Source organism: Hyperolius riggenbachi, chromosome 6, assembly GCF_040937935.1.
Source record: "Hyperolius riggenbachi isolate aHypRig1 chromosome 6, aHypRig1.pri, whole genome shotgun sequence".
Taxonomy (NCBI): Eukaryota; Metazoa; Chordata; class Amphibia; order Anura; family Hyperoliidae; genus Hyperolius; species Hyperolius riggenbachi.
Window position 1 is genome coordinate 270071420 of NC_090651.1, and position 60948 is coordinate 270132367.

Below are 60948 nucleotides of genomic sequence, written 5' to 3' on the forward strand. Positions count from 1 at the left end.
CTGTTCACACTTGGGTTTAACTGATCATTGCACTCCAGGTTCGAAAGGGGTTAAAAAGCCCAAACCTACCTCCAAGTTGGCTAACTATGGCTGTAAGGGTACAATGAGCAACAAACTGGCACATTTAGGCTGGTTTCACAGTGGGACGTTAAAGGCGCACGTTAGAGCAGCCTGTAACGCACGGCAATAAAAAAAATCAATGGGCTGTTCACAGTGCCCACGTTGCGTTACATTGTAACGCAGCACGTCTACATAACGTACTGCATGCAGTACTTTACACGCGGCTAAGCCGCGTTAGACTGTTTGCACATGCTCAGTAGGGTTTTTTTTTTTACATTTTATGGGCGGAGAGGAGGCAGGGAGAGGCCGCTACGTAGCCAGGCACATGGCTACTTATTATTCACTGCACTTGCAGTGTTTACACGGATTGGCTGGCGGGACCACGTGATGCGGAGAGCTCCGCTCACGTGGTCTCCGCAGTGCCTCCGACAGAGCAGGCGCACCAAGAGCTGCTTGTAACGCGGCTCTTGGTAGCGTCCTGCTCCAACACCACCAGGCGTTGCATTAGGGGCACGTTATGTGCCCTATAACGTCCCCTAAACGCAACGTCCTGGTGTGTAAGTAGCCTAAATTCAAGGATTAGATTTAATGCTCCAGGTTTTTGCTCATTGTTTATTGATTCCCATGGGAGATTTCCAAACAGCATTGTGGGGTAGCTGTGCACACATTAGATAAGGCTTCCACAACTCAATTTTGGGATTGCAGGGAACTCTACAGTAACAGGGTGATTATTTATTAGATATTTATTTTGCTGGACATATATAACAGCCTTCTTGTTTAGCCTCCATTTAATGCTCCTCCTTCAGGGCTGGGAACTACAGGAGTGGGCGCAAGGCTGATGAAAGTGTATGACGGTGAACCCACAGGAGCAATTGCTATACCCCAAATCGCAACTGTGGGTCCAGCAGAAGTTTTGGAACGTTTGTGTTACAACAAAGTATTCGATCGCTGCAAAGTTGCTTTGCAATCAATGTTCAAAAGTGATCTTGTGCTGTACAAAGCACCGTTGATTTAAATCACCCGAAATCTCGCTGCCACAAAAAATGCAAGCACAATAGTGCCTTTCAGTGGGTCCCAGCCCTTACTTACATTTCTTGCTCTCCTAATAGTTCTCAATATTTTAATTTGGACCATGTTATAGTGCTTCTTATTGCAGAATTCCAGTGCCCCCATATCAGGGATGAGCTTCCGAATTCCTGGGAAGCTGAATTTCCGAAATTCCAGCGGAATTGGGGTTTCCGCATCGGAACGCGGAACATGGAAATTGTTAAGCGGTGATCAGAATATGTGGAATACCGTCAATTCTGAATCAGAATTTTTGGACCAATCAGAAGATGCGGAATTAATTGAACAATCATGATCAGTGGAAGGTTACCTCGCTAAAAATAACGGTTTTTATAAGCAGATTTTAAGGTTCAACATATAAATATGCGGAAATCCACAAAAATTTCCCGAAAATGTAATTTAAACAGAAATATACTGTCCAATAGTATAGTATTATAGTAGTATACATAAATACACATATATACTGTATATATATATATATATATATATATATATATATATATATATATATATATATATATATATGCTCCTCCACCGCTGGCTGTGACTCATACACACAGCAGACACACAGAGCCTGCAGGGGGCGTGGGGGAGGTGTGCATAACTTCTCTCTATCACAGCACATTCCTCTCTGGGCTGACAAGGAAAGAAGATTAGACATATTACAGAGACAGTCAGAGGCATATCTAGAAAGGTGCAGGCATGGCTTGTGCCATGGGCGCCACAGCCCCATGGGCGCCATGGCTGCCTTCTCCTCCCTCATGCTTCAGCACCATACTGAAGGATGCCTCTCAGGCATTTGTGCCTGCTCTTATACTGGAGGACATCTCTCACTCCCTATACTGGGAGGGTCTACTTATACTGGGGGGCACCTGCCAAATTTATACTGAGGGGGGTTACTTATACTGAGGGGAACCTCTTACCACTTTTGCTAAAGAAGGCTACTTATACTGGGGAGACATCTCTAACTACATATACTGGGAGGGCAATGTAAACATGGGTCTACCTATACTAGGGTGCTACCTCTGGTTACTTTTACTTGGGGGTTAACTCTAGCAACCTATACTGGGGAGACTTGTATCATTGCAAGAAAATAAGCTGTTATTATGGGACAAGGTGGTCTGATGGGGGGGAGGGGGCGCAATTTCAGTGTTTGCCATAGGCGCTATGTCACCCAGATACGCCCCTGGAGACAGTGCAACTAGAAAAGGTTGCAGTAAGCCAGACCACATTAGAACAGGTATAGGAACTTATAGGATAGAAGAAATAAGGCTGAAAATTTTGTTACAGAGGCCCATATGCAATTAACTTTTTCTCCTGAGTTTTCTCCTAGGTGATATTTTTAAACTTGTCAATAAAATGCCTTTTAAGCCACCAGAAACTCAGAAAATACTCAAAATAATTTTGTTTGCACTTTTTCATCTACTTTTTGGTACTTTTTTTAGTTGAAAAGTGCTGGAAAGTTATTTAAAATCGAAGATTAAAAATGATCTACTAGGAGAAAACTCAGGTGAAAAAGAGAATTGCATATGGCCCAGAGTCTCTTTAAAAGCACCAGCCGATGGGACCTATGCTTACTGTCTGAGCTGCTGCCTGTTAAATTATGCAATTGCCTTTCATCTGTGACTCGCTTGTGCATGGGGAGTACATGGATTATAGCGCAGGAGATTTGGGTGCAGCCGGCGCCACCATAGACTGTAATAGTCATTACGGCTATAGCGGCGCACAGTGAGTTACTTCGGCTGCGTCAGAAGACAGAGCTGAAGTTACTTTTAAAACACTAATTTGGCCGCCAGCAATAGCTGGAAGCCGAATTGCATCATTCCTAGTGTTGGGCGAACATCTGAAAGTTCGGGTTCGGTGTGGTTCGGCCCAACATGCCCCTGATGTTCGGCATGTTCGAGCCGAACCCCGAACCCAACCCAAACATGCCCCTATAGAGTCCCAGCATAAAAGGAGAGCATGCCCCGAGCGTGGGGAGGGGGGGGTCGGAAATGCCCCCACCCCTCCCCGCTAAGCTCTCCCTTCTGCCGGTACCCTATAATTAAATTTAAGTGCCCAAAAGTACCTGAGGAGGAAGAGGGCAGGAAGAGGGAAGCCGGAGTTCTTGGGCACTAGTACCATCTGGTGCTTCCGCCCTCTCTTGACGCACTTCCTGTTTACATTTGAAGTCGCGTCAAGAGGGCGCAGAAGTACCCTCGTACGCATCATCGCGGTACTTCTGCGCACTCTTCTCACTGATAAGTAATTCAAACTATAAAACACTTTCCTAGCAGAAAATGGCTTCTGAGAGCAAGAAAGATAAAAAGGGGAATTTCTTATCAGTGAGGGTCACACTGTAGTCACTTCCTGTCTGAGTCAGGACTGAGCCACTTACATACCTGATATTAAACTTTTTCAGGCAGAGAAAGAAAAAAAAGGAACACAGCATAGTTATTTGTGTGCTAGGCACTGTACATACACATGACTATCTCATGTCACTTCGGGTATCCTTTAATGTGTATTTGTCTTCCTCCAAACATCAACACCAAACTGCTGTCATCCATGGCACCCTTTGTGGCATATTGCTGCTCTCTTTTAACCTACAATAAATGCAGGGCTGTGGAGTCGGTACAAAAATCTTCAGATGCCTCAGTTTATGAAACCATTGACACGGACTCCAGGTACCCAAAATTGCTATGACTCCACAGACCTAATTGAATGTCACGCAAGGCAGCTTTCTCAGTGAAAAATAAAGAACTATGGGGGACTTGCGAATAGCACAGTAATGACACTTGTGTCTACATACCGAAACAGTATGTTAAAACACTATAAAGAGTTTTGTGTAACAAATGGACATGCTTCAGGCTGGGAACACATTGAGCAGAAATGCTAGCCTTGCAGAAAACGCAAGGTTTTTGCCTGCAATGGTAGTCAATGGGCCGCATAAAAAAAAAAATGCATATGCGTTTTGTATGCATTTTATAATATGCGTTTTTAAAAATGCTGGTTTTGTGGCATATTTTTCAAAAACACATCAAAAACGCACATAATGAAAGTCAATGGTGACGCAATGTAATGCGATTTCCATGCTTTTTTCTTTTTAAATGTTTTCTGATGTATTTCCGCTTCCTGTTGTCTTCCTAGTGATTTGTATAAACCGCAATAGAATACGCATATGCGTTTTGTATATGTGAACCACAAACGCGTTAAAACGCATGTGCAGAAAAAAATGCAAAACGCAAACACACAAAAAATGCACGACAGAAAACACAACCTTTCACACACTGACAAGTGTGCACCCAGCCTGAAGGCTCAGATAACTTTACTTAGATAACTGTAACATACACATATTCCCAGGCGGACACCACTGGGTTGCTAGTTAACCACTTCTTTTGAAATGAACTGCTGTTAACTAGAAGTTATTATATATTTGTGAAGTGCTAATATTTTCCATGCTGATTTGCAGAGTACTAATTCACATTACTGTCCATCAAAGGAGTTCAAAATGTCTCTACCATAGCAATGGCCTGATGGCTTTACCACAATCCAAGGACAACTGTGGGAGATAGACCTTTTAACTTACTAATACAGTTTTGGAAAGTGGAAGTAAAATGTGGGGAGATCATACTAACTCCATGCAGACAGTGTCCCATCTAAGCAATTAGCAAAAGAAAGATTTGATGTGGTCTGGTCAGATATACTGTTAAGTGACCCATACACTGGTCGATTTCAGCCATCGATCGGCGGCTGAATAGACCGATTTGATCAAATTGGCTAGAAATCGATGCAGCAGAAAGCACGATCGCTCATCCAATCGATTTTCGGCCGATTTTAAGCAATTCGCTTAGCCGATCGATGGCCCATAGAGTTGCATTGGTGCAAAAATGCATTTATCTATTTTCAATTCTGAAATCTGTTGGAAATCTGTTTCTAGTGTGTGGCACACATCAGACAAATTGTGTTTCAGATTTGACCTGACAGGCATCTAAAGGGGCCCATACACCTAACGATTTTCCCGCCGAAATACGGCCGTTTCGATCACAGTGATCGAAACGGCCGTGAAATCGCCGCGCACACCGCTGACATTGCGTCGATAGCGCGTTCGAATGCCCGTCGACCAACGCAATACAGCGGGTATACATTACCTTCTCCGCCGGCGCGAGTCCCCTGGTCCACCGCTGTCTTCTCCGCATCAGCTTCTGCATCCCGGCATCCGGCATAACTTCCTGTGTCACAGCGGAAGTACAAATAGAGGGAGCTCAGAGGGGGGGGGGAGAAGCAGCAGCGGCAGCTCCACATATTGTGATCGGTTTCAGGCTGAAATCTATTCACAATCTGTTTGCAGTAAAGGTGGCCATACCTTTCAATCAGATTCAATCAGAGAGGGATCTATCTTTTGGTCAAATCTGATGGAAAATCGACCAGTGTATGGCTACCTTAACAGGAATCTATCTGATGGTCGAATCTGCTGCAAATCTATAAGTGTATGGCCACCTTTAAAGCTAACCACCCAGATTCAATGTTGATAAATAGTAATCCTATTACTGTCCTGGCAGCCACTTATAAAATGTCACCAAATCCACAGATAAACAAGAAGCTAGCACTAGATGGGGAAGGTAGTTGTAGGCACAATTGCAAACCAATAGGGAAGGTCAATGAGACACAATTAATTCTAAAATAAAGCAGGATTATGCAAGTTTTGCACTTAGTTGGAAAATGGACCAAATTCCACCTTACAAGGATATCTGAGGTGAAAATAAACTGATAAGATAAACAATTGTATCTACCCTCCTCTTCCTAAAAATGCCCCCCCCCCCTTTTTTTTTTTAGGTATCCAGGAAGGTGTTTTATGGCTGTAATTCCTTATGAACTCTATAGTCAGACACAAATGCTCACTTGCATTCCTGATGTTTAAAGGGGTTCTGTAGAATGTAAAAAAACAAACAAACTGACACCTGGGGCTTCTATCGGTCCTCTATAGCTGTCATGTTCCACGCCGTCCTCCTACGATCCTCCGTTCCCGGTGAATTATTCGTTTAACAAGACGAATAGTGCACACTCCTGCTCGTGTCTCCTGGCGCTTACTGCGCAGTACGAGGTTTTCTCGTACTGCACCGTAAGCTCCCGGAGATGCAATCGGCTAATTATACCAGGACCGGCGGAGGAGAGCGGATGTTCGTAGGACGGCGCGGGACATGACAGCTGCAGGGGGCCAATAGAGGCCCCAGGTAAGTGGCAGTTTGTTTTTTTTACATTCCACAGAACCCCTTTAACTTTTTCTGGCAGAGAAAGAGAAAGGAACACAGCATAGTAATTTGTGTGCTTAGCACTGTACATACACGTCTATCTCATCATGCCATCTCAGTTGTCCTTTAAGGTGCGTACACACACACACACTACAGCCGCCAACTTCAGACCCTCCGGCTGGACGGATCAGTCGTTGGCGGACGTAGTGTGTGTGTACACACCTTTAGGCCCAGTTCACATTAGCGTTCGCTATCCGGATTTTCTGGATTTGATCCGGACCGCATACTGTACAAACGGAACGTACGTTCCGCATAGCAATGCAAAGGCTATGCGGACGTTCACATACGTACGTTTCGTACAGTACGGAGCCGGACCCGGATTCTTTTCCAACATGCGCTATTTTTTGTGTCCGGATCTCCGGCCCACGCATCCTGACCGGAGCCTGACCTGAGCCTGACAGCACCATCAGGAACACAGAAACCAATGGGAAACGGAAGGCACAGAACACACTGCCTACAAAAACCTGACGTTCTACCCCACTTCCTATGCGTATCCAAGCGGCCATTTCGGATGGGGACACATGGCCAAGCATGTCTGGAGTGGAGCAGCAGTGACAGACGTGCTGGAGCTGTTTGGCAGAATATCGGAGGTGGAGGTGATGCCTACAGCGGAGGAACCTGATTGTACATGTGCACCAGGTGCACCTTCTGCTGACCCGAACATTTTTTTATTTATATTTAACTATTTTTTGCCCACGGATCCGGATGGCAGCCTGATGCATGCCTGATACAAACGGACCGGATCCAGATCGGAACCGTACGGTTCTGATCAGGATCAGGTCAGGATCCGATCAGGATCCGGTCCGTTTACTTGCCAAAACGCAAGTGTGAACGGGGCCTTAAAGCGCATCCGAGGTGAAAAATTAACAAGTTACTTGTCTATATATCTTATCTCAAATTTAGATAGTTTATACAGCAAATCTAGCTGGAAACAACTTCAACTGTATATGATTATTTATTCCTGTGACAACAATGACAGCAGCCATGTTCTGCTTGGCACATTACACAGGCAAGCTGATAGCATCTCCAGCCCTCAGCTCAATCCCCTCTCCTCCTCCCCTCTGCCTCTGAAATCTATGGCTAGTAACACCTCCTCCACCTGCCCAGACTGAGCTCCCATAAGCCCTTGCTACATTGCTCTAAGAGTGCCAAGGCACAAATGGAGCTGTGGGCGAGGCTTGTTTAGTTTATAGGGAATTTGAGTATTAAAAAAAAAAAAAGTATTTGGCATGAGGAATGCCCTATAAAATATATGAAAGGAACACAACTATGCAATGAGTAAAAGTTTATCTCGGATCCACTTTAATAGAACAGGATTAGCCCATTTTCAAACGGCATACAAAATTTGCTCTATATGCATCTCATTTACCATCCCTATACACCAGCAGTGAAGATTGCAGGCAATGAAATCTTGTGGACTCATTACACACCCATAACAAAGTGCTCTATGAGCGTACATTTAAAATGACCGTGGCCAAATTTCAGCGCAGGGTGAAGCTGAACGACGGCTCACCCTGCTGCAGGCAAACCCTTGGGTGACGCTAATGCTATTCCCCTCCGAGATGTTGCAGCCGGGAAGAGGGGGGGGGGGGATACGTGATTTGAGCAGCAGCTACTGGCAGTGGCAAAATTAGTTACTGAGCGCTGCTATAGCCGTAAATTAGCTGATTTGCTCTAGGATGCCTCAGATTTATGTTAGAACCACAAAACAGCTGATCTGCTTCATTCCCTTGCACTGTCAGCAGTTTGCTATGGATATGCAATACAACAGGTAATTTTCTATAATCCAGTACTGCTGGTTTAACCTTACTAAATGTCTTAACCACTTGAGGACCTAGGGCTTTTTACCCCTTAAGGACCGGCCACTTTTTTTCCATTCAGACCACTGCAGCTTTCACGGTTTATTGCTCGCTCATACAACCTACCACCTAAATGAATTTTGGCTCCTTTTCTTGTCACTAATAAAGCTTTCTTTTGGTGCTATTTGATTGCTCCTGCGATTTTTACTTTTTATTATATTCATCAAAAAAGACATGAATTTTGGCAGAAAAATGATTTTTTTAACTTTCTGTGCTGACATTTTTCAAATAAAGTAAAATTTCTGTATACATGCAGCGCGAAAAATGTGGACAAACATGTTTTTGATTAAAAAAAACCCATTCAGTGTATATTTATTGGTTTGGGTAAAAGTTATAGCGTTTACAAACTATGGTGCAAAAAGTGAATTTTCCCATTTTCAAGCATCTCTGACTTTTCTGACCCCGTCATGTTTCATGAGGGGCTAGAATTCCAGGATAGTATAAATACCCCCAAATGAGCCCATTTTGGAAAGAAGACATCCCAAAGTATTCACTGAGAGGCATAGTGAGTTCATAGAAGATATTATTTTTTGTCACAAGTAAGCGGAAAATGACACTTTGTGAGAAAAAAAAAAAAAGTTTCCATTTCTTCTAACTTGCGACAAAAAAAAATGAAATCTGCCACGGACTCACCATGCCCCTCTCTGAATACCTTGAAGGGTCTACTTTCCAAAATGGGGTCATTTGTGGGGTGTGTTTACTGTCCTGACATTTTGGGGGGTGCTAAATTGTAAGCACCCCTGTAAAGCCTAAAGGTGCTCATTGGACTTTGGACCCCTTAGCGCAGTTAGGCTGCAAAAAAGTGCCACACATGTGGTATTGCCGTACTCAGGAGAAGTAGTATAATGTGTTTTGGGGTGTATTTTTACACATACCCATGCTGGGTGGGAGAAATATCTCTGTAAATGACAATTTGTTAATTTTTTTTACACACAATTGTTCATTTACAGAGATCTTTCTCCCACTCAGCATGGGTATGTGTAAAAACACACCACAAAACACATTATACTACTTCTCCTGAGTACGGCAATACCACATGTGTGGCACTTTTTTGCACCCTAACTGCGCTAAAGGGCCCAAAGTCCAATGAGTACCTTTAGGATTTCACAGGTCATTTTGAGAAATTTCGTTTCAAGACTACTCCTCACGGTTTAGGGCCCCTAAAATGCCAGGGCAGTATAGGAACCCCACAAATGACCCCATTTTAGAAAGAAGACACCCCAAGGTATTCCGTTAGGAGTATGGTGAGTTCATAGAAGATTTTATTTTTTGTCAAAAGTTAGCGGAAAATGACACTTTGTGAAAAAACACAATTAAAATCAATTTCCGCTAACTTGTGACAAAAAATAAAATCTTCTATGAACTCGCCATACTACTAACGGAATACCTTGGGGTGTCTTCTTTCTAAAATGGGGTCATTTGTGGGGTTCCTATACTGCCCTGGCATTTAAGGGGCCCTAAACCGTGAGGAGTAGTCTTGAAACGAAATTTCTCAAAATGACCTGTGAAATCCTAAAGGTACTCATTGGACTTTGGGCCCTTTAGCGCAGTTAGGGTGCAAAAAAGTGCCACACATGTGGTATCGCCGTACTCGGGAGAAGTAGTACAATGTGTTTTGGGGTGTATTTTTACACATACCCATGCTGGGTGGGAGAAATAACTCTGTAAATGGACAATTGTGTGTAAAAAAATCAAAAGATTGTCATTTACAGAGGTATTTCTCCCACCCAGCATGGGTATGTGTAAAAATACACCCCAAAACACATTATACTACTTCTCCCGAGTACGGCAATACCACATGTGTGGCACTTTTTTGCACCCTAACTGCGCTAAAGGGCCCAAAGTCCAATGAGTACCTTTAGGATTTCACAGGTCATTTTTGTTTCAAGACTACTCCTCACGGTTTAGGGCCCCTAAAATGCCAGGGCAGTATAGGATCCCCACTAATGACCCCATTTTACAAAGAAGACACCCCAAGGTATTCCGTTAGGAGTATGGTGAGTTCATAGAAGATTTTATTTTTTGCCACAAGTTAGCGGAAATTGATTTGAATTGTTTTTCTTCACAAAGTGTCATATTCCGCTAACTTGTGACAAAAAATAAAATCTTCTATCAACTCACCATACTCCTAACGGAATACCTTTGGGTGTCTCCTTTCTAGAATGGGGTCATTTGTGGGGTTCCTATACTGCCCTGGCATTTTAGGGGCCCTAAACCGCGAGGAGTAGTCTTGAAACTAAATGTCGCAAAATGACCTGTGAAATCCTAAAGGTACTCATTGGACTTTGGGCCCCTTAGCGCACTTAGGGTGTAAAAAAGTGTCACACATGTGGTACCGCCCTACTCAGGAGAAGTAGTATAATGTGTTTTGTGGTGTATTTTTACACATACCCATGCTGGGTGGTAGAAATATCTCTGTACATGACAACTGTTTGATTTTTTTTACACACAATTGTCCATTTACAGAGAGATTTCTCCCACCCAGCATGGGTATGTGTAAAAATACACCCCAAAACACATTATACTACTTCTCCTGAGTACGGCGATACCACATGTGTGACACTTTTTTTGCAGCCTAGGTGCGCTAAGGGGCCCAACGTCCTATTCACAGGTCATTTTGAGGCATTTGTTTTCTAGACTACTCCTCACGGTTTAGGGCCCCTAAAATGCCAGGGCAGTATAGGAACCCCACAAGTGACCCCATTTTAGAAAGAAGACACCCCAAGGTATTCCATTAGGTGTATGGCGAGGTCATCGAAGATTTTATTTTTAGTCACAAGTTAGTGAAAAATGACACTTTGTGAAAAAAACCCCAATAAAAATCAATTTCCGCTAACTTTTGACAAAAAATAAAATCTTCTATGAACTCGTCATACACCTAACAGAATACCTTGGGGTGTCTTTTTTCTAAAATGGGGTCACTTGTGGGGTTCCTATACCGCCCTGGCATTTTACGGGCCCAAAACCGTGAGTAGTCTGGAAACCAAATGTCTCAAAATGACTGTTCAGGGGTATAAGCATCTGCAAATTTTGATGACAGGTGGTCTATGAGGGGCCGAATTTTGTGAAACCGGTCATAAGCAGGGTGGCCTTTTAGATGACAGGTTGTATTGGGCCTGATCTGATGGATAGGAGTGCTAGGGGGGTGACAGTAGGTGATTGATGGGTGTCTCAGGGGGTGATTAGAGGGGAAAATAGATGCACTCAATGCACTGGGGAGGTGATCGGAAGGGGGTCTGAGGGGGATCTGAGGGTTTGGCCGAGTGATCAGGAGCCCACACGGGGCAAATTAGGGCCTGATCTGATGGGTAGGTGTGCTAGGGGGTGACAGGTAGTGACAGGAGGTGATTGATGGGTGTCTCAAGGTGTGATTAGTGGGGGGAATAGATGCAAGTAATGCAATGGCGAGGTGATCAGGGCTGGGGTCTGAGGGTGTGGGCGGGTGATTGGGTGCCCTAGGGGCAGATGGGGGTCTAATCTGATGGGTAGCAGTGACAGGGGGTGATTGATGGGTAATTAGTGGGTGTTTAGAGGAGAGAACAGATGCAATGCACTTGGGAGGTGATCTGACTGCGGGTCTGCAGGCGATCGGATGGTGTGGGTGGGTGATCAGATTGCCCGCAAGGGGCAGGTTAGGGGCTGATTGATGGGTGGCAGTGACAGGGGGTGATTGATGGGTGATAGGTGATTGGCAGGTGATTGACAGGTGATCAGTGGGTTATTACAGGGAAAAACAGATGTAATTAATGCACTGGCGAATTGATAAGGGGGGGTCAGAGGGCAATCTGAGCGTGTTGGCGGGTGATTGGGTGCCCGCAAGGGGCAGATTAGGGTCTGATCTGATAGGTAAAAGTGACAGGTGGTGATAGGGGGTGATTGATGGGTAATTAGTGGGTGTTTAGAGGAGAGAATAGATGTAAACAATGGATTTGGGAGGTGATCTGATGTCGGATCTGCGGGCGATCTATTGATGTGGGTGGGTGATCAAATTGCCCGCAAGGGGCAGGTTAGGGGCTGATTGATGGGTGGCAGTGACAGGGGGTGATTGATGGGTGATAGGTGATTGGCAGGTGATTGACAGGTGATCAGTGGATTATTACAGGGAAGACCAGATGTAATTAATGCACTGGCGAATTGATAAGGGGGGAGGGGGGGTCTGAGGGCAATCTGAGCGTGTGGGCGGGTGATTGGGTGCCCGCAAGGGGCAGATTAGGGTCTGATCTGATAGGTAAAAGTGACAGGTGGTGATAGGGGGTGATTGATGGGTAATTAGTGGGTGTTTAGAGGAGAGAATAGATGTAAACAATGGATTTGGGAGGTGATCTGATGTCGGATCTGCGGGCGATCTATTGGTGTGGGTGGGTGATCAAATTGCCCGCAAGGGGCAGGTTAGGGGCTGATTGATGGGTGGCAGTGACAGGGGGTGATTGATGGGTGATAGGTGATTGGCAGGTGATTGACAGGTGATCAGTGGGTTATTACAGGGAAGAACAGATGTAATTAATGCACTGGCAAATTGATAAGGGGGGGTCAGAGGGCAATCTGAGCGTGTTGGCGGGTGATTGGGTGCCCGCAAGGGGCAGATTAGGGTCTGATCTGATAGGTAAAAGTGACAGGTGGTGATTGATGGGTAATTAGTGGGTGTTTAGAGGAGAGAATAGATGTAAACAATGGATTTGGGAGGTGATCTGATGTCGGATCTGCGGGCGATCTATTGGTGTGGGTGGGTGATCAGATTGCCCGCAAGGGGCAGGTTAGGGGCTGATTGTTGGGTGGCAGTGACAGGGGGTGATTGATGGGTGATTGACAGGTTATCAGGGGGGATAGATGCATACAGTACACAGGGGGGGGGTCTGGAGGGGGTCCTGAGGAGAATCTGAGGGGTGGGGGGGGTGATCAGGAGGGGGCAGGGGGGGAGATAAAAAAAAAAAAATAGCGTTGATAGATAGTGACAGGGAGTGATTGATGGGTTATTAGGGGGGTGATTGGGTGCAAACAGGGGTCTGGGTGGTGGGCAGGGGGGGGTCTGAGGGGTGCTGTGGGCGATCAGTGGGCGGGGGGGGGGGCAGATCAGTGTGTTTGGGTGCAGACTAGGGTGGCTGCAGCCTGCCCTGGTGGTCCCTCCGACACTGGGACCACCAGGGCAGGAGGCAGCCTGTATAATACACTTTGTATACATTACAAAGTTTATTATACACTTTGTAGCGGCGATCGCGGGGTTAACATCACGCCGGCGCTTCCGTATGGCCGGCGGGATGTTACGGCGGGTGGGCGGAGCCAGTTGCCGGGGGAAGCGCGCGTCATCAATGACGCGATCGCTCCCCCGGCATAGGAAAAGGACGCAACGCCCTAAGGCGTATTGCGGTCCTTAAGGCATCCACTTTGCCGCCGCCCATGGGCTGTGGGCGGTCGGCAAGTGGTTAAAGTGAACCTGAGGTGAAAGTGATATGGAGGCGGATTTATATATTCTCTTTTAAGCAATTCCAGTTGCCTGACTGTCCTGCTGATCCTCTTCCTCTAATGCTGGGAATACACCATACTTTTTTTGCCAGATAGATGGCTCGATAAATTCTGACCGGTCCAATCTGATTTTGATCATTTTCCTAATCGATTTTCTCATAGCAGTGAACAGAAATCGATCAGTCGATAAATTTGCCCAAAAAACTCAGTGTATTCCCAGCATAATACTTTCAGCCATGAACAAGCATATGCAGATCATATGTTTCTGACAAGATTAGCTGCATGCTTGTTTCTGGTGTGATTCAGACACTACTGCAGCCAAATAGATCAGCCAGGCAACTGGCATTGTTTAAAAGGAAATAAATAGGGCAGCCTCCATGTACTCCTTGCTGCAGGTTCCATTTAAAATTAAGGAGAGCAGTTGCATGAGATAGACAAGTAAGGAGAGGTAATTCATGAGAAACAATAGGCATGGGCTTCCGAATCGGAAGCCATTCAAAATAGTGATTAAAATGAGGCTTAATTGCCTCAGGTGTGTGCATGGGAGACAGGGGGTTACGTACCCAGAAGTCCATCAGCTTCTATGCGTATCACAAGTCTCGCACGTGGCCTATGGGACGCGTTCCACGACTCACTACCGCGCACTTCATCCTTCCAGCTTGAAGGGGGAAGTGTAGGGTGGATTGTGGAACGCGTCTCATGGGCCACGTGCGAGATGCGTGATACGCATAGAAGCTGATGGACTTCTGGGTAAGTAACCCTGTCTTCCATTCACATACCTGAGGCAATTAAGCCTCATTTTAATCACAAATTCGAGTGGTTTCCGACTGCCTGATAAACAGATAAGGGGCCTGATTCATTCATTAATTTTTCATCTTCTGTTTAAAGTAACTTTTCAGCACTCTGCAATTGAAAAAGTGCAAAAAAAAGAAGGTGAAAAAGTACAGTCAAAATTATTCTGAGTATTTTCTTGTTTGCTGGTGGCTTAACTACTTCCAGATCCCTGCTATGCAGTTCTACGCCCCTGTAAACTTCACTTGTGGTGTTATTCAGACACTACTGCAGCCAAATAGATCAGCAGGGCTGCCAGGAAACTAGTATTGTTTAAAAGTAAATACAGTGGTGTGAAAAACTATTTGCTCCCTTCCTGATTTCTTATTCTTTTGCATGTTTGTCACACTTAAAGGTTTCTGCTCATCAAAAACCGTTAACTATTAGTCAAAGATAACATAATTGAACACAAAATGCAGTTTTAAATGACGGTTTTTATTATTTAGTGAGAAAAATAACTCAAAACCTACATGGCCCTGTGTGAAAAAGAAATCGGCCCCTGAACCTAATAACTGGTTGGGCCACCCTTAGCAGCAATAACTGCAATCAAGCGTTTGCGATAACTTGCAGCGAGTCTTTTACAGCGCTCTGGAGGAATTTTGGCCCACTCATTTTTGCAGAATTGTTGTAATTCAGCTTTATTTGAGGGTTTTCTAGCATGAACCGCCTTTTTAAGGTCATGCCACAACATCTCAATAGGATTCAGGTCAGGACTTTGACTAGGCCACTCCAAAGTCTTCATTTTGTTTTTCTTCAGCCATTCAGAGGTGGATTTGCTGGTGTGTTTTGGGTCATTGTCCTGCTGCAGCACCCAAGATCGCTTCAGCTTGAGTTGACGAACAGATGGCCGGACATTCTTCTTCAGGATTTTTTGGTAGACAGTAGAATTCATGGTTCCATCTATCACAGCAAGCCTTCCAGGTCCTGAAGCAGCAAAACAACCCCAGACCATCACACTACCACCACCATATTTTACTGTTGGTATGATGTTCTTTTGCCGAAATACTGTGTTACTTCTACGCCAGATGTAACGGGACACGCACCTTCCAAAAAGTTCAACTTTTGTCTCGTCGGTCCACAAGGTATTTTCCCAAAAGTCTTGCCAATCATTGAGATGTTTTTTTTAGCAAAATTGAGACGAGCCTTAAAGAGAATCTGTATTGTTAAAATCGCTCAAAAGTAAACATACCAGTGCGTTAGGGGACATCTCCTATTACCCTCTGTCACAATTTTGCCGCTCCTCGCCGCATTAAAAGTGGTTAAAAACCAACAAAATGGCCACCAAAACAGGAAGTAGGTTGATGTACAGTATGTCCACACATAGAAAAATACATCCATACACAAGCAGGCTGTATACAGCATTCCTTTTGAATCTCAAGAGATCATTTGTGTGTTTCTTTCCCTCATGCACTGAAGTTTCAGGCTGCTCTTTTCTTCCTGCAAACAGCTTTGCCCTTGTTTGTAATTCCTCAGTATGTGAAAGCCCAGCCAGCTCAGAGGACGATTTATCCAGCTTGTAAAAGATAAGAGAGAAGAGAGAAGCTGCTCTAATCCTAAATAACACAGGCAGTGTGCAAAGAGGGGCCTGGAAGGGTGAGTTCATAGCAGAACCACAACACTGAAGAACTTGGCAGCCTTCCAGACAAAGGCCGACAAGTCTGACAGGGGAAAGATACATTGATTTATTACAGAGACAGTGATAGTATAAAGTGATGCAGTTAGCCAGAACACATTAGAATAGCTTTTGGAACTTGTAGGATGATAAAAAACAGGATGCAATTTGTTACGGAGTCTCTTTAATGTTCTTTTTGCTTAAAAGTGGTTTGAGCCTTGGATATCTGCCATGCAGACCGTTTTTGCCCAGTCTCTTTCTTATGTTGGAGTCGTGAACAATGACCTTAATTGAGGCAAGTGAGGCCTGCAGTTCTTTAGATGATGTCCTGGGGTCTTTTGTGGCCTCTCGGATGAGTTTTCTCTGCGCTCTTGGGGTAATTTTGGTCGGCCAGCCACTCCTGGGAAGGTTCATCACTGTTCCATGTTTTTGCCATTTGTGGATAATGGCTCTCACTGTGGTTCGCTGGAGTCCCAAAGCTTTAGAAATGGCTTTATAACCTTTACCAGACTGATAGATCTCAATTACAGTACTTTGTTCTCATTTGTTCCTCAATTTCTTTGGATCTTGGCATGATGTACAGCTTTTGAGGTGCCTTTGGTCTACTTCTCTGTGTCAGATAGCTCCTATTTAAGTGATTTCTTGATTGAAACAGGTGTGGCAGTAATCAGGCTGGGGGTGACTACAGAAATTGAACTCAGGTGTGACAAACCACAGTTAAGTTATTTTTTTAACAAGGGGGGCAATCACTTTTTCACACAGGGCCATGTAGATTTGGAGTTTTTTTTCTCACTAAATAATAGAAAACCATCATTTAAAACTGCATTTTGTGTTCAATTATGTTATCTTTGACTAATAGTTAACGGTTTTTGATGAGCAGAAACATTTAAGTGTGACAAACATGCAAAAGAATAAGAAATCAGGAAGGGGGCAAATAGTTTTTCACACCACTGTAAATATGGCAGTCTCCATACCACTATCACCTTGGGTTCACTTTAAAACTGCTCCAATGATTATAAAAATCAAAAGGAAATATAAAAAAAAACAGAACACATGGAAGGCAGAGTGATCAAAGGCTGTGCAATTTTTTATGTCACATCTAGGAATGAATCATAAGGACACTGAAAAAAACTGTAGGTATATGTAACAATAGTTATTAGCATTCCAACATTTAGTTTCTGAAAATTAAAATAAATGTAATTGGAAACATCTGTTTAACAAAAATTAAACTGAGCCAAGATAATCTCTGTTTTCAAAAACACACAAGTGTTGCGGCTGAAGTCCATGATCCACAGGAAGATGGAGGTCACTAAGTTCCTCTCTGAACCATCTGTGTAAAGCGATTGGTGATGGTCAGGGTTGTATCGATGAATCGCTCCACACAGTTAACTAAGCAGCTCTCGGTTCGCGAGTCCAGCTTTGTGCTAGGCCTGTCCATGCATTTATCCCAGCAGACATCCATAAAGATGTGCACCTGGGAAATGAGAAAGGCAAAAAAAATATTATTATAGCTCCATAAATACACAAACCTCAGAGGTCTCCCAAACACAAAGGGTGCAGAAATTGAAGTGAGATAAAAGGAAGCTGTGGCAGAACAGAAATATATGCAGAGCAGGGAAGGGTTCTTGAGGAATACACAGTACTTGCATCAGGGCTGTGGAGTGGAAGTCAAAGCAATTTTAGGGCACCTGGATTTGGAGGTTTCATAAACTGAAGAGTAGGATGATTTTTGTACCAACTTTACAGCCTTGAATTGCATGCTAGCCGTTTTTTAAGCTAGTTTGGTTTAGGTAACCCAGGGAGAAAGTCCATAAGGAACAGTTCTACAACTTGAAGCATTCTACTTGGCTGAGAAGTATCTGAAACCTAGCAGTTTAAAAGGGTGCTGTCCACCCAATCACATTAGTGGAATCTCACTATGGACTTTCACACTGGCCCACCTCAAGCATACTACTGTCAATTATTAAGTGAGAAATCTCATCAAACTTTCCATTTTTATCACTATAGGTTGATTAAGAGTGGCCATTATTTAGATAACATTTTTGCAAGCGAAAGAGGACTAGGTCCTTAAAGGGAAGATCCACAGAGTTGTTTACAAAAATAAAAATACTAATCCACTTACCTGAGGCTTCCTCCAGCCTGTGGCAGGCAGGACGTGCCCTTGACGCCGCTCCGGAGGCTCTCGGTCTTCTCCGGTGGCTCACCCGACCTGGCCAGGCCGGCTTCCTGGTCGGGCTTCTCCTTGCGCTCCAACGTGCGTCTCATGCGGTCGCGCTGACGTCATCGGATGTCCTACGGACTGTACTGCACAGGCGCAGCACTACTGCGCCTGCACAGTACAGCCTGGAGGACGTCCGATGACGTCAGCGCGACCGCGTGAGACGCACATTGAAGCGCACAAAAGCCCGACCTGGAAGCCGGCCAGGTCGGGTGAGCCACCGGAGAAGACCGGGAGCCTCCGGAGCGGCGTCGAGGGCACGTCCTGCCTGCCATAGGCTGGAGGAAGCCCCAGGTAAGTGGATTAGTATTTTTATTTCTCTGTGAACCCTCCTTTTAAGAATAGCACCACACATATATAGTATTCAAAAATATACAGTTTTATTAACAATCATCAAGGTTCACTATAATAAAATAAAAACAGTTAAAACAGTCATGCCACCAATAGTATCAATAATATATAGCATAATTAAATTTGCATAAATTATGAGCACCCAGTGATATTAATCTGCACCTAATATATTACAGTAATCACCATGGGGTGCTCTGTAAAGAGCTACCTCCAGGGATTGTTCAGCGTATTCCCATTGATAAGTGATTATAGTACCAAAGTGACAAAAGTCATATAAGTCATAGAATAACCGTGAAATCAAATATGGTGTCCTCACTATGATGCATAAACAAAATCTTCAGATGCAATATGATAAAAAACAAACAAACAAAAAACAGACATCTAGTGCAAAACCCTTGAGGCTGTAACATTAGTAACAAGAAGCTGTGACCATGATACTGTGTACTGCACAAGGGAGAACATTGAAAATGAAAAAGAGGCAATATACTTATCCGGATGGTGCTTAGCTAATGGCGGTGGATGAAGAGAGAGGACCCTAGGCAGATGTCTCCACTGGTTCCGCGGCAATGACGCTGCTTTATTAAGAGCGAGGGGGATCTCCTTTTCATTTTCACTGTTCTCCCTTGTGTAGTACACAATATCATGGTCACAGCTTCTTGTTACTAATGTTACAGCCTCACAGGTTTTGCACTAGATGTTTGTTTTATTGATCATATTGCATCTGAAGATTTTGTTTATGCATCATATTGAGGACACCACATTTGATTTCACGGTTATTCTATGACTTACGTCACTTTGGTACTATAATCACTTATCAATGGGAATACACTGAACCAGTAGAATGGAGAATACTCTTCAAGATTGGACTGCTGACATTCAAATCCCTGCACAATCTGGGCCGTGGATACATGAAGGACTTGCTGAAGCTGCACCACACCTCTCACAACCTCAGATCAGCAAGTTCTATAAATTTGGTCACTCCCAGAGTGCACCTCAAAAAATCTGGAGACAGAGCCTTCTGTCATGCTGCCCCTACTCTTTGGAACTCCCTGCCACACCCAGTAAAGACAGCACCATCCCTGGAGCTATTCAAATCTAGACTGAAAAGCCACCTGTTTAGCCTGGCATCTCTGGACTTATAAAATTCTTCCTCTGTACAACGATGGTCTGAGCCATGCTTATGCGCTTTGAGTCCTACGGGAGAAAAGCGCTTTACAAATGTTATTTGTTGTTGTTGTTGTTGAACCCGGGTTCAATCCCCGGAGGTAGCTCTTTACAGAGCACCCCATGGTGATTACTGTAATATATTAGGTGCAGATTAATATCACTGGGTGCTAATAATTTATGCAAACCTAATTATGCTATATATTATTGATACTATTAGCGGCATTACTGTTTCAACTGGTTTTATTTTATTATAGTGAACATTGATGATTGTTAATAAAACTTTGTATATTTTTGAATACTACAGTGTTCTCCCCAGAATTTTTTTCCAGCCGGGTGGCATGAAAAAGTAGCCGGGTGGGAAATTATGGTCACGATGGGTGGGGAAAGAGGGTGATGTCTGCTACTACTAGGTGAGAATGGACAGGGAGGATCATGCTGGGAAGAAGAGTAGGTGGAGCGCGCTGGTTGTTACCTGGTGAGGTAATCATGCTAGGCATTTCCGATAAGGAGAGAGGATTACACTAAGTGATGCTAATGGAGAAAGGCATCTTGCACTGAATGGTGCCGTTTTGATATGCAATCCGATAAACTGCTGCCAAAGCCGGATTAATACCAGAAAGGGGCTGTAGACAGGGTGACTAATTAAGGCCCAAAACCACACATCCCCACAGACTGTTTTGTTATCTAATTCAAAAAGTCTCACAATAGTTTTGGCTGTCATAGCAGTAGTAAACCCAGTGTAGACATGCTTGTTGTTTGTCTATGGCTAAACAGCATGCACTACAAAGGAAAATAAAAATGCTTGGGGGTTTGTGCTGTGGCTTCTCCCCTTAAAAAAAAATCAAGCACTGGTAAACAAACATACATACTGTATACAGGAAATACAGTATATAGAGGACAGAGGGGGGGGGGGTCGAGTAGGAGAAGTGAATGCAAACTGAAGGGAAGAGGAATAGGTGTGAGTCTGGGAGGAAGATAGATTGTCTTTGAGGGACAGAGAGAGTGTGTGTGAAAAGGACTGGGAAAGGGGAAAGAAAAAAAGAGGGAGAACGTGTGTGAGAGATAAATGTGTAAGAGGGAGACAGACTAATGCAGAAAAGAAAATGTTTGTGAGTGCACAGCACACTGCAGGAAGTCTGCAGACTGATGTCCAGGACAGCTAGTTATGTAACCTCTCCGGGCAGAGCAGTGGGGGAAGGGAAGCAGTAGTGCCTGTAAAGTTGTTTAATACCTGTCTCGGTAGCACAGAGACGGCAGCTGACAGTCATCACAAGGATTCCCTTGCTCAGGGACCATTACTGCTATCAGATAACCATCTGCCCTGCTGCTGCTCTCCCCGGCATGAACGAGCGCTGCTCCACGCTGTTCTCTATGTGCTGTGACCTCTGATCGGGGGAGGCTGGGGCACGTGCTGGGAAACGTCCTGCATGGCCATGATGGGAAGACAGGAGGAGAGCCGTTCTCTGCATTACTCACTCAGGCAGATCAGTGAGTGACTCATCAGAGGGAACACAGCAAGCCCACATTCTCTCAGTTCTTTCTCTGAGTGCTCCGACTCCTTCAAAGCTCCCGCGGTCTTGCTTTGTAATTAGGAGCTGAGGAGGAGGGCGGAGATTGTGTCAGAGTGACAGCGGGCCAGCTCCAATGCCACAGCCGCTGAGCACTGTGCTGGACGAGTGTGGAGAACGGCAAATACTCTGCTGACGGAGTGATCACAGCAGCCGGGCGGGGACTGACCACCAGCCGGGCGCTCCGCCCAGTTAAAAGGCTCTGGGGAGAACACTGTACTATATATGTGTGGTGCTATTCTTAAGGACCTAGTCCTCTTTGTCTTGCTATTAAAACTACATTGGTCCTAGCACACACATCAGATAGTGTTGCTGAGATACTGTTATTGCATCTCAGATAACATTTTTATAAAAGTTAAAGTGTACCTGAGACTAAAAGCATCCCAGATACCATACTTACCAGGGGCTTCCTTAAAGAGAACCCGAGGTGGGGTTCTAAGAATGATATCTGCACACAGAGGCTGGGTCTGCCTATACTGCCCAGCCTCTGTTGCTATCTCAATCCCCCCTAAGTTCCCCCTGCCCTCCGCTGTCCCCCATAAATCACAGCCGCGATGTCGACACGCAGCGGGCTGTGTTTACCTATGTAGTGTCACTTTCCCCACTCCCCTCGCCTCCTGCATAGCTCCGGTCCCCACCCGCGTCCCTTCTCTCCAATCAGTGGGGAGGGAAGGGACGCTGGCGGGGACCGGAGCTATGCAGGAGGCGAGGGGAGCGGCGAGAGTGGCGAGGTAGAGTCGCGCATGTGCAGCCCGGCACACTCCCCCGTCTCACTATCATGGCTGGGAGCGTTCTGCGCTTGCACAGTACTACTGCACAGGTGCAGAACTCTCCCAGGGATAGGCGCACGACGGGGGAGCATGCCTAGCAGGGCCGCACATGCGCGATGAAGCTCAACTCAGCCAGGCTAAATTGCCAGTGACAGGAGCCAAAGGGAGAGACAGGGAGGGACAAGCAACCTCAAAGGGGCTTAAAGTAAACCAGAGACCAGTGAATACTAAAAATCGACACTTACCCGGGCCTTCCTCCAGCCCCATAAGCTTGTTACGAGTCCCTCGTCGTCCTCGGTAAATGGTTCAGTCGCATCAGTCGGGGGACTTCTGCGCATGTGCAGAATTCCCACACATGCGCAAAAGACCCCGACTTAACAGCAGACCGCAGGAGGACGGCAAGGGACTCATACATGCTTATTGGGCTAGAGGAAGCCCTGGGTAAGAATTGATTCTTACTATTCGTTGTCCTTTGGTATACTTTTAACCTCCCTGGCGGTTATCCCGAGCTAGGGTCGGGGCGGAAAACTGCAGCTACGAGTGGTAATTGCGACCTCTGCTCGGGATAGCCGGCGGAGGCTCTATGCAGAGTAATGCACGCAGGAGCGTTTCTACATACTTGCCGGGGATCCCGACGTCGGCTGGCATTCTTCTTCCTCTTCTCCGGGGCTCTGCTTCCTGCTATTGAGATTGCCGGCTGTCGACATGACGACAGCCGGCAATTTCACTTTCAGAGTTGCAGCGTCACCCAGAGGATAGAGGTATAACTGCAGCGCTGGAGCCAGGGAGGTGAGTGATTGAAGAACTGCTGCAGATCTCACTGGCAACATGATTTTTTTCCAGCTTTTTGAAAGAGTGCAAAAAATTGCACCCCTTTTAGATCCTAAAATCCGGAAAGAATCATAACGCTAAGAGGGTTAAGGAAGCCCCTCGTAAGTATGGAGACCCTTCTCAGGTTGCCTTTAAAGGTGTTCTCTAAAACTGACACTTACCTGGGGCTTCTACCGGCCCCCTGCAGCTGTACTGTCCCGTGCCATCATCGGGAGCTTACTGCGCAGGCGCAGTACAAAGTTTTCTTGGCTGGCGCAGTAAGCTCCCAATGCCACGCGCGGGCCACAGTTCTATTTGTCTAGTTAGACAAATAATTAGTAGGTTACCAGCGGCGGAGAATCGGAGGAGGACGGCACAGGACATTACAGCTGCAGGGGGCCAATAGAAGCCCCAGGTAAGAGTCAGTTTTTTTAAACATACCAGAGAGCCTCTTTAAATGGTGTAGATAAAGAATCATTGTACAAAGTTTTCAATCATTTTTCTTTATAAATGGGGAGAAACTGAACACTTGTGTAATACATTAGTCAGATTATTCAAATGCTACAATCAATCAAAGAAATGGTGTAATTCTCGAACTGAAAATAAATAAGACGTTGTATCACGTGTGGCCACCTACAATATGAACCAAACTCGACATCCACCAGCCTTGTGTAAATTACCCCTTGACTAGTCCTTAGCGAGACTCATGCTCGCCCCCGGCCTGTTACCCCAGCACATTGCGGACAGTGGATCAGCCTAGTTGCACATCTCACCTGTGCTGTGAACTGCGCCTTCTGCTGCTCCGCCGCCAGCATCCGCTGCAGCTCCGCCTTGTCCGAAGCACTAGCGGTGACACCGGACAGGTCAATATCAGAATCAAAGTCCGCCATATCAATCACCTTCTGCAACCTCCGACCAGCCACATGCAGCCCTGACTCAGTGAGTGCACTACTCTGAACGCTGGGTCCTCATTGGTCGAGCAACCGGTTCATTGAATGCGGCACTCTGATTGGATAAAATGTCAACTCCAAAGCGAGGCGTGAAACGCAGAACTCTATTCCTGTCGGCTTTGCGCGCGCATCACCTGGAGGTGTGCTGTGATTGGTTCCTCAACAAACACCGCCTACCCTCAGTGCTTAGGGATTGGAGTTCTGCCCTATTACGTCCTTGCACAAGAGAAATAAATAAATAAAGTCTTCTGAACAAAAGTGAAGGCGGGGCGACTGCTGAATAATCCGCGCTTGATACAAAATTTACTCCACGAGTTCATGCGTCACTTCCGGGTCGTAGAGTCACCTTGGTACTATTGGGCAAAATGGCGGCTCTGGTGAAGCTGGGCTCTCTGTGCAGGGGAGGTGGAGGTGAGCACAGTGCTGTACATGACAGGTTTATGCAGGGCTATAGCAGGCCACAGCTGCCCCCTAATCGGGGGTGTCTGATATATACAGAATACAGTTATGATAACATTTGTATTATTTAAGCATTCGCTGCAACATACCGGTATTATCAGAGCTCACTTATTACTGATATGGCTGGAATAGGAGGTTGGTTTGGATATGGTCTTTGTACACATGGGATAGTTCTGCTCTTTGTCAAGATGCTTTTCTACTAAAGGATAGGTCATAATCTCTGCTAAAACCACAAAGACAGTGGCTGCTGCCCATGGAAGAGAGGAGAGTGATGAACATGGGATGAGTAGTGCTGCATATTAGGGCAATGCTGTCCTTGGTGATGAAAAGGGGGTGCTAGTTTAGGGGCCCCAGCAGAAAACCTATAGGGAAATTCTGCTAACATGATTGGGTGGACAGCACCATCTTGAACTTTTAGGTTGCAGATTGGTTGTAGTAAACTACGCCTGCACTACTCGCCCAATAACAACACTTTGGGTATCATTCATAAAGAGGCTGTCGGTAAGGGGAATCGATGCGGAAAAACACCGCTGGCGGTGTTTTAGACTTCTGGGTGGGCATTCATAAAGAAGTATCCATGTGCGGAAGCAGTGCGGAGATTCCCCGAACTAGGCTGGCGGTAGGCTTGCGGAGACACGGAAGCTGCCGAGTTGATACATTTCTCCGTGTTCCGCTCTGCTGTAGCTGCCTGGGAGGTCTGTGTGTCTCCATTCACTTGCATTGGTATCGCCACATCAGAGGGAGCGGGACTTTCCGACGTTGCACCGCTGGCGGTATTCTTTATGAATTAACATTTTGCTACATTTGTTCCGATAATCACCGCACAAGGCGGTGATTTATCACTGCTCGGTAGTGTCATTTTTTTCATGCGGAAAGAGCCTTTATGAATGCTGACTTTGCCGAGTAGTCGGTAAAGTCAGCTGTTTTTAGCATTTCCGCATGCGGAAATGCTTTATGAATGATAGCCATTGTTGTAAAGGGTGTTGTGATTGGAGAGCTGTTCCCTATGAGGTTACCTGCAGGTCCCCTAAGCTTGACTAGCGGCAAAAAAGGAGGGTGCATAATCTCTACAGAAACCACATAGACAGTGGCTGCTGCCATGGAAGAGAGGAGAGGGATGCACATGGAATGATAGGTGCTGCATATTAGGGGAATGCTGTCCCTGGTGATAAAAAGAGTTGCTAGTTTAGGGGCTCCAGCAGGAAACCTCATAGGGAAATTCTGCTATCCTGATTGGGTGGACAGCACCCTCTCGAACTGCTAGCTTTCAGATGGGTTATAATCTATGCCCATGCTGTTTAGCCCACACTACTCAACTTCGTGCTGTAGAGGGTGCTGTGATTGGACAACTGTTTTCTGCTGAGTCCTCTAAACTAGACTAGCACAAAAAGGAGCATTCTGCTGCATGGTAACGGCAGTCTATAAGAACTGCTCTGTTTTTAGATTTTGTAAGATTTATGCTCTTTTTGGAAAACATTTGGTGTGGATTTATATTGCCTGGTGTTGCAGACTTTGCTGTGGAATTTACTTCTTGTCCCTTTGTTATGCTGGTCCCTTGAGCTAGTATGATTTAGGTGATCCAGCAAGAAAACCCATAGGGAACAGTTCTACAATCAACAGCAACATCTACAACTTGAAGCATTCTAATTGGCCGAGTAGTATCTGACACGTAGTAGTTCAAGACCGTGTTGTCATCCCAATCGCGTTAGTGGAATTTCCCTATAGACTTTTTGGCTGGGTCACTTAAACCACACTAGCTTCGATTTCCCAAACAAAAGTCTAATAAAAATAAACTTGACCCAATTTCTTTGTGAGTTTTTTCCATGTTGGTACGCCCTCCTATATTAATAATGCTTAAATGTATGTGTTTATAGGGAACCTAAAATGAGAAGGATATGGATTTTTCCTTTTAAAATAATACCAGTTGCCTAACTCTCCTGCAGATCCTGTTTATCCTTTTAGCCACAGCCCCTCAACAAGCATGCAGATCAGGTGTTTTGACCAAAGTCAGACTGGATTAGCTGCATGCTTGTTTCAGGTGTGTGATTCAGCCACCACTGCCACCAAAGAGATCAGCAGGACTGACATGCATCTGGTATTGTTTAAAAAGAAACATCCATTTCCCTCTCAGTTAAAGTGTAACTGTCGGGCATAAAATAAAAAATCCTTTATATTATCTGGTAAACAAGTAGTAATGCTGGGAACACGTTTCGTTTTCCTGCTCGATAGATACATTCGATTTGATAAATTTTGTCATGTCCAATATTCTTCTCGATCGTTTTACTGCTTGATTCCTCATAGAAATGAATGGAAAAAGATAAGAAAAATGAGCGGAAGATAAGAGAATCGAGCGGAAAAAACGATTGAGCAGAGAATCGAAAGTGAAAAACGTATTGTGTGTTTTTCAGCATAAGGATGCTAACCAGGCAATCCAAAAGTTAAAATCACTATTACTTTTCTTGTTAATGATCATTCCCCGGCTTACCTGACTCTTATTTAGTACACACAAAATTTGGTACACAAAAAGAAAGTTGCAGGGCATGCTGGGTTGTCCGTTTTTGCTTTTCTACTTCCCCTCACACTTAACTAATGCAGCCTGATTGGCTGAAGCCGCTTTCCCTCCTGTGTTCCCCTTCCACCCCTCTGTTTCTCTCTGGCCAATATTTCTCATGCTGAGACAATGCTCTTTCTATAGTGAAGAGCGGGCAAATTAGGCAGAGGAGAGTAAGGGCTCATTTCCACTATCGCGAATTCGCATGCGTTTTCGCATGCAAATTCGCATAGCAATACAAGTGAATGGGACTGTTTCCACTTGTCAGGATTCCTTTGCGTTTTTCTGTGCAGAAAAAATTCGCATGGCAGAGCCATCAGAATTCGCATACCGCATACCGCTATGCGAATCGCATACAATGTATTTAATAGGAAATTCGCATGAGGTTTAGGTATGCGAATTTTCATGTGAATTCGCATAGAAACAATGGAAAAGCACACCAGCACTGCCATGGTTAAATTCGGATACATCGTCATCCATGCGAATTCGCATGGACCCGCATGCGAATTCGCACCCGCATGCGAATTTTTACCGCGGCGATTCGCACCGCACAAGTGGAAATGCAGCCTAAGGGAGAAAATTACATCTGGATTGGCTTCAAATTAGCCACACTTAAATGGGAAATACTAAGAAGGATTTTCTCTTGTTTTACTGCAGAAAAATCACTAAAGTCAAAACGTGGATTGGTTAAAAAAAAAAAATCAAAACGTGGACAGTGCCATACAGTGGGATGCGAACGTTTGAGCAACCTTGTTAATAGTCATGCTTTTTCTGTATAAATTATTGGTTGTTACGATAAAAAATGTCAGTTAAATAGATCATATAGGAGAGACACGCAGTGATATTTGAGAAGTGAAATGAAGTTAATTGGATTTACAGAAAGTGTGCAATAATTGTTTAAACAAAATTAGGCAGGTGCATACATTTGGGCACCACAAAAGAGAAATGGAATCAATATTTAGTAGATCCTCTTTTTGGAGAAATTACAGCCTCTAAACGCTTCCTGTAGGTTCCAATGGGAGTGTGGATTCTGGTTGAAGGTATTTTGGACCATTCCTTTTTACAAAACCTCTCTAGTTCATTCAGGTTTTTTGGCTCCCGAGCATGCGGTAATGCTTTATTAATCAACCCCATTGAGTTACCGCATGAGGTAATTTAGGTAGTGATAAATACCGACCAAAATATCTCCATTTTGAAATTCACAATTTTTTTCTCTCCCTAAATTACCTCTTGCGGTAAAAGTGCAGTAATGACCTCCAAAATGTATCTCCAATGTTAATTAAGGATTTTTTTTATCACCTACAAATGGTAGGTGATAATTTTTACTTCTTTGCGGTTGTCCTTTAGGATGGAGCCTTTTTAGCTTTGCTTGAGTTTATGGCAATTTTACATAAGAGATAGAGAAGACGAGTGTGTCTAATCTCAAGGCGCACTTTCAGACCTCGTACAGTCTTTTTTTTTTTTTAGATGATTTTATAGATGCTGAGGAGGAAATTCCTCTGCTCTAAAAGATAAGCAACAGCATCATAACCTTTAAAGAAGAACCTTTCTTTGTTACAGCTGGTTCAAATCCTGCAATAAATCTCCAGTGTGTGTGCTTCCTGCTTTAGCGGAAGCAGACATAGGGGAAACATCCTGTGTTTACAAATTAGCTGCTCTGCTGGGGCAGCCAGCTGGCACAGCTGAGAGCTCAAATTACAGTTGTGATTATTCACAGATGAGGGAGAATTAGACAGGCTAAACTATCTATATCTCCTTATCTCTTATCTATATATCTCTACACACACACACGCTGCATTTCTATATGTTTTCCTTCTGTCCTGCGCAAGATTTGAAGTCCCACTTTAAATGCGACAGGATATCCTGGGTCATCTCAGTGTAATGGGTGGCAAGCATTTGGGCTGCCCTACAGTGGTCAAAAAAGCTTTATTTCTGCACATATTGCCGCAAAGTTACCTAACACATTTACCGCAACATTACCCACCGTTTTTTACCGTAATTTTATCTAACCTTAATCACACTTGGTAAATTTTTAGTGAATACTCAAAAAAGTTGGTAATTATCACTGGAGGTAATTTTGCTACCAAAAAAAAGTTACCGCACATGTTATTGTGAATAGAGCCCATAGTATGGCTGAAAGTTCCTCTTTTTAAAATGTATGTGTAAATATTTGTAACAGTTGAAAATGCAAAGCAAAGTCAAAAGACAGAGTGGATCACATGAAGGAAACATCCTAGGAATGTTGGAGGTAATGGATTTGACACGAATGCTACAACTAGTCAAAATGAGCCTTGTTTATTTTTAACATTTTGAGAGCAGAACAAAATGGCACAAAATCTCTTATAACACATAAGCAATCAGACTGTTATTTTCAGGGCTGTGGAGTCGGAGTCGTGGAGTCGGGCAATTTTGGGTGCCTGGAGTCGGAGTCGGGAAAAAATGCACCGACTCCGACTCCGACTCCTAATGAATTTGTAACTGTAATTAAAATAGAAAATATGATAAAATGTTCTATTTCTCAGATAATAGTCATTAAAAATAATGTATATATACAGTATATATACAGTAATAGCTGTGCTTAGTCCACAAAAATGAAATAAACCCATCAAAATTAGTTACTTGTGCGGCTTCAATAAAGCAGTCCCCGTATTTTTAAGGTCAGATATACATATCTGATTGTGACTGTATACATGATGTGTACACAGGAATCTTTTATATATACTAAATAACATCTATGCTGTAAGAATAAAGCCTGTTGTGTAGCTGTGTCACTAATAGAGATGGTCAATGAGATGGAAATAATTCTGCATTGATGCTGATTTATGCAAATGTATGCACTTCCTTTGCTGATGAAATCAAATAATTTGATGTTGTTAAAATTTGGTTTGGTGACTACAAATGAAAGGGTACCTGAGACGGATGAAAAGTAAAGTTTTATACATACCTGGGGCTTCCTCCAGCCCCCTTCAGGCTAATCAGTCCCTCGCTGTCCTTCACCACCCGGATCTTCTGCTATGAGTCCTGGTAATTCAGCCAGTCAGCGCTGTCCGGCCGCATGCCGCTCCCACAGCCAGGAACATTCTGCACCTGCGCAATAGTGCTGCACAGGTGTAGTATGCTCCTGGCGGCGGAGTGTGTGCATGCGCACTACGCCTGACTGGCTCAAGTATTTGGACTCATAGCAGAAGATCCAGGTGGCGGAGGAGGACAACGAGGGACTGATTATCCTGAAGGCGGCTGGAGGAAGCCCCAGGTATGTATAAAACTTTAATTTCATCTGTCTCAGGTTTACTTTGTTACACAGTAGTACTATACTCTACATATGCACTCCCCACAGAGCTGCAGGGAATCCACTGAGAATGCTGTGCACATTGAACACAGAGGTGTTGTCTGTTTACAATCTCCTCATTCCCCTGCAGAGTACCTGCACATCATTCTTACATGTACCCACACTTACATTGCCTAGGGCCTGATAGATGTTCTTTGTTCCGGTTTGTACCTTTTACAAGTACTCTTACCAAGGACTAGTTTTAGTCTAAAGGGAATAAATATAGTAGTCTACATATCCTTCTCACTTCAGTTGTCTTGTAAAATTCCTAAGCGTTGGCAGTTAAGAGACGAATTTCATGTTACATACTTTTAATCAACAAAATTGTAATATGCAAATTAGAGGAGTCGGAGTCGGTGGAATCCTAAACTGAGGAGTCGGAGTCGGTGGATTTTTGGACCGACTCCACAGCCCTGGTTATTTTTACCTAAACTCCGCACAGATCTCACCGTTTTAAAGCCTGGTATACACATCCAATTTTGATTACCCAATTTTACCACTTCCACGTAGTATAAGAGCTTATAAGCCGGGAAAAATGTGCATTTCGCAGGCGTGTGTTATCAGTCATATTTTAAGTCTGTGTAGGGAAAAAAATGTGTACGTAAAATTGTATTATGTTTTTCTTTTTTTCAGCTTTTGCCTTAGGAAAAACTTTTCTGATCAGACCAGCAGCAGCTTTACCACATCATCCTTCTTTTCAAGGATCCCTAATCCACGTTTCACCAAACAGGCATGGTAAGGGGTCTTCCTAATGATGGCATTATAGAGATCATTTATAAAGAAGATGTGCACTGGAATTAAATACTGTTCACAGCCGCTTGCACACTGGCACTTTGCGGTAAGCAATTTTGCTGCAAGAGGCCACCAAGTCAATGGAAGTCTATGTTGACTTTCATACTGACGTGGGGCGCGACGGAAGTGTAGAGTTTGTCGCAATGCCGTTGCAAAGTATGCAGTACATTACTGCGTGAGCCACGCCTACTGAATGGATCATTCAGTAATACTTGTCAATGGGCAGTGCAGTCAGTAAACGGTGGAGTGGCGCGCATGTGCGGACCGACGGAAATCCCAGTGATGTACTTCCTACCCAGTAGGGAGTACGTCACTGAGGATTGGGGGGGTTCTATGCATATGACCCTATTGGTGTACCGTAGGGTCATATCAAGATGGATTGGTGTGGTGGCTCAGTTAAAGAACAGGTGATGCCCATGCCTAGAAATAAAAAAACACATAACACATATATTGCACTGTCCACATTATGATTCCTGTGAATTTTATAAAGGAAAAGCAGAATTTCCTGTTCTAGACAGTTTCCACTTAAAAACACCCCCCAGCATGCAACTGGTTTGCTAACTGATGGCAATTAAAGGGCCAGTGCTCCTAAGGTATGTGATAATTCAAACCAGAAGGCCTCGTTCACATCATTTAGCGCAGATGGCTGTGCAATCGCAACGCGTCCAATCGCACGCCATTTGCGCTACTATTCACTGCAGATCCTATTCATTATAATGAATGGGATCTGTGCTGCGATTCCCAAAAATGCATGCAGCACGCAATAGCGCAATCGCGCTGCTGCGCAGCACATATGATGAGAACGGTAGAAGGGCTATCTATGCCCTTCTACCGTTCTTGCGTGTCGCACACTATACGCGCTGCCAAAATGGGCACGGCAGCGTGTATAGTCTGAACGAGCCCTAACAGCAGAAAAAGTTTTGAATGCAGGATTAGCATCTTTATCACTTAATACACTCAGACCAGTTGCTTTTGAAATTTGATTTTTATTGTGACAATCCCGCTTTAAAGGGACTCAGAATTCATTTAAATAAAAAGATGTATACATACCTGGGGCTTCCTCCAGCCCCATACGCTCTGATCGCTCTCACGCCACCGTCCTCAGTCTTCTGCAGCGCTGGTGGGGTCCCCACACTTCCGTCAATCGGCTCCAGTCTATGCAGGATAAGTGTGCTCTTTGTATATCTCTCCAGCAGCTGCTGGAGAGATACGTAGAGGGCGCACTTTTCTTACGTCAGACTGGCTATGACTGATGGAAGTGCAGGAACCTAGTATCAGCACTGCAGAAGACTGAGGACGGTGGAGTAGGAACAAACGGAGCGTGTAAGGCTGGAGGTAGCCCCAGGTATGTATAAATCTTTCATTTAAATGAGCTCTGGTACACTTTAAGACCCCTAACCAATTTTAACAGAGGATAAACTTAAAGAGAAACCGAGGTGTGTTTAAAGAATGTTATCTGCATACAGAGGCTGGATCTGCCTATACAGCCCAGCCTCTGTTGCTATCCCAAACCCCACTAAGGCCCCCCTGCACTCTGCAATCCCTCATAAATCACAGCCGTGCTGTGAGGCTGTGTTTACATCTGTAGTGTCAGTCTCAGCTGCTCCCCGCCTCCTGCATAGCTCCGGTCCCTACCCCCGTCCCTTCCCTCCAATCAGCAGGGAGGGAAGGGATGCAGGCGGGGACTGGAGTTCTGCAGGAGGCGGGGAGAGCAGCAGACTGACACTATAGAGATAAACACAGCCAGCTCTGACAAGCTGTTTGTCAGCAGCGTGGCTGTGATTTATGAGGGATTGCAGAGTGCAGGGGGACCTTAGGGGGGTTTGGAATAGCAACAGAGGCTGGGCTGTATAGGCAGATCCAGCCTCTGTATGCAGATAATATTTTTCAAACCCACCTCGGGTTCTCTTTAAAGTGAACCTCCAGACTAAAAATCAACTCCGCAGCACTGAAAAGGCTTGGTCTTTCTTTAACAGTTTCACAGCATCAGAACTTTGTTTTTCTTACCCAAGCCTCATTTTTAGCTGCACAGAAGAAAACTGCCCGGGCATTTTTCCCTTGATGCTGTGCAAAGCATGATGGGATTTCTGATGTTGTGCTCGATCTGCTGTTGTGGTGCAATATTTTTTTTTTTTATCCTATCGTGTGCAGCTGGGAGGGGTGATCAGGACACAGGACAATTGAAACTACCGTATTTCGCGCCGTATAAGACGCTCCGGAATATAAGACGCACCCAGGTTTAGAGGGCAAAAACCAGGGGGAAAAAAATACTAAACCTGGTGCGTCCATATTCCAGGAGCGTCTTGTACATAAACTTGTGTGTCCTCATGTGTGCTCCTGTGCCCCCCATATCCTCATGTGTCCTTCTGTGTGTCCTCCTGTGCCCCCATGTGTCCTTCTGTACCTCCCATGTGTCCTCCTGTGTGCCCTAATGTGCCCCCCATGTGTCCTTCTGTGCCCCCCCATGTGTCCTGTGTCCTCATGTGCCCCCCACGTGTCCTTCTGTGCCCCCCATGTGTCCTCCTGTGTGTCATGTGTGCTCCTGTGCCCCTATATGTCCTCCTGTGCCCCCCATATGTCCTCCTGTGCCCCCCAGCCTTCCTTCCTCCCACCTGCGTCTCCTGCCCCCCCCCCCCCCCCCCCCGGATGAAAATGTCAATAGCAGCGGCAACTTACCTTTGGCAGGCTCCTGCGCTGATCCTTTATCATCGCGCTGCCCCCCGCTAGCCTCCTCTGCCTCCCCCCTCTGTATCTGGCCCCCCCGGGTGAAGGAATAAGTATCGGCAGCTTACCTCCGCAGTGCGCCCGCGATGACTGCAGACGTCCGTCTTCAGAGCACTTCTCGCTCTAGTGACCGGCTTGAACTGATGACGCGCAGTTCAAAGCCGGCCACTAGAGCGAGAAGTGCCCTGAAGACGGACGTCTGCAGTCATCGCGGGCGCACTGCGGAGGTAAGCTGCCGATACTTATTCCTTCACCCGGGGGGGGCAGATACAGAGGGGGAGGCAGAGGAGGCTAGCGGGGGGCAGCGCAATGATATAGGATCAGCGCAGGAGCCTGCCAAAGGTCAGTTGCCGCTGCTATTGACATTTTCATCCGGGGGGGCCAGGAGACTCGGGCAGGCATAGGGAAAGCAGGCAGGGAATCCCCAACATGGCGGCCGTCGGCGGTTCGGAACGGCGGGCGTTATTAAGTTGGGGATTCCCTGCCTTTGCCGTATAAGACGCAGGGACTTTTTTTCTCCCCACTTTTGGGGGAGAAAAAGTGCGTCTAATACGGCGAAAAATACGGTATGTCTCATACTCCCTGTCGCCTCCTTTCAACCAAAAATATGTCTGCCCCCCTGAAAAAGATGGCTACCTCCATGAAATCACATTTGCCTGTTCTTTTAAAACAGGGTGGGTAAGAATGTTTAATTAAAAAAAAAAAATTACAATTTAAAAATCAAATGTGTGTGTGTGTGTGTGTGTGTGTGTGTGTGTGTGTGTGTGTGTGTGTGTGTGTGTGTGTGTGTGTGTGTGTGTGTGTGTGTGTGTGTGTGTGTGTGTGTGTGTGTGTGTGTGTGTGTGTGTGTGTGTGTGTGTGTGTGTGTGTGTGTGTGTGTGTGTGTGTGTGTGTGTGTGTGTGTGTGTGTGTGTGTGTGTGTGTGTGTGTGTGTGTGTGTGTGTGTGTGTGTGTGTGTGTGTGTGTGCGCTTGTAAATAGTGATGGATGCAAAACTAAAAAAAAAAATGCACCTTTATTTCCAAATAAAATATTGGCGCCATACGTTGTGATAGGGACATAATTTAAATGGTGTAATAACCAGGGCAAATAAAATATGTGTGCTTTAATTATGGTAGCAGGGATTATTTTAAAGCTATAGTGGCCGAAAACTGAGAAATAATGCATTTTTCCTTAATATTCAAGTTAAAATGCATTTAGAAAAAAATTATTCTTATCAAAATGTACCACCCAACGAAAGCTTAATTGGTGGTGAAAAAAACAAGATTTACAGTAGATCAATTCATTGTGATAAGTAGTGATAAAGTTATTGGCAAATGAATGAGGTGAAAAATGCTCGGATGCATAAGGTGAAAAAGCGCTGAAGGCTGAAATTGTTAAAGGGACTCCGAGGGGTAGTTAAAAACAAAATCGGCACTTACCTGGGGCTTTCTTCAGTCCACCGTAGGTCAGTAAAACTGTGCATGCGCATTCCTTTCACGTCGGCTGGCGTGATGCCGTGCAGCGGCCGACGTCCTCGTTCAGGAAGTGGCAGCCTGGCCCCGGTGTCGCCGGTCGTGATTTCTGTGCAGGGGCCGGGAGAGGAGCCAAGAGAATGCCGGGGGACCTCCCGACCTACGGTGGGCTGGAGAAAGACCCAGGTAAGTTCCGATTTTGTTTTTAACTACTCCTCGGAGTCCCTTTAAAAGAAACTCTGATAATGAAAGACTCAGGTTTTCGAAGGATTTTATTTAAATTCAGGGCGATAATTCTCATTTGTTTTCCAGTTATTTTTTTCTTCTGTCTTGGTTGAAGAATGCTGCCAGGCCCATCCTCTTCTCCTGCTTGCCCACTGAACACCAAGTGTCAGCCCTGCATTTTCAGCTGTTGCCACCAGGGCTTTTCATTGCGCCAGACAAATGAAGCAATGGAAGTCCTCTTCAGAATCCTCTATTTTAAAAAAACGCAGGTGTCCCTGCTTCATCCTGTACCTGTGTCTGTGTGTTGTTGTTTTTTTTTTTTTTAATTTGTTTTTGTTTTTCTTTTACTGTGCATGTGCGCAACAAGGACAGACCGTTGGGATAGGAGGATGGGGCAGGGAGCTGGGATGGACGGGTGTGCGTGCATGTGCACTGAATGGTGGTGGCGTGAAAAGACCTAGAGCCTGTTTTTAAATGGGCTTAGGTCAACTAGTATTCAAATAAACTTTAATGGTGCTTATTTGCATTGGCTGTTGAGCATCTTTATTAGTACAGTCCAATGGCCTGTTTTAGTGACTCTGATAACTTTTTCTCCCTATTCACAGGCTAATGCTGCAACATTAAATAAGGCATATTGTGTTATAAATAAAGCCATTAATGATATGACTACTGTAATTAATCCCTTTGTATGTTTTCAGCAGCAGGATCCAAAGCAGCTTCCCGTCATTGGACCGGAGAGAGAGCTCTGAGTGTGGCTCTCTTAGGCCTCCTACCTGCAGCTTACATGTATCCTGGAGCTGCTGTGGACTTCTCCCTGGCTGCAGCTCTCACCCTCCATGGGCATTGGTAAGGGCACTGGTCATTTAAATATTTTACCAGGGTTGAAAAGTCAGAGTAAATATTAATTACATTTTGAGTGTTGCTTTCATAAATCTTGCATTTTCCTTGTACTTGGGTGTTATTTTGACTGGGATCAGGTGATACTGATGACCAGATTAGTGGGCATTGATCTAGTGACAGTTGGTCAGTAGGAACATGGATTCAGTTTAAAGCGGAATATAACCCTGCATTTCAACTTTGCTCTAAAACATTTACAGCATATTATATGCAAAAAGCATTTTTTTTTTACTAGACCAGCATTAGAAGGAGGTTTAAAGTTCCGTGGAGAGATATGCAGAAGTTCAGATTGTTACATTCTATTTAGTTATATGTATCTATTGAGAAATGTTACACACTCTTTGGCTGTCCTCCAGCTCCTTCTCAGTCAGAGAGATGAGTCACATTCAACACTTAGATAGATTTATGTAAACAAAATGTATCTATGTCAGCTTCGGATGTGTCTGCAGAAATCTCCAGGAACTTTAACGCACTGTGTAACCCTTCCAATGCTGGTCTAGTAAAAAAAAAAAATGCTGGTTGCATATAATATACTGTAAATAATGTTTTAGAGCAAAGTTGAAATGCAGGGTTATATTCCGCTTTAAATAATAAAAAACAAAGTGTTTAGTTTTTAGCACTTTAACCCATTAGTCGCGGTTCACACTGGCACTAAAAAAAACAGTCCGCTAGTGGATCGTAACGGAATTGATCCTAATGGATGCAAACCGATCCAATGTTAACCTATGGATAGATTTACATTTGTCTGTTCGAACAGATTTGTTCCACATGCTCTGCTGAACGGACCGCAAGTTTGGTGCTGCAGCAATTTCTTCCAGACAGCAGACCCTAACGGAACGGAAGCTGAAGCACTGTATGTGGCGCAATGAGAAACTGATCTTTACAACACACTGACTACAAAACAGACCGTTCTAGTCAGCAGAATATACTCTGGGGAGGTGGGAGAGATGGAGGGGGGGGTGTCTGGAATGCAATCCTTGTTCTGTACTTGTGACATGACTATATACTCTGTACAGCATTGCAGGTGATGTCAGCGCTCTATAAATATTAGCTCTAGAACAGTGTTTCACATCAACCTAGCAGTGGCATTTTCCCCAGCAGCTATTCAGTGCCAGTGTGAACCGCCCTTAGACTACTGCACAAGAGAAACAGAGGTGTGTGCTTGAACCAAGCAGCACCTGTCTTATATTGACACATTTTAAAGGCACAGCATGTGCAAATTCTATCTGCTTGCCTGACTGCCGGCTATTTTTTACAATATCTACACACCAGAGCCAGCTGTCTTTGTATTGTGTTTTTTTTTTTTTTTAAGTGTCTCGCCCAAAGCAACATGTACCAAAGTCCAAATTGGTGAGTAGGGTTGCTATTGAGGTACAAATACTTTTTAAGATGATTGAGAATTATGCTAATTATTATGATACAGAATTGAACAAATTCTGAAAATCTATTGTAAAATGGACTAATCGAATCTTGCAGTAACCGCATTTCATTGGTACATTTTCATGCTGCATAGATTTGCAGTAATTTTATACTTCCACATTATCTTAGAACGTTTAAGACAATCTGCAGCAATTTATTTTCTGTATTGATAGACTATTAAAGAAAACCTGTAATGAGAAAAAGTTCCCCTGGGGTACTCGTCTCGGGTGGGGGAAGCCTCTGGATCCTATTGAGGCTTCCCCCGTCCTCCTGTGTCCCACTGTGGCGGCGAAAAAGCTCCCGGAACGGCGGGGATGTTAATATTTACCTTACAGGCTCCAGCGCAGGCGCAGTATCAGCTCTTAGCTTGGAGACTGGTGGAAATAGCCGATCGCTGTCGGGCCGCTCTACTGCGCAGGCACAAGACTCCTGCGCCTGCGTAGTAGAGGGGACCCGATGGAGATCAGCTATTTACGTCTACCTCTTTGAGAGCCGCAACAGCGCCCCCGCTGGAGCCAGAGAAGGTAAATGTAGCTTGTAAGACTGGGGGAGCCAGCGCTGAATTGCCTGCAGCTACAGGGGAGGGGGAAGCCTCATTGGGACCCTGAGGCTCCCCCCCCCCCCTTCCAAGGTGAGTACCTCCCAGGGGAACCTTTTTTTTTTTTTTTTTTTTTTTTTTTTTTTTTTGTCTCTTAACCTTCCTGGCGGTAAGCCCGAACTGAGTTCGGGCTATGCCGCCGGAAGGCACCGCTCAGGCCCCGCTGGGCCGATTTGCATAATTTTTTTTTTTGCTGCACGCAGCTAGCACTTTGCTAGCTGCGTGCAGTGCCCGATCGCCGCCGCTACCCGCCGATCCGCCGCAATTCCTCTCGCCGCGGCCGCCCCCCCCCCCCCCCCCCCCAGACCCCGTGCGCTGCCTGGCCAATCAGTGCCAGGCAGCGCTATGGGGCAGATCGGAGTCCCCTCTGACGTCACGACGTCGATGACGTCATCCCGCCCGTCGCCATGGCGACGGGGGAAGCCCTCCAGGAGATCCCGTTCTTTGAACGGGATCTCCGGATCTCCGATCGCCGGCGGCGATCGGAGGGGCTGGGGGGATGCCGCTGAGCAGCGGCTATCATGTAGCGAGACTTTGTCTCGCTACATGAAAAAAAAAAAAAAAAATTTAAAAAAAAAAGATTTGCTGCCCCCTGGCGATTTTTTTTTTTTTTTTTTTTTTTTTTTTTTTTTTTTTTTTTTTTTTTTTTTTTTTTTTTTGCAAACCGCCAGGAGGGTTAAGTGAAGCGCCATCTAACTTTAACATTTTTATTTGGGATCTAGTTCATTTTCTATTTTATTAACTTCTTAATTACTCTGCAGATATGTTGGATTCCATGTAAACATAGGAGTTGCTTCTGTACCACTTTGTAAGTCTAACTATTACCAAAAGAATGAATGCCTGGAGTTCACCCCAGGGCTGTGGAGTCGGTCCAAAAATCCACCGACTCCGACTCCTCAGTTTAGGATTCCACCGACTCCGACTCCTCTAATTTGCATATTACAATTTTGTTGATTAAAAGTATGTAACATGAAATTCGTCTCTTAACTGCCAACGCTTAGGAATTTTACAAGACAACTGAAGTGAGAGGGATATGTAGACTACTATATTTATTTCCTTTAGACTAAAACTAGTCCTTGGTAAGAGTACTTGTAAAAGGTACCTACCGGAACAAAGAACATCTATCAGGCCCTAGGCAATGTAAATGTGGGTACATGTAAGAATGATGTGCAGGTACTCTGCAGGGGAATGAGGAGATTGTAAACAGACAACACCTCTGTGTTCAATGTGCACAGCATTCTCAGTGGATTCCCTGTAGCTCTGTGGGGAGTGCATATGTAGAGTATATATCATATAGGGCGGACCCAGGAGCGCTGACGTCACTAGGGTAGCGGGGAATTCGGACGTATACTTTGAAGGAAAGCGGAGTGTCGGGACGCCGGTGCCGCTGTAAACAAGGCTATTGGCGCTATTGGTGGGCTGTGATGCCCGAGATGCCTATGATTCATCTACCTGAGTGAGTGCGCTATATTGCGCGGGCCATTTCTGTTTTTAAAAAATTGGATTACGCTATGTGTATTTTATATTGTTTTACATGTGGATATGTGCAATTAAACCTGGAGCCTTTTTCTACTACCAAACAAAGTGTGGAGGCTGTGATCTATAGTTAGCCGCTTGAAGGCCACGCATTAGACCCACCTGGAATCTGAGGTGGTGTCCATCTGGTGAGCTGCTATACCAAAGGGGCTATATTTCACTGAGAGTGGAACGCACTGTTGTCACCTATGCACGTGTTGGGTGGAGTGTATTGCTATATCGCTGATCTGTATTACATTAATGCACTATAGGCGACTGTGTTTATTTGTTTAGGTCGTCAGAGGAGCGCTGTCACAACAACGTTGGACCTTTGATATGTAGAGTATAGTACTACTGTGTAACAAAGTAAACCTGAGACAGATGAAATTAAACTTTTATACATACCTGGGGCTTCCTCCAGCCGCCTTCAGGATAATCCGTCCCTCGTTGTCCTCCTCCACCACCTGGATCTTCTGCTATGAGTCCAGGTACTTGAGCCAGTCAGGCGTAGTGCGCATGCACACACTCCGCCGCCAGGAGCATACTACACCTGTGCAGCACTATTGCGCAGGTGCAGAATGTTCCTGGCTGTGGGAGCGGCATGCGGCCGGACAGCGCTGACTGGCTGAATTACCAGGACTCATAGCAGAAGATCCGGGTGGTGAAGGACAGCGAGGGACTGATTAGCTTGAAGGGGGCTGGAGGAAGCCCCAGGTATGTATAAAACTTTACTTTCTCTAGCCGTCATACGGGACACTGGAGATGTGGCTCCGCCCATCCAATCAGTGGAAACCACCTGAAAGAGTAAAAAGAGTATTAATAGCCCCCACCCTCCCCTGGCTCCTCAGTTTAATTTGGTTTCCGTCCCGGAAACACCGAAGAGGAGTAGCTCCCTTAGTTTTTATTATTTTTTAGCTTCACTAGGGGATATACACTCATATTATGCAGTTTAGAGTGTGATTTCACCTGTGTTTTATCCTTTCCCGCTATCTATATCATAGCAAGCTGAAAGTAAAAGCGGGGGAGGTATAGGATAATGTTTGGAGAAGCCAAAAACGAAAATTTGCTATTGCAACATTAAGCTTCCCCAGTATTATAACGAGATGAGTAAGGAAAGCCCTGAGCAGTTTTAAGGAATCATTTGTTTCCTATGCTAGATGCAGAAACTAACATTTTACAGGGATGTGCACTCATATGTTTAGTATTAGAGAGTGATTTTCCCTGTATATATTTTTTTCTTTTCACCTATCCTCTGTGTCCATGTGATCTAACTGTGAATGTTAAGCAGCAGGTGGGGCAGCAATTGGCTTCCCCAATATTAGAACATGATGATTTGTCAAACCTGCACTGAAGCGATGGTGCTTGACAATTAAGGAGTAATGGAAACTTTCAAGAAATGAATCTCTGGTTAGTTTTCAGGGAGTCCCTTGTTTCGAATTTGACTTCGAATCTGTTGCGATTACGACTTTCAGTCGGTTTCGATTATAACTGTCAGTACGTTATGACTTTCAGTATGTTGCGATTATGACTTTTAGTATGTTGTGATTATGATTTTTAGTATGTTTCGATTATGTCTTTGTCTCTTTCGATTATGACTTCGAGTCTTTCGATTATGACTTCGAGTCTTTCGATTATGACTTCGAGTCTTTCGATTATGACTTCGAGTCTTTCGATTATGACTTCGAGTCTTTCGATTATGACTTCGAGTCTTTCGATTATGACTTCGAGTCTTTCGATTATGACTTCGAGTCTTTCGATTATGACTTCGAGTCTTTCGATTATGACTTCGAGTCTGTTTCGATTTTGACTTCGAGTCTGTTTCGATTTTGACTTACAGTCTTTCGATTATGACTTTCAGTCTGTTTCGATTTTGACTTTCAGTCTTTCGATTATGACTTTCAGTCTTTCGTTTTTGACTTAGTCTTTCGATTATGACTTCGAGTCTTTCGATTATGACTTCGAGTCTTTCGATTATGACTTCGAGTCTTTCGATTATGACTTCGAGTCTTTCGATTATGACTTCGAGTCTTTCGATTATGACTTCGAGTCTTTCGATTATGACTTCGAGTCTTTCGTTTATGACTTCGAGTCTTTCGATTCTGACTTCGAGTCTTTCGATTATGACTTCGAGTCTAGTTTCGATTTTGACTTACAGTCTTTCGATTATGACTTCGAGTCTTTCGATTATGACTTCGAGTCTTTCGATTATGACTTCGAGTCTTTCGATTATGACTTCGAGTCTTTCGATTATGACTTCGAGTCTTTCGATTATGACTTCGAGTCTTTCGATTCTGACTTCGAGTCTTTCGATTATGACTTCGAGTCTTTCGATTATGACTTCGAGTCTTTCGATTATGACTTCGAGTCTTTCGATTATGACTTCGTGTCTTTCGATTATGACTTCGTGTCTTTCGATTATGACTTCGAGTCTTTCGATTATGACTTCGAGTCTGTTTCGATTTTGACTTTCAGTCTTTCGATTATGACTTTCAGTCTGTTTCGATTTTGACTTCTAGTCTGTTTCGATTTTGACTTCTAGTCTGTTTCGATTTTGACTTTCAGTCTTTCGATTTTGACTTTCAGTCTTTCGATTATGACTTCGAGTCTTTCGATTATGACTTCGAGTCTGTTTCGATTTTGACTTTCAGTCTTTCGATTATGACTTTCAATCTGTTTCGATTTTGACTTCTAGTCTGTTTCGATTTTGACTTTCAGTCTTTCGATTATGACTTTCAGTCTTTCGATTATGACTTTCAGTCTTTCGATTATGACTTTCAGTCTTTCGATTATGACTTTCAGTCTTTCGATTATGACTTTCAGTCTTTCGATTATGACTTTCAGTCTTTCGATTATGACTTTCAGTCTTTCGATTATGACTTTCAGTCTTTCGATTATGACTTTCAGTCTTTCGATTATGACTTTCTATCGGTTTTGACTTCGTCTGGTTTGATTTTAACTTTGAGCCTCTTTCGAATTGGTCTGATATACAGGCCGGCACTTTATCTATGCTGGCTGTGGAGATTGAAAATCTTGTAGAGAGGGAGAGCAGAGTTGACAATCCTGCTCTGAGGGCCAGTGCGGTTGTGTGGCAGAACTGTTCTGCATGGGAATTTACTGCCCATAAGGTTCTGTGGACCTATGCATAGTACGGTGTTGTTTTGGCAGAGTAGTGCTCCAGGGTTGTGGCCCTCCCTAGTTATGTCTTTTCAGACTACTTGTTTATCATCTCCAGTGTCCCGTATGACGGCTAGAGAATATTACAGTTAGACTTACCGGTAACTGTATTTCTAGACGTCATACGGGACACCAACCCACCTCTATTCCTGTCGCACTCTCTTACGGCTATTGGATTGGGGGTTTATGGGTTACACTTCTTTTGAGGTGTCTTATTTCCTCTCCTCTTCTCTGTGTTTTAGTTGGAAGTTACTTGCATTACACTGAGGAGCCAGGGGAGGGTGGGGGCTATTAATACTCTTTTTACTCTTTCAGGTGGTTTCCACTGATTGGATGGGCGGAGCCACATCTCCAGTGTCCCGTATGACGTCTAGAAATACAGTTACCGGTAAGTCTAACTGTAATATTTCATCCGTCTCAGTTACTCTTTAATTTGTAGTCACCAAACCAAATTTTAATAACAGATCAAATTATTTGATTTCATCAGCAAAGGGAGTGTATACATTTGCATAAATCAGCATCAATGCAGAATTATTTCCATCTCGTTGACCATCTCTATTAGTGACACAGCTACACATCAGGCTTTATTCTTACAGCATAGATGTTATTTAGTATATATAAGAGATTCCTGTGTACACATCATATATACAGTCACAATCAGATATGTATATCTGACCTTAAAAATACGGGGACTGCTTTATTGAAGCAGCACAAGTAACTAATTTTGATTGGTTTATTTCATTTTTGTGGACTAAGCACAGCTATTACTGTATATATACTGTATATATACATTATTTTTAATGACTATTATCTAAAAAATTGAACATTTTATCATATTTTCTATTTTAATTACAGTTACAAATTCATTAGGAGTCGGAGTCGGTGCATTTTTTCCCGACTCCGACTACAGGCACCCAAAATTGCCCAACTCCACGACTCCGACTCCACAGCCCTGGTTCACCCAGTCCTACATGGCTCTGGAATGATGCATTTAGTGGCCTTTACCCTTATCTGTGTCATCTCATGGCCAACTGCTGACATGTCATTGGAACTTTATAAGTTCAATACCCATGCCTTTTGGTCATGTTTCTGTGGAGAGTGACCCAGCCAGTGTAAATGGTAAAAGGCTTTGTGAAACTTTGCCTAGTCAATAACAGGGGTGTGAATATTCTTGTGCAGGCTTGAGGTTCAGCACTTTAAAACTTTACATATGGAAATGTGCTATTCAGGGTTAAAATACCTTTAAATCCCAACCAGGAGCACTAGATGGCAGCACATTACAGTGGGATATATACCTGAATGGGCAAAAAACGTACTTAGGGATGGGCTCCCTTTTAAAGAGAGTCTGAAGCGAGAATAAATCTCGCTTCAGACCTCATATATAGCAGGGGCACGTGTTTCCCTGCTAAACCGCCGCTATCCCGTGGCTTAACGGGGGTCCCTTGACCCCCAAATCCCCCTCCTGCAGCGGGGGAGCGCTTCCTGGTTGGGGCAGGGCTAACCGCCGCAGCCCTGCCCCACGCGCGTCTGTCAGCGCGTCTCTCCGCCGCCCCTCTGTCTTCCTTCACTGAGAGGGGCGGGGGAGAGGCGGCGATGCGCGGCTGATAGACGCGAATGGAGGCAGGGCTGCAGCCGTTAGCCCTGGCTCCAGGAGCGACCAAGCCTGCGACCAAGTGTCGCAGTGGGGGGTTTGGGGGTAAAGGGACCCCCGTTTAGCGGCGCGTATGCGGCGGTTTAGCAGGGTCACACGTGCCCCTGCTAACTATGAGCTCTGAAGCGAGATTTATTCTCGCTTCAGAGTCTCTTTAAAGGGAACCTAAACTGAGAAGGATATGGATTTTTCCTTTTAAAATAATACCAGTTTCCTGACTCTCCTGCTGATCCTGTGTCTCTAATAATTTTAACCACAGCCCTGAACAAGCATGCAGATCAGGTGCTCTGACTGAAGTCAGACTGGATTAGCTGCATGCTTGTTTCAGGTGTGTGATTCAGCCACTACTACAACCAAAGAGATCAGCTGGAAGACAGGCAACTGGTATTGATTAAAAGGAACAACCGAGAGCCCGGTATAGTGTAGTATGTATTAGAATAGGTAGGACAAATGACAAGTAAGTATTATACTCACAAACATGGGTTGCCGTCCAGGCAACCACTAAATAAGCAGGTGGGGAGATTAGACCTGTCCCCACTCAGGATTAAGATGTCGCTCTCTGTGAAGGAAGAAAGGGGTGCAACACCCTTCCACCAAGGGTGGAAAACTTGATATGGCGATGTACAGAGGCGCCAATAGGATAAAATTCACTAAAAGGTTTAAAATATTCGGGTGGCGGTGGTGGACCGGCCGACCCAAAACAGACTCGATGCTGGCACTTAAGTCAAAAAACAATTTATTTATATACTCCGAGAACTGCGACGCGTTTCACGGGGAAAATCCCGCTTCTTCAGGCTTTAAACAACAGGAGTATCACACAGCTCTAGGTCCCGATCAGGTTTGACACCTCTGTGTGTACACAGAGGTGCCAAACCTGATCGGGACCTAGAGCTGTGTGATACTCCTGTTTAAAGCCTGAAGAAGCGGGATTTTTCCCGTGAAACGCGTCGCAGTTGTTCTCGGAGTATATAAATAAATTGTTTTTTGACTTAAGTGCCAGCATCGAGTCTGTTTTGGGTCGGCCGGTCCACCACCGCCACCCGAATATTTTAAACCTTTTAGTGAATTTTATCCTATTGGCGCCTCTGTACATCGCCGGTATTGATTAAAAGGAAACATCCATACCCCTGTTTAGGTTCCCTTTAAATATGTTGAATCCTGCAACAAGTTTACTGAAGGGCAGAATGAGATCAGTCTGGGTTGTTTTTATGCTAAGTGATTTTATGTGGCTGTATGTAAGTGAGGTTCTAATCATTTTACCACGAAAGAGAGAGTTTTTTTAAGCTGGGTCTACACGTGCCGATGGATCTTATCAATCGAGCCGCTGATGCGGCTCGATTGATAAGATCCGTCAGGTCAGATCTCGCTGCGGCCGATTCCCTGCGAGCGGACAATAGCGGGGAATCGATTGGAAGATAGGCGGGGACGAGCGGGTATCGAATCCGGGGGACGTGGCGGGGATGCGGAAGAGTCGATCCGGCGGCTAATCGAGCCGCTGGATCGCTCCGTGTAGATTAGGCTTTACAGTATTTAAGCTTGGTCTAGTCCCTAGATAGACAATGCATGGGAGACAACTATGAAGTGCTGTGTGCCAAGTACCGTGGCCATATGGCTTTACATCAGCATTCAGCCATTCACAGAGCCTGAAGGGGAAGGAGATGCTCACCATTTGCTCCTTTCCCCTTCAGCCACACACCTTCCCTTCAGCCTCTCCTCTCCCATCTATTCTGATAGCCGCAGCTGCTAAATAGCAAAATCTGACAGCTGCAGCAAAATTGTGACATCTGCGGCCACCTGGCAGTTAAATTTGACAGCACACGGCCAAGCGGCCGCGATCCGCGATCTACTCAAAAGGTGACCTATTGAGCACCCCGGTGTTAGACAAATGACTAACCAGGAGGCTATTAAGCAATTGAAGTGGTCTGTGAGTCTGGGTAGCATTTTTAGAGGTTGAGCGTGCCATTTGTGATGGGGAGCATGGTGACAGGTGGTGTCCCTACTTATAGACCACTGAGGAAACTAATGACTTAGTGGTGGATTCCCTGTCATATATAGTAGAAGCAGTATTGCACTATTTTTTGTGTTTCTTTCTTTCTGAGGATATTTGAATGTGTTCAGACAAACAGGAAAAGGATCTTGTATCTGCACAAAGTGGATTTGTAGGATTCAACGCATTTAAAAAAATTATTCTCCATTTTACTGGCAACCAGTGAAGAGTTTGCAGTACTGGGGTGATGTGTGAGCTGCGGGGGGCATTGGCTAGGAGTCTTGCTGCAGCATTCTGTACTAGCTGTAAGGGGCATAGAACCTTATCTGTAGATGAACAGGGCGTTGCAGTAGTCTAGGCGGGAGGATACAAATGCATGAACCAGGGCAGGTCGGTCTTCAGCTGGGATAAGGTGTTCGATTTTCACTATATGTAACGCTGTGAGGGGCAGCAGGCCAAGCATATGTACATTTGGGCCTGATCCAATTCATTATTTCTCCTAGGAGATAATTTTTCATATTTTTGTTTAAAATGATTTTTCGTCACTCTGCAATTGAAAAAGTACCAAAAAGTAGTTGCTAGTGACTTTAAAGGCATTTTATTTATAATGTGAAAAGATCACCTTGGAGAGAAAGTGAATTGGATCGGGCCCTTTGCGAAGACATTGCATTGCTTTGTGTTAACTTACTTGTTTCAAGTACAGTAGAGTCCCGGTTATCCGGAATGCAACTGACCAGCACAAATTGCCGACAGTACTCAGTGGTGATTGGTGAAGGCCGACTTCTTAGGCTGGTTGTGGGCTCTGCTGTGCTTAATGGACTGGGTACTACGGCTCCAAGTTTGATAAACTTTCATTACTGTAATTTAACATTTACTACAGAGTTCATGGTATGTATATAGAGTATGGTATACTACTGTATTAGCTAGGCCTATTTTTAACATTGAGTCTCAAGCAACCAGAAAGCACACTTATGTGGCATCAGCACAGCACGGGTATAATCAAATCTCCTCCCCCTCTATCCATTTCAGATAAGTGTTCTCTTGTGAATGCGCTGTGATGATCAGAGCAGGTATCTGCTTGTTTCTGGTGTGGATTTGGATGAAAAGGCCCTGGATATTGACCGTTGTTGCATGATGGCAACAACACTATCATGCAGATTTATTTGGGATCCAGAACTGGCATGTATTGGGAGAAGAGTGGGCCTTACACACCACCCCTCTAGGTCCAGGCCTGAGTCAGGCAGAGAGCGGGTTAATTGTCTCAGCTGCATGAGTTGCACAAGTGACTGCAGCTCTCAGCATGCAGTGGGCTGTGTGTGGAGCAAGGAAGCTCCTGAAAGGCTGTGCAGCAGAAAGGCTGCCAGGCCTGGTGCAGCAGAAAAGCTGCTGAAGTGCTGGTAGGGAGTTGGAGTCCAGTACATGTAATCCAGGAAAGCCTGGAAAAGGTGAGTGGTCCAGGACTGCCAGTAGGCCCTAGGCAGGGTGTCGCTGAAGAGCCGGTGAGGCTGTGGAGAGTAAACGGGTGGTATGCAGTAACCCCGAAGATAACCCGAGGTCAGGGTTGGTACAGAAGAGTGCTGTGCGTACACTGTGATGGCTAAATATCCAGTGTGGTGGTTTGTTTCTGTTTTGGACATTGACTGGCAAATAAAGCAGTATTTTATTTTAGCCCTAAAAAGACTCACTGGCTGGTATGCTGTGACCCTTCTCTGCTTTGATCTCCTCTGCCAACATGAGCTAAACATCTCTACTTCCCCCAGAATATCACAGCGCAGTGCCAGTAGAATGCATTAGCATCCAGCATTGCTGTAAGAGCCTCAGAGATTGGCCTTGTCGCTAGCTCTAGAATCACCCTCATATTGATAAATAATATGGAACCAACAATTTCTGTTTTGTTTTTATGTGGATCTAGTGGCTTCACATTAGTTGAGCCAGGGATGTTAATTTTTTGCTGGTTTCAAGTCTGGTTTGCTTTACTTTATTTTTTTTTCTATGTATATAATGAAAGTGATGAGAACAGAGCAGGTTCAAACACTGCCATATCTTTCACTAATTACACATTCCCAAAAAATGTGCAGCGAGGTTATGCTGACCCCAATGTGAATTTGAAGTGTGAATAATCTAGTTCTTATCTTGCAGTGAAAGCATTATCAGCAAGGAGTGTTTATGAACCTGATACTTTTTTGAAGTTAAACCTGAGAGAGAACTGTAACATGATTTCTGAATTGCAATTGTGCTGTGAGTCAGAGGATCTCCTTTACCCTACTTTGTATAGCAGGAAGTTTCATAGTTTGACGTCTGTGTTGTGCTTACCAAAACCACAGATTTGCATAGAACAGTAATGCCTGGTACCATTGCCGTAACAATAGACCCTGCAAGGGATGCATCCGCAGGGGGGCCCAGAAGCCACAGGGGGCCCTGTGAGGGAGAAGTTTCTTTTCCTTGTCCTGAGAGACTGACAATGAAGGGCACAGAGAGAAAAAAAACGTTATGCTCTCTGTACAATTGTTCTAATGACTACATCTGCTCAGCCACTGATGAATTGTACAAAGTTTTGTAGACAGTTCCTAAAGAGTGTGCAGCCGGGTCTTCTGTACAACGCCCAGCCCCCAATCTCTCTACCCATACCCCAGTGCTGTGTACTGTAGTGATGCTGGAGGAATCTGCAGAGCCTGTTCTGCGCCATCAGAGGACAGAGTATAGTAAGAAGCTGTGGCAGGAAGAACACTGGTCTGTCAGTTTTCTGTGTGTGGTTTTCTGTATGCGTTTTCTGCACAACATGTGTGTCTGAGTGAAAACATTAACATTTTATCACAGAAGCTAATGAAAATGCTCCCAGTGCTTCACTGTTTTTTATCTGCACGGGGAAACCGCATCCAAGTGTGGAGTTGCCAACTGAATAACATTGGTTCTCAGTTTACCTGTGCAGAAAGTGAGGAAGAGAGGGGAGGGGGCCCCATTCAAAGTTTTGCAGGGGGACCCAGTGATTTCTAGTTACGCTCCTGCCTGGTACACATGATGCAATTTCCTGTCAGATTGACAGTCGAATTGATCATTTCTGGCAGGTACGATCTGATTTCCGCTGGTTTTTCGGATCGATTTTGTAAAGAAGCGATCGGAAAATTGATCAGAAAAACGATCGGACCTGTCAGAAATTATTGATTTGACCGTGAATCTGATGGGAAATTGCATCCTGTGTACCTGGCATAAAGCAACAAAAGCTACTTTTTTTTTTTTTTTTTTTTTTTTTTTTTCACTGTTCGTATGGTGTTTTATTACATGTCTTGTCCAAATTAGTCAGTAGGATTTTTATTAAGGTGCAGATAAATTTTAGAACTATACGAATTATTATGATGCAAAATTATACAAATTATTATGACAATCTATTGTAAAATGAACTAATAACATCTTGCAGTAAAAGTGTTTCACAGCTCCATATTCAAGCTGTGTAGATATGCAGTAACCTTTGTATATTTACAGTATAGTAAAGTCAAAAATTGGCACTAAGCCTAAATTTGTACTAAACGCCTTTTAGATGTCCATGGCAAAGGGATATGGGTACATCCGCTGCCGGGGGAAGTAGTTTTGTATTTAAAAGATTTTAGAAGTCTATGGCATGGATGCGAAAACGTAGAGCATCGGTAGACAGTGGCAGTCTATGAGTTTATGTACTCCCCTTAGTTTCTCACACATAGGCTATCATTCATAAAAGCATGTGCGGTAAAAACAATCTGGGCGGGAAAATACTGCCTTCAGTATTTTAAACTTCTGTGTGCTAATTCATAAAACATTTTCACAGCTGCGATAGAAATACTGTATTTTCCCGAAGCCCAGCTGTCTGTAAAATTGTTACATTCATGTTCTCCTGCAGAGACCGCATTACAATAAAAGAGGCATCCCCAACTTCCCTTTTTAGATGTGCATTTTTTGTTATGCTGCCTCTCCTTACCCTGAATCTGTCTATTAGTCTTCCTAAACAATCTATCTAATTGCCACAGCTTAGAAGAACTTCAAGAAACTTTACACATGCAGGCTTTCCGATGTGAAATACATCTGAAAACAGGTACCCAAGAGGTTAAAAACACAGCCTGGGGTATTTATGGGAAGCCTTGTTTGTTCCGATCGCTCTGCTGCTGCCTGGGAGATCTGTCTCCATTAACTTTGCTGTTATCACTCTCTTACCTCCTCTTTAAAGCAAGCGTTATTCTCCGTACCATTATCACCTGCTCTAATCTTTATGAATTGACATTTCTCTAACCGTCATCCGGGACAACAGGAGATCCGGTCCCTCCTCCGGATCTGGGGAAACGATCAATCAAGAAGCATTAAAAGCCTCTGCCCACCCTCATTCCTCAGTTCATCTGTGTTTCCCTCCAGGAAACACCTTCAAGAAGCAGCGCCCGTTTATTTTTTTTTATTTCCTTACCGGAGGGTGAGGTGGTTTTCCAGGGGGACAGGCCTGATTGTTTTCCGGAGGGGATTCCTGGGGGGCCTGTCTCCTTTAGGGGAGAAATGCGCTTTGATTAGGGAAAACAGCGTTTTTTCCTCCCTCCTACCTTTTTAGACGCTGGCTCACGGAGGTAGCTCTAGCGTCTATCACCGCCGCAGCAATTTCCGGGTCTCTGACGTCAGCCGCAAGAGGTGGGACAGGCGCGCTGACGTCATCCGTAGCGCGACGGAAAGGGGAGGATAAAGCGGAGGACCAGGAAGGAGGAAGTGGTCCTGGCGTTCTCCGCGCGCACAGACCAGCATGGAAGGCCAAGCGGCTGCAAAGCCTTCTGGACAGATCCAGCCCCAGGCGGCAACTTCTGGTGGGGTGAGTCCTCCGTTCTGGAGGAGGGATTGTTTCTGTTGCGGTCTGAGTGAAGTGCTCTAACATTGCCTTCTATATGCTTGTTTATAGGCAAAGACTGAGCCCAAAACTTCTGCTACAGCCCCTGAAAGGAAATATGAGATGTGGTTTTTGTAGCATTAAGATTCCTTTAGAAGCTACAAAAAATGCCTGTCAAGCTTGTATAGATGCCTTAGTAGCTTCAGAAACCTCTAATATTCTAAAGGGTGTTATGGAATCTGTAAATATTAAAATGCAGGAAACATTAGATAAATTTAAAGAATCTTTTGTTCCTCCAGCCTCTGAACCTTTACCTGGTTCTTCCTCGGCGTCTCTCCCAGGCCCTTTTGGGCGTTTTTCCCAGCAGTCTTCCATATCTGATATTTTAGGAGCTGAGGAGGAGGAAGAGATCGAGGAGGGGGAGGAGGAAGGGGAAGAGCAGTCAGAGGTTATATCCCTAGAAGAGGGTGAGCACCCTCAGTCTGATTCTGAGTCAGACCATTTACTTAGGGCTCCGAGATTTTTGTTTTCACCCGATGAATCTTCTGAGTTACTTAAAGCAGTTTATGCTACTGAGCAAATTAAAGAGACAGTTGCTGAGTTAACTCCGCAGGATCGGGTTTATTCAGGACTAGCTAGGCCCTCGGGGAGGGTGTTTCCTATTCATAAATCTTACAGGAGATCATTACTTCACAATGGGAGAATCCGGAGAAAAAGTTGTTTATTCCTAAATCATCTAAAAGGAAATACCCTTTCTCTCAATCAGACATTGATAGATGGATTAAATGTCCCAAATTGGATGCCGCACTAGCAAAATATTCAAAGGATTCAGATTTGTCATTTGAGGATGCAGGGACCCTTAAGGACCCGATGGATAAAAGAGTGGAGGGTCTTCTTAAAAAGGCTTGGGAATCAGCAGCTTTTGGGTTCCTTCCTGGAGTTTCAGCCACGTGTATTTCTCGCAACTTGAGAATTTGGATGGACAATCTAATTTCTCAGATTGAAAAAGGGGCTCCGCCTAAAGATTATGCAGCCTCTTTGCCGGTGATTCTCAGAGCGGTTGCCTTTTTGGCTGACGCAATTACTGAGATGGTTCGTATCACGGCTCGCACTACTGCTCTTGTTAACTCCGCTAGAAGAGCGATATGGCTGAAAACCTGGGAGGGAGACTTAACTTCGAAAAATAGATTATGCTCTATCCCCTTTGAGGGTAATCTTCTTTTCGGAGCAGAATTAGATAAGGTTTTGTCTTGTTCTGCAGAGAAGGGGAAGCAATTCCCTAATAAGAAGAAAGTCTTTAAAGGGAAAAGACCCTTTGTAGCCAAAAAGACAGCCAGTGATCCAAATCCATGGCCTAATAAGAATCGTACTGTGCAGCGTAAATGGTCCTTTCCCAAGGGTAAAGGGAAATCAACCTTCACGATTGGGAATTCCAACCCTACAAAACAGGATAAATGACGTTATTCCGGTGGGGGGCAGATTAAGATTTTTTCTGACAGAATGGGAAAGTTTAACTCCCGATCCTTTTGTTTTTCAAATCATCAAGCGGGGTTACCGTCTTCAATTTTCAGTCCCCCCCCCCCACAAGAGATTTGTGAATCAGATTCCAAAGGACCCAGAAAAGGCTCAGGGTCTGGAGTCGGAAGTTCAGAGTTTTTTGGAAAAAGGAGTGATAATCCCGGTTCCTCAGATAGAGGAGTTCCAGGGTTATTATTCACACGTTTTTTTAGTAAAAAAAAAGCAAACGGAGATTTTCGTTTCATTTTGAATCTAAAATCCCTCAATCCTTTCTTAGTGTACAAGAAATTCAGGATGGAGAGCATTTACTCGGTAAGAGCTCTCCTCCAGGGCAACGAGTTTTTTGTCTCGATAGATCTTCAGGACGCTTACCTGCACATACCGATTTTTCCAGGTCATCAAAAATATTTAAGATTTGCGATCCGAGATCAATCCCGGGTTCGACATTTTCAGTTTCAAGCTCTACCTTTCGGCATTGCATCGGCTCCTCGAATTTTCACGAAGGTACTTGCCGAGGTGATGAAGGAGCTAAGACTACAAGGGATTTCAATAGTCCCTTATTTGGACGATCTCCTAGTGTTTGCTCAGACAGAAAAATTGATTCTGGCGCACAGGGATATTGTTATAAAGACCCTGACAGGGGTAGGTTGGATAGTAAATTATGCCAAATCAGCTCTAACCCCTGTTCAGAGAATTACCTTTTTAGGATACCAGATAGACTCCATGTTACAAAAGATTTTCTTGCCACGGGAGAAAATTCTAAAAATCCAGGCACAAGTGGAACAAATATTAAGGTTGGAGGAATGCTCACTGCGTCTGATTATGAGACTTCTGGGTCTGTTCACAGCCACGATTCCGGCTGTTATATGGGCTCAGTTTCACGGCAGACTATTACAAAATGTTCTGTTGACAAATTGGGACAAGTCCCAGGATTCGCTGGATCTGCGAATTTCCATTCCAGACCCAGTAAAGATCAGTCTAAGATGGTGGTTGCAGCAGGAAAATTTGCAGATGGGGAGATGGTGGAGACAGACGAACCCAATAAAAATTTTCACAGATGCGAGTTCATGGGCCTGGGGGGCAACAGCTCTGGGACAACACGCACAAGGCTCTTGGCCACAGACTATAAGAGTAAAGTCGTCCAATTTCAGAGAACTCAGGGCAGTCTGGGAGGCACTTCTAGCATTTCAAGAAATGATAGAGGGGAATCATGTGTTAATTTTTTCCGACAATATTACGACGGTGGCTTTTTTGGCAAAACAGGGAGGAACCAGGTCCAGGGACCTAATGTTCCTATCCTCAGAAATCTTCAGTTGGGTAGAACACAAAGTTCTATCTTTATCTGCAATCCATATAAAGGGAGTGTTGAATCTGGAGGCAGATTTTTTGAGTCGTCAGCAGATTTTCCAGTCAGAATGGAGTCTCCATCCGGAGGTTTTTTGTTCAATTTCAGAGATATTCGGCACGCCGGAAATAGATCTCTTTGCAACTTCGGAAAATGCAAAGGTGGATCGATTTTTCTCCCTGCACAGGAGCTCTGGGATTGGACGCACTCAGTCTCCCATGGCAATACAACCTATGTTATGCCTTCCCTCCTCTAGCTCTAATACCTCAGGTTCTGATAAAGCTACAAAAAGAAAGGGTGAGATTTGTCTTAATAGCCCCCAGATGGCCAAAAAGACCCTGGTATGCAACTCTGTTGAGGTTATCAGAGAAAGATCCGTTTCCCCTTCCAGATCGACAGGACCTGTTGATGCAGGGCCCTCTGAGCCATCCCAAGCCCCAGTTATTCAAACTGGCAGCTTGGATCCTGAAAGGGTAATTCTGAGAGGTAAGGGTATTTCAGAGAAAGTTATTGAAGTGCTCATGAAGTGTAGGAAGCCGGTAACTCAGAAAATTTATCGGAAGGTCTGGAAGGTCTTTTTATCATGGTGTACTTCTAAAAACAAAAATTGTAAGCTGACTAGTTCAGTCCTAGATTTTCTTCATGATGGTTTTGAGATGAAGCTGGCACCCAGTACCCTTAAAGTGCAATGCTCAGCACTATCTATCCTGTTAGACAGGCATCTAGCTCAGGAAGAATTAGTGAAGAATTTTTTCAGGGCAATTCAAAGATCGACTCCGATTAGGCAAAAGATTTTTCCTCAATGGGATTTATCCTTAGTACTCAATTGTATTATGAGGCCTCCTTTTGAGCCTATTGAAGAGATTGACATTAAGCTCCTTTCCTTTAAACTAGCATTTCTGATAGCTATTACATCGGCAAGGAGACTGGGGGACTTACAAGCATTGTCAATTAAAGATCCCTTTTTGGTAATATGTCCAGATTGTGTTCGTTTAAGATTAGACCCAACCTATATCCCAAAGGTTTCTTCAGAATTTCATCGTTCTCAGGAGATTATTTTGCCCTCCTTTTGTGATAGACCTTCCAATGACAAGGAAAGGGAGTTTCACTGTTTGGATGCGAGACGCACGCTTTTAGCATACCTGTCTAGGACCAGAGAGTTTAGAAAATCGAATAATCTATTTATACTATATACAGGAAAAAATAGAGGGCAGCGGGCGTCAAAACAAACTATAGCCAGATGGATTAGGCAGACTATAATTCTGGCCTATCAGGCTAGTAGCTGTCCAGTACCTACCAATATTAAGGCCCATTCAACACGTTCCTTGTCCACATCCTGGGCGGAAAGAGCAGGGGCAACTATACAGCAGATCTGTCAAGCGGCAACCTGGTCGACGACATCCACATTTATCAAACATTACAGAGTGGATGTGCTATCTCAGCAGGATCAGTCGTTTGGCAGAAAGGTGCTCCAAGCAGTTGTCCCTCCCTAGGTGAGAAACTGTCTTCTAAAAAGACTTCTTGTCTATCTCTCCTGTTGTCCCGGATGACGGTTAGAGAAATACTCCTATTAGACCTACCGGTAATGGAGTTTCTAAGCGTCTTCCGGGACAACCCTTATAACCCGGCCCTAGCTGGGAACACCTTTCTATTTTTTCTATTTCGGTTAGATGGATCACTAGGGGGTGTATATATTTTTTCTGCTATCTTCATTTCTGGTGGTTTCTAGTAGGTTCTACTTATAGATGCACTGAGGAATGAGGGTGGGCGGGGGCTTTTAATGCTTCTTGATTGATCGTTTCCCCAGATCCGGAGGAGGGACCGGATCTCCTGTTGTCCCGGAAGACGCTTAGAAACTCCATTACCGGTAGGTCTAATAGGAGTATTTACTGACGTGTGTTTAGATAATCACCGCACAAGGCAGTATTTTACCTCACTGCTCAGGAATTTCATCTTTTCATGCGGTAACTTCTTTTATGAATTTACATTTTGCTAAGTGCTTTGTAAAGTCAGCTGTATTCTCCATTACCGCATGCGGTAATGCTTTATGAACGTTAGCCATAATGTAAATGTTACCAGCTTCCACCTAATGTATTTCATTATTTTTAGGGGTCTTGGACAAGTGGTGACTGACTACGTTCATGGAGATACAAAGATCAAGCTGGCCAATACTGGATTGCTGGTCCTCTCATCCCTGACATTTGCTGGCCTTTGTTATTTCAATTACCATGATGTTGGCATCTGTGAAGCGGTTGCTATGCTGTGGAGACTGTAATCGCTATCTATATGAATGTTCTACAGGTTTGTACGTCTGAGGAATGAGACAATGGACAACGCCAGCAACTATAGTACATGGATGAAGGGTCTGTCCTCACACTATAATATATCACATCCATCATTTGTTTGAGAATGTCCTCTCTTCTGCCAGATGCCACCAATATGCAGAGGATGTTTAGATGTGGGAACCAGTAATTTTCTTTCTGAAATTAAAATGTATAAACTACAACTGCCCGTTGCAGTGCCAGTTTCTTCTTCTTCTTTTTTTTTTTTTTTTTTTTTTTTGTCCCAGAATTGCACAGCAGGTCTATATGTCCTAATCCAAATTCTCTAAATAGATCTTTTTCTTTATGGATCAAAATATTGACTATTTTTTTTTTTTTTTCCGGGCAATGAAGACATTGATACATTGTTGGCCATTCATCAGGTTTTCAATCATTTATATCCTCTTACATTAAATAATACACTCTGTATTGAGGAATATTACACTCTGTATTGAGGTCCGCTGCACTATTTCCACTTTTGTTTGCAAAGTAACACTTTGCTGAATTCTTGAAATAAAGATTAATGAATAACTGGCATCCATGGTCATCATAAATGTTTGTAAATGTAGAATGTAACTGCTTTCCCTGAGAAAAATAATCCTGATCATATCATCTCTATATATTTCATGTATTTCGACAAGCTACGGTATTCAGCATATAATGTCAAATATCTGATCAATATCTGCCTTAAATGATTGACTACTTAAAGGAGCCAACATATATATATATATATATATATATATATATATATATATATATATATATATATATTTCCTTTACTGAAACAAGTTCACATCAATATAGCAACTCATCTTCTTCTGTAGATTTTATCCTCCATCAATAATTGTCTCAAAATTGTACTATGTATGGTGCACACAAATATAGCTTTATCCTTAGTAGTATATAGAGTTCTATTCTTGTATAAAGAACTTTAAGTAGATATATCTTACATAGTTACATACTGTAGTTATTTGGGTTGAAAAAAAGACATACGCCATTAAGTTCAACCCAGTACTGACCCCTATGGGACCCCACTGCTAACTGTCACCCATTTTGAATGAGATCCATTCACCAAACCTCTTTCTGTCCATTAGCCAGTTCCCTAGCTATGCACACAGACTCTTCCCCAATCTCTTCCCATATCTTCATCAAACAAAGCTAGGTAGTTGTCCCTAAGCTTGCAACTGCATTTAAATAGTAATGCTTACTGATTTGATATGTAAAAAAATAAATAACATAAAAAGTTAACTTAAAAAAACCCTTAAAAATGCTGAAGTTTGAAATGACAAGTCTTTAGGGTTTTATATAAGCTATTGTGAATAAATTCACAAAGAATAATGCATATTACCTTTCCTGGGTTCTAGAATCACAGTGGAAGGTAGAGACTCTTTCAGGTAGTCGCTCTCAGTAGAGTTTCAGGCTCAATGGAATAGATATACCATCCTGCAAGGTGTTTTATAATGACCATTTCTAAGATGGTATCTTTTAGGGGATTTTATGGTGACGCACGAAATTTAAACTTTATTTTTAACTGGTACATTATGACATTTTGGGACATTGTAAACTATCGGGTTATCCGCACAGGTGCGTACATATATGACGCTACTTGGCTTATTAACGTAAGCAGTCTACATCTTTTCTAATCAAAATTGCATCAATAACATTTTAATTAGATCTCATGATCCAAGTGGTGTTTTATGACATCTTTTTAGATCTGATACTCCTAACTGGAGTGAGGTAAACCAAAATATATCACGTATGTTCTTATCTTATTCTAAAGGTGGCCACACACGATACAATAAAATGATCAGATTTTACAGCAATTCGATAAATATGATCGGATCTCCCGAAAAAAAATCGAAAGCTTTTTTGCATTCGACTTAAAATTCCGATCGGATTTCTTGGTTTTTTGCGTTTTTTATCGATCCAGAATGCTGGAAATTTTTCTTCCATTTTTCTAAAAATTGTATGGTGTGTTTGTCAGTTTATTAATATGCACAACCTAGCAATCTTCTTAAAGTTTCCAATCATTTTTAACATAATTGGGGAAAAATTGAACATATGTGTGTGTGTGGCACATTGGTCATATTTTTGAACTGTTACAATACGTCAGAAAAATTGATTGCAATTCTTGAATTAAACAGATATTTAAAAAAATTGTATGGTGTGCGGCCACCTTAAGAAATTGTCATGTTCTTTGGTACATCATTGACGGGGATTTTCTGAACGGGGCATGGTCACAGGTTGTAATGTTTTGATCACAAGCTTCATTGTTTTGGGTTTGTATTCATAAAAAAACAGCCATTTGTTTTAATACATGCTAAATTATATAGAAAGCAAACTTATTTACCTTAATATATAGGTCTGTTATTGATCAACTCAATAATGAATAACTCTATGATCACTATACATGATTAACATATATCAGCATATTGCAGGCTTGGCTTCCGCCATATCTCTGATGGGCAAGCCTCGCTAAACAGGCATTACAGTCAGAATATTTCTCCAGCTCTATCTTAAAATATAAACCTAACCATGTACAGAGAACGGACCGTTTACTGCAGAAAATGACATAAAGGGTTACTCTAACAATCTAACTGATTAAAGAGTAACTGCTTTATAATCATAAAATCTTGAAATTCGCTCAAATAATCTGCAAAACATTTATATAATCAGCTTAAAGCAAGATGGAGATAATTTGTCTGCATGAATGAGATTTTCTGACAATAAGCCGCTTTTGTGTCTTATATCCTAAATATACCGATCCTGCTGCCATGCTTCTCTCCTCTTCTGTCTCCAGTCATCTCGCTGCTGTATGCTTTTGTCCTCTAAGGGCGTCGTCCTTCACGCTGCATGACCCTAGCCGTTGCGCTCCACTTCCCCTCAGTCTCTGTCTGCAGCCGCCGCATATCCTGCCGCTGTACACGCACCATCCTGGTTATAGCGTCCTTCCTAGTTACTGTTGCCCTGTTACTGTGTGACCTAATGGCGCACATGCGCTCCACACAGTGGCAATATGAACAGAGATGGGGAGAGGAGCATGTCAGTAGGATCAGGTGAGATCTTCCACTGCAGCTGTAGTGCAATGTAACTGGGGGGAGAGAGGGCATCAGAGGTAAGTGTAGTTGGTGGGGGTAGCAGGGGTTACTGTAGCTGTGCAGTGTAGGTTTGAAGGACAGTTTGGGAGGAAAAGGTCCATAAGACACCCCTGCACCATAGATGCACCAGGTTTAGTATTTTTCCACCCCCCCCCCCCTCCTCCTAATTTTCAGCCCTCTGAACCTAGATACGTGTAATAGTCTGAAAAGTATGGTATATTCCCAAATATACGTACTCCTTGTGACCGCTGTCGAGTAGACTGTTAATGAGATACAATCAATTCTGAGCTGTACGCAAATTTCATGAGGTTTGGAATTGGCCCAGTTTTGGTTGCTGCAAATTACAGCAAAAGTAGTAAAACCAAAACTTTACAACTGTTTCCTGAAACACAAGGAATGCCCAGACAGCTCTTGGTGACTCAGGACCACTAGGAAAGTATAAAGGGCTAATATAGACCAAAAAGCCCTCTATTAAAAAAGCAATACTAAATGTCACCTTGCCTTAACATCCCTGGCGGTATGATTTTTTTTTCGGAAGTTTAGGGTCTAAAATCAGAGCATTTTTTTTTTTTTTTCATGCGCTTTTAGACCCTAAAACTAGGAAAATAAATTATACTGCAGTGGGATCTACAGCAGCCCTGCACTTTCTCACCTCCCTGGGATCCAGTGCTGCGATTCTCCCTCCATCCTCTGGGCTGTGTTGTACCACTATATTATCTGTTGTCATTTTGACAAATGGCGATCTCATCCAAGGGATCCAGGTCCTCCGATGACCTGGAGAAGAATGGCTGCCAGCGTCTGGATCCTGGAGCAGATGCGTTAAAATGCCAGTTGCATGGCTATCATGCTTATCTTGTGTGTGTGTGTGTAATACTTTTAGCCATAGACCCTAAACAAACATGCAGTAGATCAGGTGTTTCTGACATTATTGTCAAATCTGACATAGCTGCATGCTTGTTTGTGGTGTGATTTAGACACAACTGCAGCCGAATAGACCAGCAGAGCTGCCAGGAAACGTATAGCTTAACCAGTAGGACGGCAGTGTTAAACTCC

At 44.0% G+C, this 60948-nt stretch overlaps 2 protein-coding genes across 3 annotated transcripts; one reads left to right on the forward strand and one right to left on the reverse strand.

The window, feature by feature from the left end:
* Positions 1-17241: 17241 nt before the first annotated feature.
* Positions 17242-24028, reverse strand: TIMM8B (translocase of inner mitochondrial membrane 8 homolog B). The gene is made up of 2 exons (XM_068240808.1): positions 23833-24028; positions 17242-17649 (listed from the first exon to the last, which is right to left on the reverse strand). Exons 1-2 carry the CDS (start codon positions 23947-23949, stop codon positions 17485-17487), a joined length of 282 nt encoding a protein of 93 aa, XP_068096909.1. The 5' UTR covers positions 23950-24028; the 3' UTR covers positions 17242-17484.
* Positions 24029-24176: 148 nt separating this feature from the next.
* On the forward strand, positions 24177-56982 carry SDHD (succinate dehydrogenase complex subunit D). Of its 2 annotated transcripts, none has more exons than XM_068240807.1 (4): positions 24177-24420; positions 30981-31082; positions 36243-36387; positions 56586-56982. In XM_068240807.1, the coding sequence occupies exons 1-4, from the start codon at positions 24375-24377 to the stop codon at positions 56749-56751; spliced, it is 459 nt and encodes a 152-aa protein (XP_068096908.1). In that variant the 5' UTR covers positions 24177-24374; the 3' UTR covers positions 56752-56982. The 2 variants fall into 2 exon arrangements, with proteins under 2 accessions (XP_068096908.1, XP_068096907.1); XM_068240806.1 differs by having other exon boundaries at positions 24180-24420; positions 36240-36387.
* Positions 56983-60948: the final 3966 nt, after the last annotated feature.

Coding starts and splice junctions, on each gene's coding strand:
- TIMM8B (XM_068240808.1), bottom strand. CDS start 23,949: ATGGCGGACTTTGATTCTGATATTGACCTGTCCGGTGTCACCGCTAGT. Junction 17,650..23,832: donor AGGCGCAGTTCACAGCACAG/GTGAGATGTGCA, acceptor CTCATTTCCCAG/GTGCACATCTTTATGGATGT.
- SDHD (XM_068240806.1), top strand. CDS start 24,375: ATGGCGGCTCTGGTGAAGCTGGGCTCTCTGTGCAGGGGAGGTGGAG. Junction 24,421..30,980: donor TCTGTGCAGGGGAGGTGGAG/GTGAGCACAGTG, acceptor TCTTTTTTTCAG/CTTTTGCCTTAGGAAAAACT. Junction 36,388..56,585: donor CTCACCCTCCATGGGCATTG/GTAAGGGCACTG, acceptor CATTATTTTTAG/GGGTCTTGGACAAGTGGTGA.